General features: G+C 47.4%; 1 protein-coding gene across 1 annotated transcript; it reads right to left on the bottom strand.

The window, feature by feature from the left end:
• Positions 1-10,142: 10,142 nt before the first annotated feature.
• JCAD (junctional cadherin 5 associated) lies at positions 10,143-39,476 on the bottom strand. Its single transcript, XM_082479273.1, has 4 exons — positions 39,416-39,476; positions 26,141-26,499; positions 15,763-19,406; positions 10,143-11,679 (listed from the first exon to the last, which is right to left on the bottom strand). Exons 2-4 carry the CDS (start codon positions 26,437-26,439, stop codon positions 11,645-11,647), a joined length of 3,978 nt encoding a protein of 1,325 aa, XP_082335399.1. The 5' UTR covers positions 26,440-26,499; positions 39,416-39,476; the 3' UTR covers positions 10,143-11,644.
• Between the last annotated feature and the right edge of the window lie 32,353 nt (positions 39,477-71,829).

Raw genomic sequence — 71,829 nt, forward strand, 5'->3', positions numbered from 1 at the left:
GGACTTGGAACCCACCAGCACCCACCAATCCCCTCTGTCTCCCACCCAAACCCAACCTGTCCCTGAACACTCCTGCAAAATCCTGCTGTCCCACCACAGCCTGTTTCTGTTTCAGCTGCCTCACAAGCCGCTTTCTTTTTGGTAGAGATGCCTGGCCAGCACACAACCCCCTCCCTGCCACACTCTTCCCCATCCCCTACATCTCTCAGTAATGCCAGGCCCGGGACCAAGATGAGCAGGGTCAGGGTGGCAAATGGCCTCCCTGCCAGCTCGGCCTGTAGGGGCTGAGCCGCTTGGGCAGGCTGCTCACGATGGCCCTGGCAGCAGCTTTTCAAGGCTCCGCCACAGGGCCAAGGTCTCTCCTCCGCCCGGTACCAGGTCAGCTCCCCCAGGGACCCCCAGGACTACCAGCCCACCCTCAGCCTCAGCTCGCCGCTGTGCCCGGGGGGAGGCTGATCCCCAGCACCCCGACCACGGTGTCCCCTCGAGCCCGAGGACCCTCGCTCGGCACCTGCCCGGGGGCCGGGGCCCTCCCCTTGGCGCTGCCCGTGCGCCCCGCCCCGCGGCGACCCCACAGCCGCTGAGCCGTCCCAGGCCTTGCCCAGCGCCCCCGCTCCAGGCCCGGCCGGCCCGGCCGCAGCGCGCCCCGCAGGTGGCGCTGTTGCAAAGGCTGCCGCCGCCGGCAGGCCCGGCCCGGCCCGGCCGGGAGCGGAGCGGAGGGACAGTCGGTTCCCGCGGCGGGGAAAGGCTCCAGAGAGCCGCCGGGAGGGGGGCAGCCAGCTCCGCCGGCCCGCCGCCTGTTTGGGGGAAGCGCGGCCGGCGGCAGCGGGGACAATGGGGTTCAGCGGCTCTGCCCGCTGGGGCTGCGGCGCGTTTTTTTTGCAAGGCTGCGAGGAAGGCGTGAATTTCCCTGTATTTCATCCTCTCTGGTAAAGCTCCGGGATCCTGAGGGACACGGGGGTACCCCTAAGAAGGCTGTGCAGGATGGGGTGCCCCAGGGTGGGCAGTAGCCTCAAACACTGTACAAACTCTCACCACTTCTCATCATGGTTTCCCTTACATAAAGAACACCAATAAAACAGCAACAGCAAAACAGAGATAATTTTTCACTGACGGACTTTCTTCTGTGGAAAACACCAACCAACCATGGCAGCAAGCCTGAGGGCAGCCTTCCTTCCCCGAAATGAGAGACCTGCAGCCCCATGGCCACAGTGTCAGCACAAAATGGTGCCCTGCCCCAGCAGCGTCTCCAGGCCTGGGAAACCATGATGATTCCTCACAGATTTTGGCTTAGGGTCAGGGCACGTTTCAGGAGGTTGCGGTGGTGTGGCGGCCATGGCTCAGCAGCCATGACTCTGAGGGGATTTGTGAGAAAGGGGCCGCAGAGCCTCTTCATCTCAACTTGGCTCCTCTGTGTGAGGGAGAAACGGAGAATCGAGATCTGAGTCCTGCTGAAGGGGTGCTGTGAGCTGGCTGGACAGGAGGGCAAAGGGCCAACTCCCTGATGGGCCACTGAAGCCCATAAACGGTTATCATGCCTTGCTGTGTAAAAACTAGGTGGACACCGAAAAGGGCAACACCTGCTTGACAGAGATGACCTGAAGTTAAGTGAGACACATCACAGCTATGATTCTTGTCTCTGTCTTTACTCTTTTCACTCTCAAGCGTGAAGAGTTCTTCAGGAGGAGGTTGGGGAAGGAGGTCCATCACCATCTTCCCAGGAATTTCCACTGAAGAGCACAGTCAAACCCTTGTCAGAGCAAGAGTAGTGGTTACTAACTGCCTGTAAAGGGGACGTGCAAGCCAACAACCACACTCCAGTGAGGTTCGTGGGCTGATGGGAGATCAGAGGTCAGCTGCAGCAGTTTCAAACAAGCGACTCTCCTGAAAGAAGCTTAGATTTTTTTACTGCCCTGCCTGCATGTAATTGAGTTTTTGTTTCCCTTCTCAGCTTGATCTCTTCGCTTCACTGCTCCATGGCTATTATGAACTCCTTCAACTATTTATATGGTTCAAATGTACCTATACTGCCTAAAAAAATCCTTAAGGCAGAGTTTTAGGAAATAGGTCAGAAGTCTTAGAAACTGAGTCATTGGGGATGGGTTGAACTTTGCTTTTTTCTTCCAGCTGCCTGCTGTGTGTTTGTCAGATAGGGATTGAACTGAGAAAGGGTCTTGGAGTTCAAACGCCTTCCCTGCGGCAGCGAGGTGGAGCATGGCACAGGATGCAGCTTATCACAGATAACAGCTGTGTGTACCAGGGGTCTCCGCTTCCCCCTCCCATGCTGCTTGCTGGGCGCTCTGCCTCTCCCACACCCGCTGCATGGAGGGAGGCTGGGGTAGGATATGGTTTTCAGACCCATTAACGGCTCTTCAGCCAGCTAAAATCTGCGTCACAAGGCATATCCTGCTGATTCAGCAGTAGAGGGCAGTTCCTACCTCGGGGGGGGGGGGGGGGGAGGAGAATAAAAGAGATAAATAAATTTCCTTTGCCTTATGAGGCATGAGTTACACCTTTCAACCCTGTCTGATGAAGTATGAACCTATGTTACAAAACTCTACTGCATCACTCACATAGTTAAAGCAGTGTAATTTCTCAGCAGTCAACAAAACTGTACAGATATAAATGTAGACACCAACATCTACTAACCACTGAATTATAACTTCAGCTGCAATAGATATTCTGCTCCATAGAGCTGCGTGCACACCGGGCTTTGGTGGTCGTGGTATGAAAGGTTGGGGGTGGGGGGAACCTGGAGGTGTAAGCAGGTTAAAAAAAAAAAAAAAAAAGACTTTTGTGGGGGAAAAAAACGGGGCTTTCAAAGAGCATTTTAGAAGGTTTGAAATGTATCCACAATTGTTTCATTATTCCCACTTCCCCCAAATCCTTTCTCTAAATCTGTTATCAAAAACATTATCCAGGAGTTACTAAACACCAATGTCATAGCCAATAATCATTATATAATGAAAATGCAAAGCACACAGCAATAAAAGTCACAGTGTTCTCCATGAACATCCCCTTATTACAAGAATTGACGACATTCATGAATTTTGTTTTTCACTACTCCAGGGAATAAAGGATGATTTTTGCATAAGGAATGTTTCTGTTTAAGATCTGGCCCAGGAGCTTGGTGGACTCTGTTTGACTGTCCTGACCCACCTCCCCGCAGTGACTGTGATTCATGGGGGCAGGGGAAGGGGCCCTGTGATTTTGGCGCGGTGCTGATATCCTTCAGGGGACCTTTGGCTGTACTGACTGATTTGTATGAGAGCTGCTTAGGGTAAGGAGGGTGTTGCAGGAACATGGAGGTGTGTCTTCACTGGGAGAGAGAAGGAGCTGAAAAGTAATGCAAAAGGAAAAAAAAAAGTTTTGTGGATACATTTCAGCTTCAGGCAGTCAAGAGGAGGCTGAGAAGGGAAGGAAATAAGAAAAGCAGCATATCATGAAGTGAAGAGAGCGGTGACATTTTACAGCAGCCGGTGATCTTCTCCACAGTGTTTGTACTCCTTTCATGTGGTGTTATCAGAGTTCTTTGCGAGGGTTTATTATCGTGTTCTCCCAGACAGAAAGCAGACAGCCATCCTGTGACCCATATCCTGAGTTTTACAGCCCTCCTTGTCCTGTGCCATCTGGGGTATTAATAGTGTGACCCACCACCGGGAGAGCAGAGGACTTCCTTTATACTCTAAACATGAATAATAATGAGAAACTGGGACAAACGACAAGCCTTCCTGCCCACAAAATGTCATAACCCTGCTGCTTCAAATGAGGTGAGCTGGCTAGGTCACCATGCTGTTTGCTCGGCGGGTTTCGGATTGTTGGCGGTTGTTGCAACTATAGTGAAACCGCAGCTAAAGGCTGTTCCTGGGGCAGTACACAGAAAGTAAGTCTAAATACTCTGCAGGCTACATGGAGCAGGGAAGGGGTAAGAGGAGAAGCTGAAGCTCCCCGGTTAGGGCGGCATCTTTCCACCCAGCACTTCTCAAGGACTGGCTGTTAAATCAATGGCAAAGCGAGATGCAGCCAGCCCTTGAAGTACTGCAGAGCAGTACTATATCCCCTCAAAGAGATTTAAAGTCTTTTTTCCTATTTTTTTGGCAAACATTTGCCTTGATCTCAGTTATCATTACAAGAAATTTTCGTATTTCAAGGTGTAAAAGGGGGGACTTGGCTTCCTTCCTTTCTGCATTACCCCCTGAGGTATGACACGTCTGCAGGCTGGTGTTAGCACCTCACTGCATAAATGGTGCAGAGAAACTCCCAGGGGGCTGTTTTTCTTTCCCTCAAGAAAGGGAAGATTCAAAGCAGAACAGAGAGAGATAATAGAGCTTTAATTGAACCTGGACACGCATACCATTGTTACCCAGGAAAGGTCAAACACGCTCTAGGGCTGTAAGAGCTCAGTGGGAGAGATAAAGAAGATGAGGTGTGTGTCAAGTAAGATAAGAGCTAAAGGTTTTCTACAAGGTCTTCTACAAGGGTCAGGCATATGTGGGCTAGTGTGGCAAAGGGCGGATGAGCTGGTGGCTCTCCAACTAGTACTGGAGAGGGAATGAAGGGAAGCCCTGCAGCTGGGAGGGTCTCTGGTTGACTTAGCAAGAAACCTTCTGACTGAGGGCTGAGCTGCATCCACTCATCCTTAGCCGCCCCTGTTTCCCGCCAACTTGCTTTGCAGGCCAGGGTGGGCCTGAGCACCTACAGGTTTGTCTGTAGGGAGCATAGACTCTGTTGGCCAGCCCCGTCCCTGTCTGATGGCAGACAGCCGAACATCTGACCACCTGAAGCATGTCATGGGAGTGCTGGCCACGTAACATCCAAGAGAAAAGTGAGAAATGGCTCCCTGCTGGTGTCAGCCAGCACCAGCATTGATACAGCTGCCCACCTCTTTGCAGAGAGGGTGGGTGCAGCTGGGTGAGAGCAAGTGCAGAAAGGTCTCTGCCCTCATGCCTTCACTTTTCCTACTGGGTTGTGCATGTGGGCTCCCAAGACATGTCCAGCCCTTCACATTGAAGCATTAGGTCTCAGGGAACAATTTGATCCCTAGGCACTCTGGGAATTTCCTCCTGGTGTAGCTGATAACAAACATGCCGATTCCATAGCCATATATATCGCTGCCTCTGAAGAAGAGTAATCAACAATATGCATGCATTGACTTAGGGACCAAAACTAAGGTGAAGAGGAACAAAAAACCCCACCCATGAGCAATTGGAAAGAACCGGATGCCTGCCTTCTCTTTCCGAATGGGAAAATTGGTTTCTACATTCAAATTGGGTGGAAAATGGGATTAGGCTGGACTGAGGTTTCTGTACTTCAACAAGGTGGGGAAGGAGAGGGTATAGTGAGATCAGATTGGCTGGATGATGGAAAGAAAAAGACAGCAAAACTGCCATGGTGATTTCCATGTGCAGCCTTCCCAGATCTGTCTGGTCTTTTGTTCCACAGGTTTGTTGGTGACAGCTAAGGAGCACCAGGATGAATCCATTGCTTCTCCCCAGCAATGCAGGTAAGCATGACAATAAGGTCTAACCTGCTTGTGAGCCAGTGACAAAAGACAGAGCAACACATTCTAGCTGTGAGCAGCCTACACTTTTGCCTAAAAAAAAAGCTTTTTTTTTTTTATATTAACTTGATAACTTAGCTCTCTTGAAGTCCTATCAGCACAGATACAGAGCATGCCATTCTTTACTGCAACGTAGCCAAAGTAAACTATCCCAGTGCCATATCAACGTGTGCAAAGGGAGTGGAAAATACTCACATGGAGTGGAAAATGCTCTGACACCGTAGGTTTACCCGGTGCGGGTGGCTGGTTGCCAGGCAGTAAAGGAGGAATCGACTCTTGCGCAGGGGCAGAACGTACCCTAAAGGTAGCAAACAAACAGAACGCAACTTGGAAATGCGTGACCGACAGTCTGTGCTGATCTGAGAAAGTGCGGATATGGAAAGTAATTCTTTCAAGCAAACACAATTTCTGTACCTGATGGTGTAACAGGCCAGTCACAACGTCAGGTTTTGAAGTAGCAGGAGAATACTGCAGCCTTTTAACACTTCACCAATGCATTTATCTTTCTCGAAGGCAATGCAAACATCAAAGCACATGCTCCATTTTGCCCCACGATAACAACATCAACACCATCCCAGAGGAGCGTATCCATGCAAAATCTTTATTTGGAGAACGTCTTCTCTTGAATAACAGCACCCCTCCAGTTTACGTGTAAGCCCAGAAACACAGTGTTTGCATTGCACAGAAAAAAATACAAAGAAAAGACTTAAAACACATTCATCTTCTGATATCATATAAATAGTATTGTAATTGCTTACCTCTGTTTCTTCTCTGTATCCCTCTAAATCTGCCTTTGGGCTAGTTAGAGCAGAGAACCATGGCAATGACATAGTATTAGTTTTGGAAATAGGCCACAGTATCTTGAAAGGCAGTGTGGAGAATTGTCTGCATTGTATGAGGACAAAGACACAAGGATACTGATATACTGTCCAGCACATATATCTCCTTATTTTCCTTCCAGGTTAGGAATGGCTTTTGGACTGGTTCTGATTATTTTCTCTGCTGGTCCAGAGCTCAAAAGAAGGCTGAGATTGCTGCTGTTGAGGGTGGAAAGTTCCTCCTTCATTTTATAATCTGTATGTTATTGCGGTTTCTCTTGGCTGGGAAATTTCATTTTTATTTCTAATCTCAGCCATGTGTCGGTCAGTTCTGACTTAAGTTCCCTTCACCCTCTCCCTGCTGTGTGGCTCTGCAAGCCATATTGCAAACATATTTTTCAGCATGGGTGGGAGGTAGCATTACAGTTTGGGGCTTTATTATTGATATCAGGATTTCTCTTTTTCTTTGAAACATTCTTTTTCTTTAAAAATAGGAGTTGATGGTAAACAGCTTTCATTTAGTCCCCAGGGGGAGGTGCAGTGAACATTTTCATGCGAATTTGAATAAGAATTAAGTCACAATTTCCCAACTTTTCTAATTAATTCAATGATATAGTCATCATCTCATGAAATCTTCATCTTGATCCTCTATTGGGATTATGCAGAAGAATAAAAGTTTAAACTTTGTAGACTCCACTTGCAATTAAACCTCACTCCAGTAAATTAGGACCGCAGCATCATGGCTTATTGCCAGTGGAGGGAAAGGAAGGGATTGTTTTATGCTCAACCAAGAAAATACCAATGACTTCCAAAACGACAGCTTTACAGAAAACATGTCAATCCTTTCCATTCCTTTTAACACTGTTTTGTCTCTCTTCTTTGAGCTGATGTCTCCTGCCAAGTAATGATGCACTTCTCACATATACTTGCCTCTATCCGATCTTGAACCTGGACAAAAGTGCCCACTTTGCAATTGCAAGAACTTCTGCCATTTAAAATGCAAGAACATTTCACTTCTACTTTTCTCCCAATCGCTCCGCTATTTTTTCCTTTGAAAAAGGGCAGTGAAAGAAATATCAACATTTTAACCCAAAGAGAAGGTTGAGTGCTATAAAACTAACATTCAGGTGGCTGTCCACGTGGCAAAGGCAACAGAATGTTGGCCCTAGATATTAATAATGATTTATGATATTAAACAGAAATATTTTACTGAATTGCAATATTTATATGTAAATGAGCTTGATGGGACTGGTTATTTTCGAAGGGTGACAGATTAATTCTGTTACTTGACCAATTTAAGCATATGGTCTCCTGAATTTTTTTCAAGGGTTTTTTGGATGTTTCAGTATATGGACTATTTGCTCCCAACATCAGGAGCTGATTCAAGGAAACTGATAGCTTTGATAAAGGAGAGTTTGCAGTAAAGACTAACCTGCCATAAAACACGTGGTATGGAATACAACCCAGGGAAGGCTTTTTGAGTCAGCAGCTGACAAGTGATGCTCGGTGAGGCGTATCGCTGGGCATTTGTCACCGGCGATCCTGAGCCATTCAAAAGGGTTTCCCTCCTTTGCCTCCCCCATCCCACCCCGTTTAGCTGTGATGGCAGTGGGATTTGAAACACGTACTTACCAGCTCTTCTCAGACCACGCTTCTGCCTAGTTGGGAGGCTGGAGTGGGATCAGAAAATAGCGATTCTTCGTGGAAACGGACTTCCCGCTGGATCTGAGGGGAACCGCACGAGGGAGCGCTTTCCCCTCGCAACGCCGCGTCCTCCGCACCGCCCCCTCCCGCCGCTGCGGCGCCCCACGGACTCGCCCCTCTCTGCCCGCGTGGGCGAGTGAAGGCGGGCTCGGACGATTCAGTAGCCCCGAAGCCCACGGGTGACTCTTCTTTCTCAGACAGAAGAGAAGAGCCTGAAACTTTGGGTTCGTTGTGTATCTTCCTGGCACCTCGGCGCTGCCACCGAGTGCTGTTACTGTCACTAGCCCCTTACACAACGATCCCAAAGTTTCAGGCTCCTCTCACTAGACATTCTGGATTTCAACAGGGTAAATGGAAGGAGATGGCAGGTCCTATTTAGCTAGCCATCTCCTGGGGAGTGTCCCCATTACACATCTTTTAAATGTATAAACCAGGCACTTTTTTTTTTGCATGATTTTCTGGGAATGGTCATGAAACTGGTATCTTCCCAACCAAGCACTTTGACAACCTGTCATCCAGCCCCAGCTTCCCCCACTACAGCAGCACAGCGACAGCACAAGCTGGGAACACAAACCAGCTTGTAACAACGTGATTGCTACAGTTCTAACTCTGCTCTTCCTCCCAAGAACAGAGAGAAATGCGCAGTTCTTTGCTGCCGCTTTGCAGTCACACACCTGCGTTGCAGGAGGCACTGGCATCGGGCTGCCACATCCTCCTCCTCTGCCTCCGCTCAGCCCTGAGCTCCTGCCCTGGCCATTACCAGTGACAGCTGTTGCCATGACAGTTTTATGCATCCATTGAGACAGGCATTGAAAGTCACCATTTACTGTTTTTTAACTACAGCTGGTGTAAAATGAGCTTGCTGTTTACTGCTGTTCGCAACAGGCCAAAGGCTTCTGGAAAGGTGTTCAGCTATGGGACCATCCAGCCCATTCCGACAGCTGATATTTTAATTATGGCACAGGTACTGAAGAAACACTGAGCCACAATCATTCATAAATCTGTACTCCATGTATCTCATAGCTGTGTGTATGAAATGAAACAGCCAGGGTTGTTAGAAGAAGACACCATTTTTAAATCAGTACTAACTCTAGTCTTGCTTCCTCTGGTAAGTCACATACTATTGCAAAACAAAGTTTACTAACTTTCTAGGTTTTAATTTCTCATTCTTAGCCAATAAAACTCTCCCTGCAATATTGGTGCTTCCTATTTCTTCCTTTTTCTGTTTTTTTGTTTTGGTTTGTTTTGGTTTGTTTTTTTTTTTTTTTCATTTTTAAGATCTTGCCTGTTTATGTGCATTGGAAAAGTAATAACGTGACATGACTAATGAAACAGATGTTGCAGAATCAACCCCCTCCCCATCAGAAAATGCTCAGAAAACTCCCGTTCCACAGAGACATGAACTGAAGGTAGCAGGACTGGTTATATGAGACAATTTACAGTCCTCCAGAAATCAAGGATAAATTAAAACTTTCAAGTTATTGCTAGGCATCTCAGCTTTACTAGTAAGTAAGACGATGAGAGCTGAAGCAGTTCTTTTTAAGATCTGTTTTCTTCATGGGCAGAATTGGGGTGGGTGTGTGTGTGGGGGGGTAAAAGATGTTTTGCAGTTATTTACTAGCCCCCAGATGTCCTAGACAGTGATGAAGAAAGGTGGATATAGTAAGAGTGGTGGGAACAGTTTGTTAACAAGTATTGCTACACAGCATGCACAAGAGTTAATAAAATAAATTATACACTGCATTTTCTTTTCAAACAAGCTTTAAATAGTCCATATTTAACAGAATCATGTGTTACAGACAAGAAATTCTTGCTGCCAAAACACAGGATGAGTGTTTTTCCCCGTCATTTGTTCCAAATTAAAGGCTTAGGAAAAAGTATTTCAAGAAATTAGAAGATTTTCAAAAATTAAATTATGCTAAAAACCAGAAAAGGCCAGTAGAATAGACCAGTGAAATCCATGAACAAGTCATCAGAAGAATGTTAGTACACAGGTGCTTACAAAAAACACACAGGAGTGGAGATAAAGGCTTTAAAGACACAAACACTTTGCAGGCTAATTCAGTATCAAAGAGCAGAATGCATAGGCTTTATTATAAACTCTGTAATTCATGCATTTGTGTGTGCAGATAAAATATATTTAAAGCCATGTATTTAAATGCCATCAAGAAGACACCTGAACTTCTCCCCAGCAACATCAGTTGACTTCAGGGAAGAATTAAACCCAGTTTTGTTTATTTTTATACACTGGCCTAATCCAAACCTATAATCTGTGAAAGGGAACAAAGTAAAAGAAAGAAACCAGGTATTCTATCTGAGCCACTCGGAGACACCGGGATAAAGATCCAAACCCACTTTTTGGTAATCACCATCACTGGAATGTAATGGCAGCAACACCAGCTCGGGCAGTTCTCAGCTGTGTTTCAGAAAGTGGCTCCAAGAAGAACGATCCAAGGGCTGAGTGGGGAAAAATAGAAATTAACCCTGTAGTACATACATACATATATAGATGGCTCTTTTCAGAACAAAATAAGGTAGCGCTACTGAGTATGTGGCAATATGGAGTGCGCATTAAGATACACAAGTGAAATCTGCTTGGGGCACCTTCACTCAGAGGGATAAGTCTTCTTAAAATATAATAATTATAATAATAATAATACTTCTTTATACTTGCCACTTGTTAGCAATTGTTTACATCGTAGAAAAATAGATAGTATTCTGTAACAAGAAATATAGTTACTTTGTTAAAATGGGCTATTTTAAACCAGCTACTATTCTTTCATATAAAGAATTTCTAAACAGCCAAACAAAAATAGGTAATACTGAGTGCAAAACAGCCAGTGGTATACTTTGCATTGGTTTGAAACACTAGTTGCCAGCTACTATAATTACATGTTCTGTACACTGTACTACAAAAGTCTTCCATCTTTTAGAAGCTTTGGGGTTTTTGCTTTTCTTCTCTCTAGGTGGCAAGTAAGTATTTAATCCGAGTAAATTCAAACTCTGGAAGTCAGAAATAATTTCACAATCAGTCTTTGCTACCATTCTCTCGCATTCCTTCCCCCATGTAGTGCAGCAGCACTTTCTACTTATGGCCAAAAATCCGTTAAGTTAAAGAAAGTTTAGACTGTAGATACTTAGAAGTTTAGCTTATAAATTCACATTCTTTTAAAAATCATTTCACTAATCTCCCACGTTTACATTTACACCAAAGAGAAAGCTCAAAAGCCTCACTTCATGCATTTCATCATCCCCGCTGAAGACTGAAATAGAGTCCAGATAAAAACTCTTTGCCAACAGTAGGTATTAAGTCTTAACACTACAAAGCCAGATGGTTCCAATGTGAAGTCAGCTTTTTCTGTAGTCTCTGCAACAGTTTCAGATACGAATAGCTAATTCCTAGTGGCAGTGGTAAAGGCATTATCAGTACACCATGAACACCACAAATGGAGGCAATTTCCAAGCATCAAAGAACAAAAAAACCAAACAAAAAGCACCCAGAAAAAAAATCAGTGAAACATTCTTAATAGAGCAGAAATCTCTATTCTCCTCTCCGTTTATTTCACACCTTTTCAACTTTGGTGGGGTCATACGTATCTGAAAAAAAGACAAAAAAACACTATTAATAATGTATTGTGAAATCTATTCAATGTTGCTAGCTGCGGAAATGAGACATATTTTCCCTGGTTTTTATTAAAAAATGAAGCTAATACTGGACTCACAGTCTTAAAAATACATACTACATTCCTGACCCAAATTCTGTATTTACACCAGTGTAATTCGGGAACAACTTGGATCAAATGCATGGAGATATAATTTGGGAAATCTTGAGTGGGTAGCAACAAGCGCACTGACTGCTAAATGTTTACTTCTAGTTTTCAGATGCTTTGACAAGGAGAGAAAGACGTAAGATTTGCTCCCCCTTGTACTGAACACTAAGGACAAGTAAACGCTTTAAGAATCCTAACAGGGTGTTTAAGGCTGGCTGAAGAAGAGATGATTCCATCCAGTCATCAGGGTCTTTTCATTCGATTGCAAATCCTTGCTTTCAGATTAATTGAACAGAATACAGGAAAGCACAGCTGCGTTGCATCACTATGGTTAGACTGTCTCGCTTCAGTCTGCAAAACTGCAGCTCACGTTTGAACATTATTCACTACAGCACTGGACAGGCTTACTAACATTGGTCTTCATTTGCAGCCTACCTCTTGTCAGTTCACGGGACAGACCACACTTTGTTTTCCTTTTCCTGAAGCGCCAAGGACACTCTTCTGTCAGATTTTTTTATTGGATATATCCCAACATTGGCCATGAAGTAAGCAGATATGAGCTTTTTCCTTCACCCTTGTGACTCTGGGATAGGATTGCAAAAAAAGGGCTTTGCCTTGTGAGATCTGCCTGCCCTGTGCCATTATGCATGGTCATGGCATGGGGAAACCAGGGCTACCTATGGAGGTCATGCACATGTCTCACTTACCCTACGCTCCTTGGGATGCATGGTCATGATGTGGAGGGACCAGGGCTACCTGCGGAGGCGTCTGTTGGCACAGAGGGGCCTGGAGAAACTGGCACTGCAGCCCGTGCTACCATGTGCTACTTGCTGCTCTTATGCAACCTGGGTGTCTGTGCTAACCTTAAACATCCCTCCCGTAGGCTGTACTCCCACAGCAATCGCATTTTAACAGTTGAGCGTGAAAATAGCTGCACACATAAATATCACACTTCGGAGTAAAACGTTCACCCTCAGGACTTTTAAGTTGATGTGAGTGAATGTCTTCATTCAAACAAGCATAAAAATCCTCAGAGGGAAATTTTTCCTCCTGCATGCAAGTGTCCATCTGCAGCATCCAGACTCACATCAAGGGGTGACTGGCTAGGAAAGAACTTCTGGATTTGGCCCCAGTGGCTGGATTCCTGGTGCAGGACCGTTTATCACTTCTCTTGCCCACTCTCCTCAAATTGCTGGGCCAGCCGAGAAAGGAGTCTGTGCCAGCAATACCTATGTTTTCAGAACTGCTTATCGCTATTCAGACTCTTCTGCTATTTCCAAACTTCAAGAACAGACACCACATGAAAGCAAAAAAATTAAAGAGGAAAAAAGTTTTTGAGGACTAGTGCACTCCAGGATAATGCTGTATCTTTCTAAGCTTAATGCACTGATGATGTGCGAAGATGCCTCCAAACCAGCAGCATTTTTTTCAATTGTAAATAATTTGCCATCTAAACTGCTAGAACATACAAAAATTCTGAACTGTTCTGTGTGCAGTTTTCCTAAGAATAAAAATAGATTCACATTTCAGAAGCCTGGTTTTCCTGAGGCCGGGCACATTCACACCAACAGAACTCCCCACAAAACTGCAGGTGCTCACTGTTCTGGAATGGGGGGGGGGGGCGGGCAGGGGGAGAAAATCAGGCCACGAGACACAGAGCCTCTGCATGGCTCAGTTTATTCCTTGAAAGCTTACCCACGCCCTCGGCACCTAAGCCAAGGACATAAAAGTGCCAGACTGCCAGGCTACATCCCGCTTCTGGGGGGACAAACATTGGCGTTCTAGCACTGATACAGAAATGTTTATTCAACATTTGGTTAAGCTCATTTGAAACGCTCTCTCCAGAAACAGAGCCAGAGCAGCGGCCTCATGGAAGCAGTCTTCAAACAGCAAAGGCGAAAAGACATCCAGTGCACTTGGGAACATTTGGAGACTTTCTTCTAATGGCAGTATTTGCATAGTAAGATCAGCTTCTTCCACCGAGTTTCGGCAGAGCTCTTGCTCCGAGACGTGACTGTTCATCTGCCAAGCTGCATTATACGTGTGAAAACCTGTTTCTGCTGAGGCCTCTAGCCTCTGCGACGGGCCCAGACTGCAATTATAAGACTAACATCCCCCAACCTCACTCCAAATAGAATGGCCTTTAGCAATATTTACTCTTTAAAAGCAACAAATGCAATGGTTTTCCAGGATTCTCATTTTGGCTTTCAGTGGTACCAGTGAGCTAGTCTGGAAGGTGGAGTGAGATTTTACAGAGGAAGACACAGCACCAGGCCTTTCTACCAACGTGAATCTTCAGTCCTGCCCCGTTAAGGTTAGGTGAAGATCTTGTGGCCATCAACAAATCAGAGTCTCTCTGGATAGGAAGAAGCCAGCGGAGGAGATGCCTTCCCACCCCGAGTGGGTGCGTGTGACCCCGCAGTACTGAATGTGCGGCGAAGGAAGGGACACCCATGCTATCCAGGCGTGGGGAGGGCTGTTACGTCTGCGAGGGAACTGCTGCAAAGGGAACACACTGCAGAGCACAAGCCTGGCACTGTCAGCAAGAGGGATAAATTTAGACCTAATTTACTGCAAAATAACTCACCAGTAAAACACACACAATCTGTTTTGATACATCCCTGAAGTCATGTCACCACAACAGTTATTTTCTTCACTCCAGCAGAAACCCCAAGGGAGGAAAGTGTATGAAATGCATGTGGGGCATACTAGACCTGATGGGTACCAGGGAGCTGAATTAGCCTGTTTGGAAAATCTGGTCTAGAGTAACACAGCTCAGAGCAGAAAGAGACACAAAGCTGTGGGATACAGAAAAAAGACATGAAGGAAAGGCTGCAAGACTGCAGGAGTCAACACTTAGAACCCATACAAATATTTCTCTTCAGATGGAAATACATAAATCCACTTTAAAGTATGCTCCATTTAATTTCAGTCCCTCTGTACTGGAAAACTGTGAACAGATTTATATCGATGAGGTTTAATGAATAACCTGTGCAGATTTCAAGGTAGAATGTCAGCTGTTACAGAGAGGATGGCAAAAGGAAGGAGGAGATTAATATTCATTTAACAACTTTCACACCATGCATTTGCTCACTTCAATTAATTTAATGGACTAGACAGGTGGCCTGGGAGAATTATCCCTTTACACAGATCTATGGCAACAAGTGATTTTCAGTTGTTCAACACGATGCTGTATGAAAACTGTTTTGGAGAGAGAACAGCTCAGGTTACTCTTTGGGGATGCATATGGACTACACAAGTTTATACACTTTTAAGAGATGAGAAACACCAAAAAAAAAAAAAGGTGTTCACTGAAAAAGTCAACTTTCCATCTGACCTGGGGATAACAGTTATTCTCAACATCTGATCTGGAAAATATTCATGAGAGCGAGAGAGAGAATTTTCCAGGCTCCTTAATGCAGCCGTTTCCCAGAGGCTTCACAGAAGAACATCAGATTTTTATTTTTAGTTTCTTCTGAACTCTGATATAGTATGTGTCTACTTAAGTATTAGAGAGGGAAAAAATGGGTATTCAAGGAGAGGCTATGATTAAATCATCACGCATTCCCAAACACTGGTACTAGAGTGACTGTCTCTGAACTCTGCTGTTTGAATCTGGCTGTTCCCTGAAGCAACGGGACAGAGATAAGACCTCAGGGAGCACTCCTGTCTCTGTGAATGAGTTTCGGTATCTCAAGTGAGTTTTACAGTAACTTTTCCTAAGATGGGATCAGAGAACACTCATGTTATGTCTTCCACAAGGAGAACAAAGGGGATGGCAACCAGACAGTGGTAGTACCACCTACAGCCTGTTACTATTTGAGCAGCATTATGTGGGCATAAGCAAACCGCTCATGCCCATTACATAAGGAAATGGTACCCATTTGGATCTCCCATAATAGAGTCTTACCTAAAGCAAGATCTCTGTCGATCTTCTTCTTGTCCATTCCACCTAAATGTCCATTTTCACTGAGAGAGATAACACGCTTGGAAACAGCCCCTGAGCTTGCCAGTTTGCTTCCTCTCTCCTCTTGTACCCTTGACAGCTTCTCCTCATCTACCTCCTCTCCGGAGTCTGCACTCTTAATGCTCAGACGTCTCATCCGGGACACAGAGTCAACTTCTTTCATTCGCACTAAGCGATCCATGGCAGTCCGGCTAGGTGGAGAAGTGAGCTTGCCTTGGAGTGTCTCTATCACTTTCGAGGTGCTTCTCACTCTCTTTTCTGAATGCTGATACACAGTTGACTTGCAAACCAAGTTTTGGTCCTCACCTTGGCTGGGACTCGCAGGTTGTTCAAGAACTTGCTCAGTTACCAGTGGTTTAGCGCTGCTTTCCTGGTGAGAGGTCTGGCATTCATCAGGGTATAAAGATCGGCCTCCCGCTCCCACAAAGAGAGCACTCTCTGTCCAGCCACACTTTCGTCTGCCTTCATAAGAACCTTCTTTTTTTCCTTCTTTGTCACTTACTGTGCTCCCCGCTGATGACTTAAAGTCCTGGGCACCGTTTGCAGGGCTAGTGCTTGGGTGGGGCCCAACATGGTCATCCGGAAGGAGAGACTCCACTGCTATATCTATACCTAAAATTCTTGCAGCTCTTGCCTGCAATGACTCATTCACAGGGATTTCCACTGTATTTGCATTTGAAGAGTGATCAGAATTGTTAGCACCAGGTCCTGGGGCTACATCAAGTCCCACTGACCTCAAATCCGGCTCAGAGCGCCCTTGGTTCCTCTTCGTTAGTGACAAGTGTACTACCGAGCCTCTCTCTAATACCGTATCATTTGTGGGAGTTGCACCTTTGCTCAGTTTGACAAAGTCTAGGTAATTTTGGTCTTCACTCATCTCCTGCAAGACAGGGTTATTGAAAGGATTACTGTGACATGAACTGCTTGGGCTACTGGACAAAACTCTCTTGAGAGGGCCCCCACGAACTGGCTGCTTGCTTGTTCCGCTCTTGGCTTCCCCTGTCCTCATTTCTGTTATCAGACTTCCATCTGCTGGCCCGACTCCTTCACTGCTCCCTCCTGGCTGCGAGGAGCCTTGAGAGCCAACGCAGCCTGGCTCGCCACCATGCTCCGTCCCCACACTCCAACTTTCAGACTTACTTTTAACTCTTCCTGGCTTAAATACGGGCACCTCTGGCACAATCATTTCTGATTTCCTACTGTGTTTTGGCTCCTGGTTCAACTTCTCATTTCTGGATGCCCTCCTCTGTGTAAGGGCACCTGCCTGCGAAGAAGCCGCAGCACTTTCCAAGTCTTCATCGCTGCTTGTGCTCTCCTCCTGCTCTTGCAGCTCCTTGTTAAAACTTTCTAGCTCACTTATTGCATCCCAGGGACGGCGACTTACAGGCTTCAGCAGGAACTGCCCAAACAGCTCTTTACTGTTGCAGGGAGCGCCTGCTTCTCCCTTAACTACATCTCCCTTGGAAAGAAAGCCTGTTTCTCTCTCCTGGGCAGGCACAGGCTGGCTCTGGTGGGCTTTTGGGGAGGGGACCTGAAGGACAGAGGTGGCAGTCCTGGAAAACGCACTGTTGCTCGACTGGCTGAGGTACATCTGACCCTTCATGCTGTAAGTGCTCTGTCTGCAGCTTCTCTCATCAGAAGGCAACCCTGCTTGTTTTGACCCTGTCGTGGAGGCTGTATGTCCTAGGAGCTTTGGAGACAGTGGTTTGTTACTACCAGGCTTTGTACCATGGAAAAATTGTGGGCTTTTAGGTTCTTCAGAGAAACTGGTCTGTGTCTGCTGGTCTTTGTACTGATCACCTGGCCAGGAGCCAGAGTATTTGAGCTCTCTGTGTTTTGTAGGCTGAATAAATCTGAGGTCATTCATTTGTTTGAACTCTTCTGGCCTCCACAACTCTTGTTTTTGTAACTCATTTTTATTGGTCATGCTTCCTGTAAGTGCTTGTAACTCCAAGTCCGTTGAAGACATACTTAAGAGACTTTGTTCTTGCAAAGCCCCATTGTTATCAAACCCATTCTTATCAGGGCTCTGGGTTATGTTGTTGTTCCTATCTGTATCTGGCAGATTGGATTCTGATTTAACTGGGATAGAGACCAAACAAAATATAGTTTCATTCATTTTTTTCTTTGAACTCTTTTTGCTCTGCATCCCAGTTCCAGGTTCAAACTTTTTCACTTTTGTAACAGTCTCACAGGTGCTGTCCATATGTGAATTTCTTACAGAAAGTTTGCCTTTTGCGTACTCCGTGCTGGCTTCATTACGGGGGCTGTGATTAGTTGTGCTACAACTATCTCTTTGGTCTGGCAAGGCACAATTTTCCTGATCTCGGATGGATGGTGCCAACCATCTGTTGCTATGGGTGGAGCTGTCGGAAGTTCTTTCTCCCTTTGCAGAATTGGACAAGTTTGATGCATCCAAGAAGGCACTGTTGTACTGTACTTCAAGATCTCTCTCTTGCAAAGCACCAGAACTGGGACTACATGCATTTTCAGTGTACTTAGCGCTGTCCTGCAGACCTTCCGGTGGTGCAATTTTAATATGTCGTATTCGAGGATCATCAAAGGGAATATACTGAACAGAACGCAGATAGTCAATGGGGCGCCTCTCATGGCTTTGCTTCACATGAGGAAGATGGTTGTCTTTACAAGGGTCACCTCCCGCTTCAAAAGTATTCGCGGCTGGTCGTTGGCAGGGGACAACCCCCTCCACGGGACCCTGCTGATCACTGCTGGCATACGTGTCGCTGTTAGGCACTTCATTGAGGGGATGTGGGGTCACATTTTGGTGAGACGGGGATTTGTAAGATGGAGGAGGTACATAGACCGGGGGCTCCAAACCAGAATCTTGAATGCAAGCATCTTGCCTTGGCTCATTAACTTTGGCTAAGTAGGGGATGGGTTCATCTTTCTGGTAGTGGTCCTGGAAACCCCCAGTTTCCACAGGTGCCCTCGTCTGCCGCTGCAGTTCGTAGGATGGAGGCTTGAGAGGCCTCCCATACTTGGGTTTCACTAGGGGAAGGAAATGGCCTCCCGTTTCATGGTGCTTGGGTGGTTCCACACTCAGTCTGTTTGGGGGATAGGAGAGGGGTTTAGTTACGCTGAGCGAGTTGTTACTGTTGTTCAGGGAGGGCATTTCCACGCATCTCATACTCTCTGGCGAAAGGACTCTGGGCAAGGACTGCGATTTCCCCTTGTTGTGGGAGCTGAGTACATTATCTCCCAGGGTCAGTGAATACAGCTCTTGAAGCAGCTTCTCCCTGTCACCCTCGGACATTTGCCTCCCTACCTTTTTTGGCTGGTTCCAGCCTTCCATTCCCAGACTTTGCCATTGGCAGTCGCTGGGCAGTTCGCAGCTCTCCTGCAAGCCGCTTCTTCTGACGTACCCTGCGCCCGTCCCCACCTTCAGCTGACTCTCCTTGGGGTGCCGGGGTGCCCCCGGGGCCGCAGCCAGGCCTTTCATTTCCACACCACCTTTCTGGGAATACCCCAGTAGCACACTGAAGTCCTGTCCTCGTCTTCTCCAGTAGGCAAGATCTTTATCAGTCTTGGGCTGGGAAGACCATGCTAATTGAGGCCTGTCATAAACCCTGAAAAAGAAACGCAGCGTCACCAGGCAGTTTGCACAGATGCCCCTTTCTGTCCCTTACAGGTAAGTCCATTAGGAGGTCAAATGCTGAGTTATGCCAATGGGGTTTGTGTAATCTATTCGCAACCAGATGACATCATGATTTTAATGAGGGGATTTACAAGTCAGTCATTAATATGAGTAACGGGAGGGCCCGATGCTCTGCTGGCACGTTGTTAGCTATGCAAAGCTGTTAGAAAGAGAGACAAATGCACACAGTTACGTGCTGTGCAAACATGCACAGCCCTCCTTGATGGACACCAGAAACCCAGAAATGATTGTGTTGAACTTATTTCTGCACTCTGCTACATCAAAATCTATAGACGTCAAGGGGACTACTGTGGTACGCAAGTTTAATAGGAATTGAAAGCTAAAAAGTAGGGGTAGGGAGAACGGGTAGGGGGCTATTTCATAAGATATATCTGTAAGAAGCATGATTTACATCCTGGTACACGAGCTCAAATTAAACATGTCATTTCCACTGTTGATTTTTGTTCATCTTTCAAAGGGAACAAATTTCTTCAAAGTGCTTTGGATTAAATGATACATGCCACAACAATGATGATGTATCATCACAGTTATGAATAAGATGGAACCAATATTTTAAATCTAAAATACCTCAAAAGAAGGGTAACACTGTTAAATAAAAGAGGGATTAACTCCAGCAATCTGTTACTGAAATATGAAAGACATTAGACATTTTACTGTGAATTAGAAATTCAGAACACAGATTTACATGAACAGAATAGGTTCTTTATGTGTTCTGAACAGACTAAACTATTTAATACATTACTGCTGAACAAAATCGGTACCTTTCTATATAAATAATTAATCTTCTACTTGAACTGTGTTCTGCTATTCTTGTACCTAAGGTGTCCAACAGTATAACTGCCTTTACACTATGTAGCTGCCACCAGCATAAGACTGGAAAGAAAAATCAAAATTGACAGAAATAGGACAAGTATGTAGATAGAACCCAAGAATTTCTTTCTCTTCCCTCCACCCCAAGTTATATAAACAGTGTCATCTAGCTCTTTTTTTACTAAAAACAATGATCTATTCAAGTAGCAGTTTGTAAAAACATAATACAATTCAAAATTCGGAATGAAAACTAAGCAATCCAGATCCACAGCAATTTTATCTTATGTATGTTAACTACATCCTATGACTATAAAAGTTTAAAAACCAAACTGGGATAAGGAGCATCTTGTTCATATTAATTCAAGTAGATTAAGGCTTAAGATCTGAACAAAATGTTCTGCCTCTGAAGCACAGAGTACAGTTCGATCACTGAACCCCAGGAAGTAACAGACGTCTTTATTAATCAGTGAGATACAACAGGATGCCTCCTATATTGGAAAGTTGATTGCTGTAATAACGAACATTTCCATGCTTCTCTGCATGTGGAAATATGCAGCTGAACAAATGCTGCCTTCTTCTGAGATTATCAAAACTACCTTTTCATCCCATCCCCATGCTGCTATGGCACCATTTTTATCCGCATTTACAAAACGAAGTGAGAAACAGGGTCTAGCAATAGTGAGGAGGGAATGGACAGTTTGCTCTTTCTGTTTGGTTTTAACCGTCATCGTAAAAAGGTCTACTGAAATTGCAGGAAGTACAGAGTCATAGATTCCAAGATCAGCAGAGGCCGTTATGATTATTTAGTTTGACATCTTGCTCAACGCAGGCCATCAGACTTCCCCGAAATGACTCCAGCTTCAGTGGTAGTATGTCTTTTAGAAAAGCATCTGAAAATCTTGATCTTTAAATTTCCAGAGATGATGTTGCACAGCTTAATTCACCATTAAAAAAAACCCAAAGTAAACCCAAATTCTTATCAACCCAAATATAAAAACATTGGGGAAGGAGGTATGGTAGACAATACTACTGAGATTTGCAACAATTGCAACTAACAGCGCAGGAACAGAATGAGCTGGATGTTTAAAGGATTTAAGAGGAAATCGGGAATAGGGAAGGAAGCATTACTCGACTCTTTCCTAGGAAACCACTAAAACAGAAGAGTTTTGGTTAGTTTGCTTTTTTAAAAACAAACAAAACCCAAGCTCAGACATTCATTAAAGTAAATTAGCCCTAAGTTAGGACAGCTTCAGTTACAGAAAGGATGTTCCTCCATTTATTAAAAGCCATTTAAAAGATTAACTTTATTTTTAAATACTAAAAGATTAATAACTAGGCTCCATTAATAAATTTCTGAACATGATAAAAACCACTGTGACCTGTACTATGTGATCATTGCAATGTGAATGTAGAAAAGACATTTAAAATTAGGTATTTACAGCATTTTAAAACTGATCTTTTTCTATAACCTATTCACAAGGTGGCCAATACCAGTCTTTCCAGCTTCTGGCTCAGGCGCTAGAGGTGGTTACACAGACAGCCTGTTTCCTGGGCCCCGCAAGCCTCTGGAGAGAGTGGCACTGCACTGTGCAGTGGGAAGAGGATGCTCCACAGCCTCCCCATGGACCCTCCAGCTTAGCTCCAGCCTGCAGACTCCTCTGCTCCAAAAGATGGAGAGTGGCTCCTGCACACCTGCAGGCAGCAGGCATGGCAGGCAGGCAGCGGGCAGGCAGCAGGGCAGCACCGCACAACCCCACTGCTTGTGGCTGCGACTGCAGCAGAGTGGCTTCTTCCAGGCTATATGACACTTTTGGGTCTTGCAGTCAAATGAACCGGTGGGAAGGGGAAGCACCCAAGAGCCACCCCAAGTTCACTACAGCCTCAGCAATGCTACATCTCTGGATAGCGAATGTCATGCTGGATCCACAACATGATCAACTAAGAGATGGCATGGTCCCTTTTAGCAGCAGCTAGTCTCTGACCATGCCACTACGCAATTATATCTCACTCCATGATGCAACGGTACTGATGCACAAAGAAACGCACACCTGGATACAGCAAGTGCTTCACAGCTGGGAGGGGCGCCAAGGATGGAGCAGTCCATGGGACCAACTGGGAAGATCTAAGTGCCAGTGGTCCCGTGGGACCAAGGAGGTCGATTTTAACATTATGAACTCTTTTTTAACAGGCGTGATTCTAACAAATATCACATTTGCTGTCATAAAGTGCTTTGAATGGATTCCATATAAAATTAATCCAATGAAAACCATTTAAAGAAATAAATTGCTATTTCTAGCTTTCTATGAATTTTAGGCCTTTGCAAGAAACGAGGCCATCAGTCCACCCTGCACCAGCTGCATGACTGCATTTCACTGAGCTGCCCCCCTCAGAGCAGTGGGTTGAAGCTGCTGGGTTCCCTCAGGGCAGCACTGGACCAACAGGGCCTTTCATGACCCACAGAACGGGGCTGGAAATGAAGGAGCATGACACAGGCTGTGAAGTCAAAACCCCACAGAATGAGGCCACTGCAGGGCTATCTAGCAATACCGTGAGAGCTCCTGACCCTGTTTCTGGCTGCCATCATGCAAGCGGTAGGCATTAGGCACCCAGTAGCTCAGGGTGGATGAGCCGCAGGCACCAGGACAGACTTTGTGCCCAATGAGGAGGCACTGTTAAGAAATTTCCAGGATTTGGCAGCAATGGGGAATTTTTTTCAGGGGCTGTTCTGGACACTGGCAGCTTCTGTTCTATTTTGGGATCCTATCCTCACATACACTCTTCCAAGCCTCAACACTAGGAAACACCAGTACACTTTTCTAATTTTTCCAGCAGATAATCTCATTAACGATGCTATCTATTTATCTCTAAATTTGCTAGCTACCAACATAGTTCCTCCCACACAAACAGCTAAGCCAAGTGCCTCTTCTCTCCACTCAGAAGAGAAGCAGGAGTGAGTTCTCCTTCAGTGAACCCTCTCATCTCTACCCATAGGGTCAGCTTTCCCATTGTCTTCGCCTTGTCTCCTCTTCTAAACCTTTACTGTGCGGCCTCCTAATGCTCAGTTAAGCAAGGACAGCCAGGACAGCCCTCCCACCATCTGCTCCCACGCTTTGTCTGAAGAACAACGGGATGGAGCACAACATCAATTCCCCACTTTGCCGGGGTGTCACTCTCCCCTCACAAGCAGCAGCGGTGGGTGGTGTGATGTGCCCACCTGCAGCTGCTATGAAGCCTCTCTCCTCCTCCTCAGCAAGGTTTGATCAGCAGAACAATCCCAATGAGTGGAGACGACAGCATCATCCCCTGCCATCATGAAATACCTCAGCCCTGCAAACCTGTTTGTGAAGGCAGAGATGAAGTGGGCAACATCACTCACTTCTGTGGTGTTTGGAGGGTGATTAGCTCTTCTACATCAGCGGTCTGAGCATGAGTGTGGTGCAGATAATTCCCTGCCTGAGGAGCCTGAGTCATGTTCCAAATTGCCGTGGAGCTGGTTAAGGTCTGCAAAGGTGGTTGGGACACACAAAGCCTCTTCTGGCCCTCTCCTCCCACTGTGCTGCACTGAGAAGGCAGTGTCAGGAGATGGCTGCAGGAAGCCTGTGATGCCCAAATAGCAGTGTCTTCGTGCTGGATCTAGTTGGGTGGTTGTCACCTCTTCTGGCACAAATAGTCCCCAGGTCTCCGCAGTGTGCAGTTCTGTCCCAGCCCGAGAACAGGGAACCTATTTCCTGCGATGGTCCAGAAGCCAGACAGCGAGATCGAAGGTCACTATGGCCTGCCCTCAACAGGCCCAAACACCTCAAAGTGCGCCCTCACAAAACTCCTCTGTTTTAAAGCAGCTCCTGTCTGCATGGCAGCCCCGTGCCTCCGACCCTTCCCCAGGGCAGGGGAGTGGGTCAGGATGGGGACTGTCACCCTGGAGCTCAGCGACTGGAACACAGGTGCTCCAGCACTGAAGCTGCCGATGGCCATCCGGGATCTGGCCCATAGAGCTTGCTCCTCCCTCCCTCTGCCAGCGGGACAGCGGCAGTGCCGCGCTCTGCTCCAGAGGTGCTCTGCACACCCAGGGACGGCACGAAAGCGACGGCTGATACAAAGGTTTTCCCTTGTTCATAGCTGCTTGTGCCTTGTCAGAGTTCCCGATAGGCTCACTGGGAATCAGAGTTTCCTCTAACAACAATAGTAAGAAAAGACTTCTATTTTTGTGAAAGTGTGACAAAGCCATTTCCAGGGCTGTGTTCCCTATTTTATGGGGAAAAGCCGCTTTTTAAAACCAGGATGTAATATTTAACTATGCTACAGGCTGACAGGTTTCACCCCTTGCATTTTGAGATGTTAGAAAGAGACATTTAAAATGTCAGAGAGCATTATTTCGTATTTAGCTGACCCCAGCAGTTACAGATACCTCCACCACGTCCAAGACATGGGGCAGACGCACGAGCCCCTGCAGATGCCCCCGGAGAGGCGGGAGGCAGGGATGCAGCAGCCCCCCCATGCCCCCGTGCACCCACGCAGGCTCTGCCTTACAGGCGCTGCAGTCACTTCCAGCCTTGCACAGCCATATCTTCTTCATATCAGTTTTTCCTCCACGCTGCAAACTCAGCTCCGAGGCTGAGCATGACCTTCCTTGACACCCCTGAACACTCTCTTCCTCTGCTTTGGAGCATTTTTCAGTATCTTTCTTCACTTTATTGCTGCCTAGTTTACTTCACCCAAAACACACCATGAAGAATCCTCCTTATTACCTTCAAATCCGTGTCCTTCATTCTCCAGTAGGGATGGTTCCACCCAAGGACCTTCACCAGGGCTGGGACTTGCTGCCCTAGGACTGCTTTACGGGGCTTACATCTCTTCCTGCCTGTTATCCTAGCTGGCAGCCAGGAGCCATTCCTGCTCCAGGCAAACAGGCTTGCAAGGGGAAGAGATACGAAGGGAGAGAGCAGACGAGCCCAGCAGTCAGGGCACACGTGCCTCTGCCACATGTTACTGAAGGTCTTCGCAAGAGGACAAACTCCCACGGCGACAATGTTTTGCCTTGCTTTCAGTTTCAAGCCCGTTCGGCAGGAGGAAGGGGCTTTTCCTCGTAAACCATGGTCACACTTGGGCTGGCTTCCAGTCCTGCTGTAGCCCCTTTCCTTTGTTCATCTGCAGCACTCAAATAGCTGCAGAACAATGGCCGAGCGGCGCTGTGTACACACAGCTCTTCCTGCCCAGCCTGCCCCAGCCCCAGCACGCACGTACTCCGCGTTAAGCAACCCACGGTTGTACAAGCACGTTTTATGGAGTGACGACAAGAGCTTCCACTGGCTTTGAGCTGTTTTAAAAAGAAACACAGAGGCACCTTCTCACGCTTACTCCACGAGACCGGCCTTAAAAAAACAAGAAAGTCTGCGGTGCATGTAGGAACACCCACCGAGAGCTGCACGTGGCTGAATCTACAGCAAAACCCAGAGACCGCATGGGGCAGAAACTGGATTCAGTTTTTTTAAAAGTGAAGAATACGAAGAGCTTTTGCCCCCTTTTTTTTACTGTACTTGGGCTGAGCTTCTCTAAGCCCATCAGAAAGGCCTTTCTGATACAGACCATATTAGTAAATGACATTTTCCCCCACTCGGCCACTTCCCATCACCCCGATATCCTCAGAGGCCTCACTCTAGCAGAAGGTGAATGGACGTGCCACTGCTTTGTGTGGACTTGCAGTGCATGGCAATGGTCAATAGTATGGGAGCAGAAAGGATCACAGGAAGATGGTGTCAAGGGTTAGGGTCATGCTGAGTTATCTGTCAGGACCAAAAGGAAGAGAAAGCAAAGCCATGGCATGATGCTGAAACTTACCCCCCTTCTGAAGTATGAAAAGTGGACAAACCCTGAAGGTCATGGTGGTAACCAGGACCTGCTTGCCTCCCTTGGCTCCCATGGCTGCTTTCAGTGCTGCTCGAGTTCGTTTTCACCAGAGGTTTCTTGCTGTATGCCCCGGCTCTTGATTCTGCCTCAAACCCATTCAGCGTTCTCTGAGCAGATCTGTTCCCCGCGATTTCATGCCGGTATCCATCATACCTGTTCTCATATGAAACAGGGGGATTTTTTGACAATTTGTATCCATGAGAAATCAGGAGGTCCTCGACACTGAACATATTGTGCTGGTTTCACTCACAGCTGTGCCATCAGAAAGCTCTTTCCAGCAGGACCCATCACTGGAAAACAAAACCAAAAACAAACAGAAGGCCACTTGAAACACGGAAAGGTATTTTTGATCAGCTGGTAGGCTGCTGAAGCTAAGAGTCTCATCCCCTGGCCTCAGACTTCCACCCTTATAATAAAAGAGATGAAGCAAAGTGCATGCAGATGCTGATGAATCATGTGCTGACCTTCCCCAGCCAATACACCTCCATGCACTCCGCCAGGCAGCAGATGCTGCGCTGCTGCTGACTCAGTCCGTTTCACTGAAGAATTCACTGGTGATTGCAGCTTTCAGATTTCACTAAGTGATCTCAAAAAAAAATATCTTTGCACCGGAGGTAAGCCCACAGTCTGAGTCAGGCATTTCCTTAAAAAACAGTTTTTCTCCAGTCATGGAGAGGTGTGCTCTGCATTACGTTTTAAGTCACTGCAGGAGGAGGGGGCGGATTGCAGGGCAATGTGCCTCTCCCTACAGCTCTGCATATTCCAATTAAGAAAAAATGTTCACATGAACAAGGACAAAATATGCATGAGAACAAAAATGAGTTATGCAACCACATGAGAAACACAGGTAATATCATGCAATACCCGAGCTAAACAGTCCTTTTTACAGTTTACTTTCCTTTTGGCCTGTGTTGGCCTGCTGGAAATCAGTAATCCTCAGTTAGAATAATACAAAGCCTAAGATTTCAAGTACGCTCTATTTTTACAGCACACTTCCACTGTGTAAAATGACTGGAAACAACCTGAGATGCCCGTGTCTATTGTGTCTCAATGATTTCCAAGACATGGGACAAACAAGATTTTTCTTCCCAGTGACAGCCCTCAATTCTGCACTGACTAGAGCAAAGATCCAGCAAACTGAATTAGTTGGCTGGAAACAATCTCTATACCGCTCTTGCAGCTTATTATGGCAATTACAGAATACACATTCTTCCAGAGTTTTAAAACGAGTGGAAAGTAATGATCTACTTGGTAGGTTGTGCACAACGGACCCATTCTGATACATTCCTCTCTGCTTGAACTGTGTTACCGGAAGAAAGAAATAAAAAAAAAAGGTAGATAAAGAAGAAGTGAAACACACAGAAATAGATTTCATGATGTAAAACATAAAACACTCGAGATGATTTTCCCTGCACGAAGAGTTCATTTCATATGCCTGGTGAGTAGTGTGACCTTAGTGATAGCATGTCTACCTGAGGGACAGGAGCTCAGCATTGGCAGCTGCTCAAAGGAGATCGTCTCTGCAAAGACCATGAAAAGCAAGTGCATTTTCTACACCAGGCTCTAATGCTCTTCTTGGGCAAGAAGAAAAGAAGAACTTTGATCACTGCTGTTTACAATAATTTAGATGGAGCAACTACTGAGATGGCTGCTGCACATTTATTATTACTAAATCTCTCAGGCTACGTATATGCAGGAGTTGATGGGTTGGCTTAGAATATATACCAGTTTCTGTGGTGCGGCACTCCATATATTATGGCCACTTTGTGCCTATCCAGCGTTCCATCCATTTTCTGCTCCCGCCCTGTCTCCTGGATGCTGTGCAGACTGCGGAGCTGGTCCGGCCGGCTGCTCTGGACCAGCCTGGTGTGCAGCTCCCGGGCACGCAGGGACCCTCTGGCCGCCTCTGCCCTGCACTGCCCACCGCGGCCACGGTGCTCGCCTGAGGACAGCCCGCAGTGTGGAAAAACACGCACCATTTTTATGCAGAGCCACAATTTAACTGGTAACCTGGAAAGCTGCAGAAGTGGCTTTTCAGCCTGAGAGCCTGCTGAGCACTTAAACCGGTTTGTCTCTAGAGCTTAATGAATCTCTTCCCTTTTCACGCATGTAACACTGCACACCCTTTAAAATGGAGAAATAAAGCTCTGTGCCGACGATATTTTAGGAGTATCCCTTGCTAGATCAGGAGTCCAAATTCCCAGTAAGTGAGCCAGCAGTAAGTACAAGCAGGCAGAAAGCAGGGAGGAGCGGGACCCTTCCCTCTTGGAAGGAAGGGAAGGCTTCCTGGGTTATTTTTGAATGCTGACCTAAAAGGCTAATTTTCCATCCACCCGCCACCCCGGACTGTGCAAGGAGCCAGGTACGAGCAGAGCAAGGGGAACAGCTGGCTGCTAGAGCCGTTCAGCTTCTAACAAGAGAAAGATCCGATGTGACTACCATAAACAGCAGAAAGCCCATCGGAGTGCTTGCAGGTGCAAGGAAGAAATGTCTTTTTCCTGCTATTATTGTCAGGCTGGCTTGGAGCGCAGCTTAACCCTCTCTCTGCCGCCCGCTGCAGCCGTGGGGATATCAGAGAGGCACAGGCGAGTGGGCAAGAAGCCTCCAGCCCGTGGGGTTTACTCCGATCCTCCTTTTGGCACAGGTGGTGAGGAGCAACAGGGTGGAAGTGCACCGTGAGGAACTGTTGTAACTGTCTCCTCCTGCTCTGCAAACCTATCACGTGCGGAAGGGAAAACCCCGCAGTCCTACGGGCGGTGGGAAGGCCTGGCTGGGAGCGGGATGCTATCGCTGTGCCCATCGCAGCTCCGCAATAGGAACAAATAAGGTGGAGAAACCTGCACCCCTCTGTCTGCCGTGGTGTCCTCATCACCAAACTCCATGATAAGCTCTCCCCAGACGCACCACATGGAGAAAGGCTCCATGCCCATGGCACAAGCTCCCAGCAGCAGTGGTGGTGGGTGGCTGCTAGCTGGAATGCTGTCAGGACACATGCCTCAAAGATCTGTGGAGAAGTCACAGGGAGGTACCATCCCCCCGCATCGGACCTGGCCAGGGACAGGGGTGCTGGAGGCTCTCTCCCTGAGCAAAGCCTGCAGGACATCAACCATGTCAGCACCCAATGTCCGCAAGGATGCTAGCCAACTTTCCAAACCTGGCTGCGGCACTGGGACGCTCTTCCCACCCTCCCTTAGATAAATAAATCTAAATAATAAAATCAAAGGAATTGGATTGGCAGGAGTAACAAAACCATTGCTGCAGCACCGTCTTGCAAATCATGTGTCAGACTGGGCCAAAGAGTAAAGGCTGTGTAGAGCTTCTAATTTGAGGGAAGATCAACAACGCTGGAAAACAGTTTGTTTTTCCAGCACTCATTTGTTTTGTTTGCCAATGACATCAGTGCTTTCTGATAGGGTTTGCTTCCTGAGGATGCCTGCTATCTTGCCAGCGTTTCCGACTTGTCCCCGTCAGCCGGTACAGCTCCACATTACACTGGAAACAGGGGCCAAGCTTTTCTCTGGAAACTTCTCAGCAGCACTCTCATATGCAAAGAAACAAGCGCACACTGAACAGCGGAAATCGGCATCAGCCCCCATGTGCGCAGACACAATGGGGACCTGCAGCCTCGGTGAGCGGGACACAATAGGACCACCAGACGGAAACGTCATCAGAGCACCTCAGCTCGGGGTGCTCTGTCCCAGGGCGCAGATCTCATTGCTGGCCCTGAGAAAAGCCCAAAGTACTCCTAAAAGACACCCTGAAGAAATCTGGTGCTAGAGTTCCCTCTGAGGTGCTTCAGGGGCCCGTTCTCAGTGGGGAAAAAGCAACAGGTTTCTGTTGATGGTTTACCTTTATCTGTGGGTATCAGTGGCAGGAGTTCTCAAGCCCTACTAATTTGGAGGGGTACCACCACCACCTGTACGATGACCAGTACCCACAATGATGAATGCCAGCACTTGCAGCAGTGGCAGAAGCAGCTCTTACCTCCATGCTCTGAAATGGCTTGCATGCCGTTGAATCTCTCCTGCATGGTGTTTTGAGCGGCCCAACGGCATTCTCCTTCCTTTAGCCCTGGTTTTGGAGAATGTCACAGAATCATAGAATCATAGAATTGCTGAGGTTGGAAGGGACGTTTAAGATCATCAAGTCCAACCATTAACCTATCCTGACAAAACCACTTCTAAACCATGTCCCTAAGTACCACACCTACCCTTTTTTTAAACACCTCCAGGGATGGCGAATCCACCACCTCCCTGGGCAGCCTATTCCAATGTTTAATAACCCTTTCAGTGTCCTGGCACAGCACCCACTTATTGGGTGGGAGACCAGAAGTGATAGAGAATTTAGTCCTGACTGCTCTCTGTAACATCTCTCCTGCCCTCTGCTACTTGAAATAAAGTGGAAGGTGACAACCCTTAAGCTGTTTGAATACAACCCCTGAAGTCCTTGTGCATGATTTGCCCTGCACACCTCTGCAGGACTATTTATAACACTTTTGTGAGTGATTCTGTACAACTTCACAGAAAAGAAAACATCGAAGGAACATGATTCATATTGCAAAATGAAGCATACAAACATCATGAATTGCCAAAATCAAGGCACCCGGCATGGACGCACAAGTTGCTGCAGTCTGTAATTACATGACTTCAGGCTACTGAATTCAGCAGGACTCCCACCTGGGTTGATGTGCAGGCTAGGTGATGATGCTAGTCTTCCCGGGCTTTATCTACAGCAGCTATCCAAACACTGTTCTGAAGACAGAGTTACTAACAGGCATCTGAATTACAAAGCGTATTATCTAGATGGGTCACACATTAAGCTAGCTTATCTTCACTCGTGTCTGGGTGACATTATTCCCATTTCATATCAGACATGTGCCAGACAGAAGTATTTATGCAGACAGACTAAAGTGAAAACAACCCTCTCCATTCTAGGCAACCAGTCTGAAGTGCCTACAACCTGATTTTTTAAAGCACTTAGCCTTAAAAGTGAAGCAGGTATGTTCAAAGCAACTGCTGCAAGAACCTACTGCCTCTGCACATCAGCCCAAGGGTGGCAAGTCAGCTGTCCACACCGTGAAGATATGGGATGAGCCAAAAAACTGGTGCTCTCCTCCATCCCTCTGCCCATCTAAGCCAGCACCAACACTTTTGTCCAGGTGGCCCCTTATCCCTCCCACCTCTGTTAACTCCTCACCACCATGCACCCTGCTGCCTTCATTTCCCACTTCCCACACCCACCTGTCCTTCTTGCCACCCCCCAGCATCCCTTCCCTGCCTTCCCATCTCCTGGTCCCACCAGTCTGGCCACTCTTCCTGCACTGCCCACCGCCGTGCTAGCCAGCCCACCACCGTGCTAGCCAGCCCGCTCTGCCCTCCTGCACCTTCTTACAGCTTCTCCAGACCAGTCCTCAGTTCGCGTCCATCACCCCAATTTCCTCCTTCCCCTCTGGATGACCAGCTTCTGTTCCATCTACACTTCCAGCAGAAGCACCTCTGTGCCTGCTCTCTGCTTCCAGGTCTGAGACCCCATTTCATCTGTACCTGGGGACAATCCAACCCCGCTGCTGCAGCCCTGGGCAGGGGCACCATGCTGGGGCTACGCCGGCACACTCTGCTCGCACATCGGTTGGAGCGGTTAGGGCACGAGCGCCATCCCTTCGCAGGGCTGGGTCACGAGTGGGCTGCTCAGCACCGGAGGCTGGGGTGTGCTGATGGATGGGAGGGAAAAATCTTGGGAGAACGGAGCAGCTAGAAACAGAGATGAGTCTGCTGAGAACATGCGTGGACATCTCCGAGCCTTGTCACCATAGATCCTGTTCCTGAACATGATGGCACTGCAGCTCTCAATCAAACAGCTGGAGGATTTCTTTACTTTCCCCTTTTTAATGTAGGCAAAACAACATTCCTTCTCTCCTCCCTCCTCCCCCCCCCAGTTTTTCTTGGAAATGGTTGAATTGGTTTAGCTGACGATATTAAAATAAATTTAGCCTGAGAGAGACACAACCTGAAAGGCTCAGATCAAGTGATAAAAGCCTGACAGACTACAGCAATGGAAAACAGGTTCTTGTAGTAGAAGTTTTAATACTAGATAGTACTGTGCGCTCAGTCTAAATATAACCCTGAGCTACATCCCAGGAGAATATGGACGTCTTTGGCCATTGCAATCGCTCCCGTTTTCTCACTCTGGTTTTGCATGGGTGCATATGCGACAGCTTATCAAAAAGAAGCACATTAAATGAGGCTTTTGCCTTGCTCATTTCATCTTTTTGGGACAATAAAGTCAGATGGGACTGTAAACGGTAGGCTGCTGGGCTGCTGTGCGTGCAGCTGCCCCGGCCCGCCATGCCCCTGCCCTCTGCTGTGGAAACAGCCACCACCACGTCCACTGGCTTTGCAGACACACGCTCCATCGGGAAAGATAAGAGTCATGTGCTTGAAGAGCCTTCAACAACAATGTTCACTGTGATCAAATATGAGATATTTATTAGAAAGATAGTCTAGAACACAGGAAAAAGAGATTAGAGAATGTTAATGTAAGTTGGATGTATTCAACTTGGCAGGGCTTAATTAAGCGTCGGTTAGGAGTACGGAAGGAGTAGGGAATGAGCCAGGGCAGCCTCCGAGCAATGAGTAAATACCTCCTAGAAATTCTCAAAGGATAGGCGAAGGGCAAACATATTATCTAACTTCAAACAAAAGGGGGAAGAAGACAGATCTGAGGTTCCATAGACCAAACAGCCTGGCTTTGATACCGACTCAGACAAATTATTATTCAACCCACTTGTAAATACATATAACAGGTGTCGATTTATCGCGGAGCGGGAGGGAGCGAGTATGCAATCCAGGAGGAGCAGTGGCGTTTCCAGCTCCCTGCTTCCCGCCCCGCAGTGCAGCTGCATCCACTCCCACATGATAAAGTCATGAGAAAACAGAAAACACAGACTTGTCAAGAACAAATTAAGTCTAATCAATTTAATTTTCTTCTTTGACTGAGTTGGGAGCATAGCGACTAGGGAGGAGAAAACAGTAGAAGTTGTACATTGGAACGAGGAAAGCTTTTGATGGATGCATGTGATATACGCAAATCAGGTGAATACAATTTAGGTATGATTTATTCTAGGTGGGTATACAAATGTTTCGAATCTGTACTCAAGGAATAGTTAGTAAATTCAACGTCAGCCTGAAAAGGTCTGAGCCTGGGGTCTTGCTTTATTCGATATTTCCATTAATGACTTGTAAATTAGAATAAAGATTACAATTACAAATCTGTAGGGAGTGCTGCGAGCATTTTCAGGGATTACAATTAGAATAAAATCTTAATAAATTAGAGACGCAGTCTGAAATGAACGACTGAGATTCAATACAGGCAGGTGTAAAGCACCATGTTGAAGAAGAAGGATGCAATGCAAAAGTGCAAAATGGGGTGGTATGGCAAAAGAGTCTCGGGGGCTACAGCCACAAAGAGGGAAGCCATCAAGAGCAGTGCAGGGCTTGGTGCACACAGGTGGATATGCTTGGAGATACAGTAAGAGGAGCATCACACGTCAGGCTCTTTACTCCTCTCAGCCCTATATCCAGTTTTGGGCCCTACCTCGAGCGAGCCGCTGCTCCCTGCCACTTGCTCACAAGAATCAAAAGTTTAGGAGGTGTGACACCTTGAGAAGAGGGTACAAGAAGTGGGGTTGTTTAGCTGAAAGAAAAGGGAGGAGGAATGAGGGTGAGAGAATGAGAGACGATAAATCTCAAATACGTCAGGCTGCTAAAAGGCAGTGATAATCTTGTCCTGCTCCCTGTGGACGTGGAAAACTGAAGGGACTGGCTTAGCGTGCAGCAAGGGAGATTTAGGTTAGATATTAGGGGGAACTGTCTAGCCATGATGATACTTAACCACTGGTTATGCTGGGAGGCTGTGAATCTCCATCAACAGAGGTTTTCAAGAACAGGCTAAATGAAGAGCTATCAGGAATGGTGCAGATGAAGCAGATCCTGCCTCAGAGCCAAGGGATTTTGGTTTGAAACGAAACATTTTGACATTCCTCCTCTCCCTCCCCCTAAAACCAGCATTGTTTTGTTGGCGTGCCCCACACATTTCCAAGAAAATCAAAACTCTTCTGTAACCAAGATTCCCAGCCTTATAAAGAGCCACCTCACCTGAATAACAATGTGGCTTCCCCCCTCCTCCCCCCCCCCCAACTGTCTGAAGTAGAACAACCACTTTATCACAAAATGCCACCAATGACCTACCTGGCAACCCCCTTTTCTGCCATCCTCTGCATCGCGGGGATGAGTGAGGGGATACCGAGGGCGAGCAGGCCTGGCAAGGTGGCAAACACCACTTAGTAGGAACAGAAACTTTGCCTTTCCTCCAGGATCATATCATGGATCATATCAGATCACATGGGATCATGGGATCATATCAGATCACAGACACGCACCAGGCAAAGCTTCAAGGAAGTTCCTGTGACAGCCAACACCATACTGAGGACTTCAAAGCCGCTAGTGCTAAATGGAGAACCATCTCTGCTAACTACATGGGAAGAAGACGTGCCAAAGCCATTGCTGGAAGATAAACCAACTCTATGTTGGCTCTGCACATCTTCCCAAGCCAGTCTCTCTCATTCATCTCTCAGACATTAAAAAGAAATCTGTGAATTTTCGTGTTTAACCCTTAGTGCCTGTAAGCAGGAGGGTTCACATTTTTTCTCTGACACAGGGATTCACAGACAGTGAACATTACAGCTCACATCCTCTTTGTATTCTCTGAGCAAAAAGTCCTCACTGAAAACAGCAAGGAACTGTGCCAGAGAATAAATTAATGATACGACGTGTCTCCAATAAAATTAGGAAGTGGGAAGGAGAAGAGGAGTGAGTCTTGAAGAGTTTATTTAACTCTCAGAAGGTAGTTATTCCTGTCTTGTATCTCACCGGTGCAGATGCATCAGCAAACCCACTGTGGCATGAGAGAGAGCGCAGAGCATCTCCTGGGGGAGACCTTAACGAGTGACGGCTGCTCTCCAGGGGTTGCCAGCCCTGTTTGTCAGGAGGTTTCAGGTCATATTTCAAAGTTTGCCTTCTCAGATTTGCCAAGAAAAAATGGTAGAGAGCTAGATTCCTTTTTTTTTTTTTTTTTAAGTAATGTGGGTGTTTGAGTACTGCGTTCACACAATGATGAAATACGTGTCTGACAGTGCATGGATGGGAGTTTCTTTCTGAAATAAGGTTGATTTTGAAATTTCCATGGGCCAATCCAGCCCTGACTGAACACTGATTCGCTGAGACTCATAAGCATCCAAACAGAAGTAAACGTCTAAAGGGAGAGAGGGAACGTCCACGCATGCACAGATACTGCTGCTCGTATTAGCTGGTTTTCAAAATGTCAACAGCTCGCTTCCACCGATGACAGAGCAGCACATTACTCCACTGAAATCGGTCCAGATTTTTTTCAGAGAAGGAGCAATTGTTAAAGAGCACTCACTGCTACTCTGCGCTCCAGATACAACCAGTCCTTCGACCAATTGGCAGCATATGGTGTATTTTCCTCAAATGACAGCTTTTGTTTGTCACAACAGGAGAACAAAATAGTACATTTATTAAACAAAGTGTAATTAGCCAACTCTTTCCCTCCCAAAAAGGAACTGCAGAATAGGGTATTTTTTAGGATGCAGACAAATGTTTCCATGCTGTTTACGACACTTTTGTACAGAGCAATCCACTCTGGTGGAACAAAGCACTTGGAATCACATTTGTTATTCACAGCTTAAAATCAAGATGTTAAGGGCTAATCATCCCACCTAAAATACCTATGGCAAAGTGCTAATAAGCTACTCCCACACTAGAACTCCATGGATCATTATTATTGTTTGCATGCTTTTTAACAGAAAAGCTCTCCATCTGTACAAACCACAAAAAAAAAAAATCTCAATAACTGTATTAAATGTTTCGAAGTACAAATTTTTAATAAGGGTTCCATCACATAGTTGAACTTCTCTGAGGTGACAGTGACATGACTTATAGAGCCTGGGCTCCGTGATCAAAAGGATTACACACATTAGCATCCTACTAATCACAGCAGGACGGGCCAGCCCATCAGGCCAGGACTCACGGAGGAGAGATCCGTAAACAAACACTTTCTCCCGCTCACAAACGTGTCCGGGAGCAGAGGCGCTCCAAGGCCGGTGTGGTCTTCTCCTCTTTCAAAGAGATAAGGATTGTGTCTGCTGGAGTAAATAAATCCTCAGCGTAGTCTTATGCATCTGTTTGTTTACTCATTTTCAGACATTACCATCCTCTCCTGTGTTGTTATCCCTTTTATATTACCCTTGTATGTATAATCAAATGCCCTCTCTTCTGGATTGACCCTCTGCTTCTTCCTGTATTATAGACGCCTTTGATCTTTCTTTCTTGCATCTGTGTGTCCTGCCTTGTGGTCTCAGCAGGATTTCCCCCCCGACCCCTTGCACTACCAGAAAATAAATGCCAAAGTAGCATTTGTATGCATTAGCGTAGAAAAAAATAAGGCAGACACTCGAGGAGCCTACATGCAAGCGCCGCTGCGCTGCTGAGGCACTGGGTGTGCTGGGCAGGGTTGCCTACTGGTGGGGCAAACCCAGGCTGGTGAAAGGTGGCCCAGCTCCTGGGCACGGAGGAGCCCCCTGGACCAACAAGGCAAGCAGCTATCATTGTCATGGGGGAAGAGGGACCATCCTAAAATTTCAGAAATGGCTGTAAATTTTTGCCCTTCGTTATGCACTTGGTGACTTGCAGGGTGCCCTTGGCACTTTCCAAAAGCAAGACTCAGCCTTTAGCTATTTTTTTCTTTTTTTTTTACTAGCTCAGATTTCAAACCCCCTTCTCTTGCCCCACCATTTGAGATGGTCTGAGTTAGGGCTGACAAATTCTATTAATATCCTAACTATAATACACTTGGGCGATGAAGAGGCTGCTGCTGATTTTTGTTCTCTGCAGGCACTGCCAATGCCAGCAGAACTGAGGGTTATCTCTAGGTAGATGTGAAAAGATGCCATCAGTTCACACAGAGACCGTAACGATCGCATCAAGACTGCTGAAAGGCTGACCAACCCCTTCCTCCATAGCTGGAACTGGTGAGTAAGCTTCCCCAGCAAGCCCGAGTCCACTGGCTCTTCAAACAAAGCACAATAACAAGGTTGCAGAAAGTGAGATAACCCTTTCCACTCAAGAAGTGGAAAACAACATCTGTTAAAAACCAAATAAACCGGTGTAATGGCTTCAGCAAGAGACCCAGAGGATTTTAGAGATGCAGCTCGCGGCTTGGTCAACACATTGTGAACAGCAAATTACAAGAGAACAATTGTTTCATACCAAGCTCTCCCACCCCTGAACTCCCTGAAGGTTAATTAGGATGGCCTCTGGCCAAATTAATTAGAAAAGAAGATTTGGGCAGGACTTTGCTATGCACTCGTAAGTAGTTCCAAGGTGACCGAGAAGTTCAGAAATGCCTCACCTTCCAAATAAAGCCTGCTTGGCAAAAACCAAGCTCACATGTGCCATGTTATTTCTCTGACAATCAGGAGAAACACTTAAAAGTAATCTTTCCCTAACTAACGGCTATGGCAGAAGAATTTTCTGCATCCTTCCCACCGAACAATATGCCCTTGTTTATTTTTCTGTGTGCTTTTTAGGTCATAAGAGGCCAGTGAAATTATGCATCTAAAGAACAATATACTACTGTAATATGCCACTTGATACATGCAGCCTGGCAGACTCTGAAAGATCCGTCTTTTCCAAGAGCTGACCAATACATGTTGCCGCATGGAGAACTCCTGAACATCACCATAGGAAGGGAGGGTGCAGAAGTGGGCACAGCCTTTGAAACAATAGACTAAAATGGTATTTTAGTCGGTATTAGAACATGCCCCGGTGGCACAGCTTAGGAGAGCATCCTGCCTGCAGGGCGACAGCCCTGCCCAGCTCCTCTACCCCGCGGCAGCAACCTGCCTTGACCCCCTCCGGACTCCTGCTGCCCTCAGCATCCTCGGCAAAGGGAATAGCTGGCAGGACCACACTTTTTTCCTCCAAGTGATACCCCGGTGAGTGGTAGAGCTGCAAGAGCGTAGCAGGGTAGGGCAGATCTAGCCTCTGTGATTACAAACTAAGCACCGACACAAATTGAGGCTCTCGCAGTGGCTGCACCTCTGAACTGCAGAGCCCTTCCCTGTCATTAAACTGATATTCTTTAGTTGGAAGCTGGAAGGTTGCTTTTTTTCTGTGTGTCTGTTACCCACAAACAGCAACAGCCTTTCTGGGCAGAATCAGAACTTTTAAAGTAACAAAGAGAAAATGCTTCAGCTTATGCAAAGAAGCGTAGCTGAATACTTTTCGGCAGGACACAATTCTCATTGTCACTAGCCAAGATTTAATGTCTTGACTGTGTGGATCAGACTGACTACTCAGAACAGTTACATCGTATTTTCACTTAAAGACATGGGCTGGAGTAACTTAACATGTAGGGTCCATGCCACAAAAAAGCCATTATTCTCAACTCTTGACAAAAAAGAAAGAAAGGAAAAAAAACCCAACCAAACCCTTAATAGATGCAAGAGTCCTTTGGCACAGCTCCAGCGGCAGACTAAGGCCATAATTTGTAATTCTGAGGCAATTATGAAATGACATAACAGCACAGACCTCCTTCTGACATAACAGCTTTTTTTCATCTCCTTTGCAATAGTACAGGGTTTAAAACAACCACCGAAAAGGAAATAACCCCAAAGATCTATTTGACTGCTGCGGAAATATCAGAATAAGAACGAACACCAAGAGGGGCGGCAGTTGATGCTTCAAGACCCTGATGCCACATCCCGGTCGGTGTCAATGGCACCCAGCACCGAGTCGCAGCCGGTGCCCGTGTCCCGGGCGACAGCCGTTCGATAAAGGTGAGCGGCACCGAGTAACTTCCCCGGGACTCCCGCCCTATGCAGCGCTCGGCACAGCGGCAGAGAAACCGGGTGGCGATGGAAGGGAAAAGAGAGGAACGAGCAGGTGCAAAGCGGGATGGGGAACCCGAGGGGATGTCTTCTCCTCATCTCTCCCCCCACACAACCCCACCCCGGGTACCGGCGCATCGCCGCCCGCCCTGGGACACCTCCGAGCCTCCCTTCCCCCTCCACACCCCAACTCCTCCAGCCGCCTGCTACCCCCCTTTCCACGAACCTACCCGGGGACTCACCTCTCCGGGCGGCTGCCCGAGACCCTCGGGTGGCGGCTCGGGGCCGCCGCGGCAGCCGGGAGGCGCCGAGCCCGCGGGGGGGCGGGGCGGAGAGGGGGGCGGGGCGGGGCGGGGCGGGGGGCGGGCGGGGCCCCGCCCGCCCCCCGCCCCGCCCCGCCCCGCCCCCCCCTCCGCCCCGCCGCAGCATCCCGGTGGCGAAAAGCACTGGTTCCTCTCCGCTCTCCTGGTTTGAGGTGGGACAGAACCAATCTTCTGCTCCGTAATTTCACTTTTCGGCTCAGCCTCTTCCAACCGGCGGAAGGTCTCCGGAATTAACGGCGTGAGGTGAGACCCGCTCGTCTCGAATTCACGCTAAGGAATACTGCTATAACCCCTACAGCCAGCTAATTTGGTTATTTGCCCCATTGGAGGGTTGGAAGTGGAAATGCATAGAGGGGTCGCACCTGCGGGGAGGATCGGACAGGACAGGTGACCCAAAACTGACCCACAGCGTGTTCCATCGCATCTGCATCACGCTCAGTACAAAGCTGAGGGATCAAAGGGTCAGGCCTTTTCCTTCCATGGATGGTGTCCAAGGAAGACTCTGTTTCTCTGCCTTTGATCCTGATCCGTGCGTTCCTGAATCCAGATCTGGAATCCAGTTCCTGTCTGTCGCTGAGTCCAGTCTGGGACTTTCCCAGTGCCTGCCTGTGACGTGATCGTCTTTCTGGGAGCTAGATATGGTTTTGTATATATTGTATATCTTTCAATATTTTCTTTTTATTTTATTATTAATATATTTCATTAAAGTAGTTTAGTTTCTTTTCTAAACTCATAAGTCTCTTTCTCTCCCTCCCTCCTCTCCTGGGAGAGAGAGGTGGGGGAGAGCATCTGTTGTGCATCTCAGCGGCCAGTCCGGCCCAAACCGCGACACTCCACTGAAGAGATATTGTGGGACTTTTTTTTCTTGCTTTGTTTTTCAGGCACAGCTCTGCTGAGAAGAAAGACATCAACTTTCTAAGCACAAGGAAAATCTGCACATGGGGTCCATCAAGGATGGAGAGGGACCAGAGGAGACCCTTTCAAAGTTCGCTGTGCCTGCTGGCATCCAGCCGCACACCTAGAGGGCTTGTCCTCGCCATGGTTTTCACTGTGACATTGTCGTGGTTTAACACCAACCAACAACCAGGACCATGCAGCCGCTCACTCATTCCCCCCAGTTGAGATGGGGGAGAGAATCAGAAGAATAAAAGTGAGAAAAAACTCGGGGTTTGAGATAAAGACAGTTTAACACCTAAAGGAAAAGCCACATACGCAAGCAAAGCAAAATTAGGATTTCATTCCCTGCTTCCCATGGAAAGGCAGGTATCCAGCCATCTCCAGGAAAGCAGGGCTCCATCACGCGTAAGGGTTACTTGGGAAGACAAATGCCATAGATCTTAATGTCCACCCCTTCTTTCTTCTTCCCCCAGCTTTATATTCTGAGCATGACGTCACATGGTACGGAATATTTCTTTGGTCAGTTGGGGTCAGCTGTCCTGGCTGTGTCTCCTCCCAACTTTTTGTGCACTCCCAGTCTACTCACTGGTGGGGTGGTATGAGGAGCAGAAAAGGCCTTGACTGCTTAACAACAACCAAAAACATCAGTGTGTTATCAACACTATTTCTCATCCCAAATCCAAAACATAGCACTACACCACCTGCTAGTAGGAAAGTTAACTCCATCCCAGCTGAAACCATGACAGACATCTGCAAGGATGTTTGAAGGGCTGCTGGTTGCCTGCTTCCCCACCTCTCCTCTCCCCATCATTTATTCAGCCTCAAGAAACAGGTGAATAATTTGGAAATCTGCTTTGGTTTAATGACATTTTCGAAAAGTGTATTTGTGAATCATTTACTTTAGCAAATGCTTGGGCCCATAAGCTGTTCTCCATGTCTTAATTGACTTTTACCCTAGGCTATCAAGGCACTTCACACATGTTCATAAATTAAGTCCTGTTCAATATGTGCTCCAGTTAATAGTGGGAAAACAAGGGCAGTGAAGTTACATGATGAGTCCAAGGTCATGGGAGACGTCTGCAGGAAAGCCCACAACAGAGGACAGGTTTCTCAGTGCCCTGGTTTCGTAGGCCACTGGGAGTTATTGTCATTGCCCTGCTTTTCAACAGACATCTCCTTTTTTCTTCCAGCAGTGAGGGTCTGAGCCTGAAGCTGCTGACACATGAAGTATCCACCAAGGGCGATGCCACCGGCAGCAGGAGGACCTCCCGCAGGACCCCACGCAGGTACCTTACACCCTGCCCCTGCAGGGTACCTGTGGAGTTCTCTGTGGCTTTGCTGGTTGGCAAACACAGTATTTTCCCATGGTAAAGCCTTGTAACTGACACAGTCAGTTAGAAGTTTAGGTGTTGTCACAGAGCAGCTTCTTGTGGGTGTGACGATAGCACAGGTTTCCATCAAGGAAGCCGTGTTGGCACGAGTTACGGTTTATTATTTAAATATCTTGACTGCGGCAGGCAAATTGGGAGATGTGGGTTTTTTAAATACCTGCCTCTACTGTCTTGTGTGAAAAAAAAAAAAAATTGCAGGATGATTTTCTCATCTGCATGGCTGCAGCTCTGAGCTGTTTGCTCTCCTGGGTTGCAGGAGACAGTCCTGTTCATATCCCTCCTTTCCAAGCCAGAAAGCTTTTGCTCCCTCTTGGGTAGTTATGGTGCACCACACAGAGCAGTTCCTCGCTGCCGGAGCTCTCGGCTTTCCATTGGGAAAGCTGCTGCGGCACTGGCTTTAGGGGATGGGAAAGGGGGGGGGCACAGCCTGGAGCTGCCACTCCAGCGAGGGAAGTCTGGATCATTTGCTGAACAATGTCAAGGTGAAGGGAAGGGACATCTTTATGTCTTCAGGAGGTCACAGCCTGTGGAGAGTACGATAAAAGCACAGAGGACAGCACACCCCAGAGCTGCCTCTCTGCACCTGAAGGTATTTTTTGTTACACTTCTGAGAGCACTTTGTGGGCTGCAAAGGGAGGCACAGCCCTTGGAAGGAGGCACTTCTGCAGATTTATTTGGAGTCCTGCAGTCACTGAAGATTTCCCCCGAGTGAAGTCAAAGGGCCTCGAGTTGAGAAACAGAGCTTTCCTCCTAAAAAAAGAAAACAGCCGCACATGCTTCTAGCTCTCCTGTTACAGAGAAAAGCCTGAAAACCCGAGCTGAGCGTAGCTCCACGGTCAGACACCAGAAAGCAAACTGCATGATTTTTGAGACAATCTGAGGGATCTCTCGGGCTGGATTCACAATTAATGACCGATCACGGCTGGCAGCCCCAAATTGCGTCCAAGCAGGATTGCCGAGGGGGCTGGTGTAACGCATGAAGCCATTAGTCTGTGGTTTGGGAAGTCTGAGTGCTGCGCTCCTCAGCGGCAGCGTGGCTTTCAGGGACTCCCTTTGCTGCTGCTGCATCTTGCCCTCTGCCTGTTACAGGGCAAACTCTTTGGGCAGATGTTGGATCTGTTTTTGCCTTAGCTCAGTACCCAGATCAATGGGGTTGTGGTCTCGGGTGGCTACTGCAATGCAGACTGTGACTGCCAGGAGAAGGGCAAAGATGAAGAAAAGCAGAGGAGGCAGGAAAACAATTCTGCTTTTTGATGGCCAGAGTAAATGTGCACAACTGATGGAACATTGCTCCCCTGCAAAGCCTGCGGTCCTGTGGCCACCGGGGGAGATGTCCCTCTCCGGGGGAGATGTCCCTCTCCTGGCTCTTTCCAGAGAAGGGGACCGTAGTTGGACATGCTTCAGTTTAGAGTTCCAGCCTCAAAAAGGCTGGAAAAACTAAATATGGCTGCGAGAGAAGCGTAGAAATGGAGTTTGTGAATGATAAAAGAGTGCTAAAGCCTCTGCCCTGCCACAGAGGACTCCTGAGATAGGTGAAAATCGGTGTAATGGGGCAGGGTGACACAATGAGGCATCAGAGGAGAGAGCTGTTATTGCCCCTCTGCTTTCCATGGCTTGCAGGGGGCAAGAAGGGCAAAGGAACCATGAATCCGATGCCAGAGGTGGCTGTGTGCGGCAAAGGCGGGTATCTGGGCAGGGGCATGGAGGGGCTGTGCGAACCCAGCAAGTGGTAAAGCCGTCCCCTGTGTCGCAGCGGTCGGGTTCAGGTCAGTGTCCCGCGGCACACGGTAGAGCGGGTCCGCGTGCCTGGGCAAGCGGGGAACGCCCGGGCTCAGCTCCTCGGGAGACGAAGAGCAGCGCCTGCGAGTCTGAGTGAGTGGCCGTTATGGACAAAAATCATGGAAAACAGAAACACACAAACACGGGAGAGACAGGCCAGCTGGGGGAAATACAGATGAATTAATGCACAGGGAAAGGAAAAGGAAAAACACACAGGCGTGCTGCGCGCCAGCCAGCTCTTCAGCGGCAGCGCTGCTGCGTGCCATTGCTGTGATGAGTGAATGGGAAGTCCTGCGCCGCTTGGTGCAAGTTATTGCTGCTTTATGCTTTTATAATTCTCCCTGGCCTCAAAACCTCTCTGTTCGGGAGTCCTCTGTTTACGTTTTATGTCCTGTCATCAGCGTTGCTGCTCGGGGCCAGAGCTTTTCTGCCCTTCCTACCAAGCTTGTTGCAGGCTTGGTGCCTCATTTCTGGAGGTGATCCTGCATTAATGTTTTTTACATTGAAATCAAGCAGATTTCTTCATAATTTGGTGTGGTTTGAAGTGACTAGGTGCATTAATTATTCCCTGAAAGACTGTAACGGTTTTTGTCTTAGATCCAGTTGCTGGGAATGTATTTGGGAACATACACTGAAATCACCACATACCTGAAGTTTACCATAACTAACTAGCCACAGATGTGCTATTAAACCCGTGCTTATTTTTTCCTCTTGTCCGTCCTATACGGCATGTTACAGCCATGATATATTAAACTTTCTTAGAACAGATGCTAGTCATAAACAAAACAGCTATTACCCTTTTGCAAGAAAACATGTCACATTACCCATCCCGCCAGTAATCACCTGTTTATAGAGCTGGCACCTCTATTTAGTTCGGAACAGAAAAGCTTCAGATATTTTATTGCTACATCAAGGGAGAGACTAAGCACTGCCATGGAGAGGGGATGTTTTCATTTGACTGTATCTTAACATGAGGAGGAACTTCTTCACTTTGAGGGTAGTGGAGCACTGGAACAGGCTGCCCAGAGAGGTTGTGGAGTCTCCCACTCTGGAGACATTCAAAACCCGCCTGGACGCTGTCCTGTGCAACCTGTTGTAGGTGGCCCTGCTCTGGCAGGGGGATTGGACTAGATGATCTCCAGAGGTCCCTTCCAACCCTGACTATTCTGTGATTCTGTGATTCTTTGGTGCTTCTTTAGCTGTATTTTGACCTGGTATTCAGGGATTCAGTTCTTGAACTACTTTATCGCTTCCTAAGCATCCCAAAGAAGCAGATGGAATGGGTGTGTATTGAATAGAGGGAAATAGTTCCTGATGCCGAGTGATGACCATTCTGCAAGGACGACTGAATACACAGCAGTCAGTGTCTGTGCACAGTGTTGGGCCACAGGCTGCTGGGGAGGTGTAATAGTGCTCTGATGGAGAGTATTTTCCTTTATGTGTAAGGACTCAGCTATCATGTCTGTTAGATATACCTCAGAGTCCTAAAGTATGACACACAAATGTGTGCTGGAGGGATGAAAAAATGGGAAAAAAGTGCTAAAAAGTAAAAGCCTCGTTAACACAGGGGAAATGTACACCCATGTATGCCGTGTGTGTTCCTGAACATTGTGAAGACTGCCGAAAAGGCTACGAGGTGTGGCACACAAATTACCCTTCAGAATTTAGCTAGTTTACATTTGGGAAAATTAGGTGGTGCTTCCAAAACTTTTGAAGTGCTAAATATTGTTAAAATAATCCTCACAGCTCTTTCATTCAAGGACTTGGCTCAGGGTACTCAGCAAATATTAATGAGTTTCTCATCGTAACACCCAGGAGAGATGGGAAGTTACCACAGTAATTACCCCTGTCGCCCAGCTGAGGAACAGAACAGTTAGGCCTCATTTTTTCAGGAGACTTTCCTGACCAAAATATTTGTACAGTCGTTCAGCCGAAAAGCTCTTGAGAAGGGTTAGGAGCTCCAGCTGGCCTCCCAGCAAGGTTTCAAGATTGGTGCGGGAGAGGTTTGTCCCCAAAGGTAGGGGAAGATGAAAGGCGAATAGTTACACAGTAGCAAAGCATGTTGGATCTATCCTATTTTTCCTAGTTTAAAATTTGGATGCTTACTACTCTAGAGAAGGCTAATCCCTTCATTTGCTTAATAAAGTAATATAGATTTGACGCATTACATACAAGGGTACATGAACAGTACAATACAGATGTTGTGGCAGCTCCACTGATCTCCACGATGGTACATACGGAGGCTGAGTTGTGATGGCCACATCATCATTCCTGCTAGCGACGTGAGCGTCACTCGATAAGGAGTGACGTCTCACAGGCACTGGGAAGTGAGGTCATGGCTGAGAGGTGTGCAACTGGGAAGCAGTCTTTTTCCAAGCACAGGCAAGGTTTTAGCTTGATGTCTCTACTCAGAAAGAAGAGGTTAGCAAGGGCTGTGGATCCCATTAACGTCACTGTGTGGACTAGTGCTGGCGGAAAACACACTTCAAATAAGGTAAAAGAAGAGGGGGCCCTAGTCAGATCTCATGTATTACCACAAGATGTTGATGATCTCCAGGGAAATACCCACTTCACCGTTACTTGCAAGTGCTCAGTAGCTCCCAGCCAACACTCAGCAGCCCATTGGGTCGTGCCTGATATCCAGTGTAGCTCTAGTCCAGCAGTAGGATCCACCCTGTCATCACACCAAACTTCTAGCTACACCTCAGCACCGTCCAACTGTGACTCCAGATTTACTGTGGCAAAGTCAGGTACTGACCTGTTGGAGTTACAGTGAAGGACGAGAGCAAACTCAGGTTACCCATAGGCATTAGCTAAAAATTCTTCGTATTTTTCATTACGCTAATTGCAAATCTACTTTAAAAAAGAAAAAACAAACATAATTTTACCTTCAAAATAGCTGCAAAGATATTCTTAGCAATATAGATAACTTAATTTGCAAACACATAGTCTGTGCTGAGCAGCTCTTTATCTGGGAGAAGAGTCTGAAACAGCGGGGCACCTGGGGGAGGAGATGCACGAGAGGCAGGGTGATAAAGCTATGTGAAGTAATATAGATACAGTAGGGGTGGTTTGGGAATGTCTCCTCCCTTTCCAGACCATATATATAAACAGTTAGCTGGAAGATGGCACATACAGTACTGATAAAAGGATTCTTATTTATTTCCACTGATATAGCTAGGCTGTGAAAATCCCTGCTGTGAGATACAACTGAAGCCCTGAGGTTTATAAGGAAGGAAGAAAAATACATACTGATGGCAAAAGAACTTATAGTTACAGCAGTAAACGCCAAGAAATAGAGTCTGCAGGGGTTATAATCTTCAAAGCTTTGGGCAGACTATAATTATTGGGAAAATAAAGGAAACCTGCCCTGGAGCAGGTTACCCCCTTCCCCCAGTCCCGGTCGCTGCCATTTAGAGAGTCATGTGGGTGCTGAGGCACCTGTGCACAGCCAGGCTGGGGGGTGCAGCCGGGTGGGGAGTCGGGCCGGCAGCTCTAGGCTGTGGGCCAGCTATTGGCACGGTAGCCCTCCTGCTTGCCTTTAGAAGGCAGGAGGTAAACACAGCTTCGACACGGAGAGACCATCCGTCCCACAGCACTTGCTGTGCTTTGAGCAGCGTGGCTTTGGGTACCGCTCACGCTGAGCCTCTGCAGCAGCAAGTCCTTCCCCAGGGAGCTGGGAGAGGAGAGCATCGCTGAAATGGTGCGTTTTAACACAAAACCACAGCACACAATAAAAAGGCTCTTTTTATAAACGCTCTGCGGCGTAGTTCCTGGTAGTTCCATAAGGACTTAAGTAATAGCTATTTAACTCACCAACTTCAGCTTTTAGCTGTGGTAACATTAGTTTTTAAACCTTACGTTTCAAAAGGCAGCACTGTCCTTTCTGAAATACTGCCTCCCTCCCGTAGATCTACATGAGCTGGTTTTATGAGATCAAGCGGAGAAAACTATCTATAGTAGGTTGGTTTTGTTTTTTTCATTAGAGAAGTTGAGCACAGTAGCAAGGGCAGAGCATGAAGAAAGGCTTGTCTGTAGTGGGAGTACTCAAAAAGTTCAACAAGAGTTTGCAAGACCCCTTCATTCCAGTGTGTTCCCACAAAAAAGCCTCACCCAAAACGCTGAAATTACAGTCCTCCTCTGTTAAAGAGAGAAAATGTGAGAACGGCTTGTAATTTTTGAACCAGAAGAGCTATGTTTATCTTCCAAAGAACAGCCCCTTGAAGATGTGACTGTCATCCAGGGTTAAAGAGCAGGCAGAAAGCCCGCAGAGGGACGGGCCCTTGGCGGCTCAACACCCAGCACCAGGCATCTGTCTCCTCGGGCGGGGGGATGCTCCTGTTATCTAGCTGATATATACCAGAGTGTAGCGGCTTTCCATATCCAAACACATCTTGACACTGGAGATTACGCAGATCCCGGAGCTCTGGAGTGAGGCCAGGGATGCGCACCCCCCTCCCAGAGCAGCTCACCGCCACGGGAGCAGGCAGAGCCAGCGTGGAGAATCGTTACCAGAGAGCAATGACATGTCACGGCCGTCTCGAACGGGCCAGGGGGTCAAAGGATTATGGCTCAAATCCATTCTTCATAGGAAAAGTCTTTTCCAAATGCCTGACTGAAAGCTATGAAATCACACAGGGAGTGTGCTGTTATCTGTGGGGGTGGTACAGACCCACCTCTGCTTCAAGTGGGAATCCAAAAAAAGAAAAAGTGTAGCTGTGCAGAGCATCCCCGTTGCACGGAGTCATCCCTGCCAAGCTGCTTTCCTTCCCCCTCACACCCGCTGGTGGACAGGTTTAGAGGAACGAGTGGGGATGTGTCTTTTGACCCACAGTAATAAACTTGCCTTGTGCATATATATTTTAGTCTTGAATTTAACCCTTATTTGCTCTCATATTATTTTGCAGCAGGGTATGCACTTCTGCAGATACTGCTGCCATCCCCATTTCTTACCTGCTCTCCACTGGAATTGCTTTTGGAGGGACTGGAGAGGAGACACTTTTTTTTGAAAAGTGCTTTTGCCAAGAAATTATCTGAGCAGCATTACAGAAACACAGTTTTGCTCGATAACCTTTTAAGTCACAGCAACTGTGCAAGTTGCTGGTTTGGCCCAAACCAGAACAGGATTGCAGCATCAATACCAGAATGTTGGCCGGCACCATAAAGGTTTGCAGGTCTGTAGGGACTGTATTTGGGTTTGAAAGTCATTGAAATCTATTCATTATCTCGTAGAAGTTGATACTGATATTACAAAGAAATCTTGCTTGGAAGGTAGAGAAATCCAAGCTCTTATAACCCAATGCTTTTCTTGTCAACCTGAATTCTTCCATTTACCTCCTATCCAGGACCAGAGGGAAAATGGAACCAAGCACCGAAATAATAGAAGACTTTTATTAGGCAAAGCCTCATTCAGATTAATCAGAAGGCGTCCATGTGCGTTTTACTAGGTTATTTTGGTCTGAGGCCACCTTCTGTGCAATTTATGCAGCCCCCAAATCACTAGAGGGCTTTCAAACTCATCAGTGGAAATTACACCTCTGCCTCGCTGTATTTGCTGTGCTTCGCATCAGAAACAGCCACCATGGAAGCCTTAATTTATCACATCCTTTCTTTCACTGGCTCAGGCTTCGCCCTGATGTTTGGGCATATTGCAGCGCTGCGCTACAGAAGTGTCAGACGGGCTCTCCTTAGGAGGCAGGCTGTTTAAAGACTGAGGTGCCGCAGGACATTTATACCGCACACACTCTTTAATCACATTGTCACCCTGCCCAAACCCAGTCACCCCCACAAGCAAGTCCCCACTCTGGGGGGGTGTCCCGCATCCCCCTGCCAAGATCTGGGGGGGAAACCTCCCAAGACCTCCCTTCACAGCACAAAGACCTGAACCGAGAAGCTGATCCTTCGTTCGAGCTGTTTTGGAGCACCTTGTCTGTCCTCAGGAAGGCTCTGGGAGAAAAGCAGCCAGGCAGCCTCCAAATGAGCTGCTGTTTGAAAGGAGATTAAACCCTCCCCTGCACTTCTAGTCAGGCAGACAGCATCAGAGGAGCTGAGCTGCCTCCACTCCAAGGAGAAAGTTAAAATAGAAATGAGTCTTCTTACTCGAGCTCTGCCTTTTGTTGTGCCCTGCAGGCAGCGTGCACCTGCGACCGTGTATCCTCCAAAGTCAGAGTACACTTGCCCAGAGTGAAAAACAGCACACGCAGCCCTACATTTCATTCCTATCATTTCTAGAAGAGCCTCTGTTCTTCTTCTGTTGAATATGAACTTAGTGGCCATGAGCAGCACCACAAACCATGTAAGTACTTGACACATCTCAGAAGGGAAGCTGAAGAGTGAGTTGCAAAGCTCAGAGTGTAGCTCAGGTCCTTACAAGTGGCCGCTCCATATTTAAGGAAAGAAGCAAACAATCACTACAGAAATAACGATACTGCTGTAAGATGCTGTGCTCCTCTAACTGCCAGGAGACCTCTTCCTCTCTAGCAGGGCCAGAGGCACAGATGGTGAGAGCTGCAAATCCATTTCTACACTGTCAGTGGTACAAGCCTGGCTAGTTTTCTGGAGAGCACTAGGCTGATGGTTTTGCAGTGAAGCCAGCGAGGAAGGCTCTGCTGTGGGGTGTTTCCTTGTAGAAATGATGAAGGAAACAGCTTGGGGCAATGACACCATAACCCAGTACAGCTGTTTCCGTAGGGATCATTTGTTCACATCCTAGGATGCATTAAAAGAGCAGCTTGGAGCATTTCTGTTGCTGCTTATCCTCTGGCTGGGCTGTTGTTAATGCAACACTCATTCAATGAAGTGTTTGGGATGAGGTCCAAGAAAGCACTTAGGTGCCTAAATCCAAGACAGCGATTCACAGCTGCCTAAGGACTTAGGTTCCCCCTTTTGTACACCCCTAACCAAGACCCTCTTTAAAAACTTGGACTTCGGCAATGGGGGTGACTCTAGGTGCTGCCATCTTAGCTGGCCTTGGCCACCAGAGCCTGCCTTCTGCTGCTCTGCCATTGAGCCCTGCAGATGACGTGGACGTGTTTGGGGTCCCTCAGATGCTCTGCAGCTGTGCCCTGGGCTCTGAATTCAGCATCTGGAGCTGCTCTTGCTCAAACCATGGCTGGTGCTGCTCTTCCCCATCGCCACCATGGGAGGGTGGCGCCAGCTGGCTCTTTGCAACCAGAGAGTCATGACGAGCATGGAGCAAGGGTGACAAGGGAAGAGGCTGCCACTACCCTGGCTTGGGTATATTTTCTGTCATATAGCACACCCCTTCTCCCACTCCCTAAGAAGGGTCCAGGGTAGAAGTGATGAACATACCCACAAATATTTCCTCTTCCATTGCCCTTGCTACTGATGGCCTGATAGGGAATGGTGGAGCCAGGTGGACTCTGCAGTCTGGTGGCTGCTGCATGTGTGGAAGCTGGATGGGTCATGGGACATCAGGCTCAAAGCCACTCATACTGCCACCCATCAATAAAGCTGTACAAGAACTGGTTAAAGTCCTTCCTAACATGGTATGAAATTCTTCCATTAGCCAACTCTTCTACTACACCACAGAGTATACCTGTCCATGTGCCTCTTACCTCAAGATAAAGCTCAAAATAGTTACAGAAATCTGGTTATCAAACTCCTGTGGCTTAGAGGGAGCGAGAGAAAGCATAGTTGTTCTTCTACTACAGCTTATTCACCTTGCTCCTCAAAAAGCTGATTACCTCCCAGGAAGCTCTCTGGGTCGATGGCAAGCTGAGGCGCATGTGCTGGGGATGCCTTAGTTGGGATGGCAGCACCCGTCCCCACAGCCTGAGTATCTGTTCGGGTGATCTGACAGACATCTTTCAACCACGCTCACATGTCTTGCCATGAGAGCGTTAAGCTTTGCCAGGTTTCTCCTCTCATCTGATAAAGCAGTTAGGGCTCCGTGTAACTGACACTTGCACTTTTCAAATATATGTCTCAGGTAGGGCTCTACATGCGCAGGCTGTTTTTCTCATTAAGCCCTTCAGTTACTGCAATTCACCTAAATCCATGCTGGACTGTAAAAGGCTTAATCGATGTAACAGGTTCACTCCTCATGATGTCAGGGACCCACTCTACCAATCTAACAGATGAGCTGATCTGATAGCCCGTAAATTAGGGATGACAAGCAAGGTTTATCATGTTAAACCAGATGCCATCAGCACCCTTCAGGCCTGCAAAAGTGCTCTAATTCTTCATAAAGCTATTACTGAGACGTGTAAGGAAAACATGAGATCTGAGGTCCTTCCTGCTTCAGCCTCCTGCTGCTGGATCCTCTTCCTATGATCAGGAGGAGAGCCCCATGCGGAGGCATGTTTCTGAAATTACTTCAAAGATCAGCTTTGGTGTCTTCTCTGCCTACATGTGTCCTTGGCAGGAAAACTGCAGAGCAGCAGAAAAGGGAACACAAGGGCTACTGTGGGATGGAAAATGAATCGGCTGTAGATCTGTCCATGCATGTGTGTCTGGCTGGGCCCCGTACTCCAGCCATGCCGCAATCTGTATTTCAAAGGGACCATCATTCCTTCTCCAGTTACTGGTGCTGGCAGAGCAGCAGAGCTGGCAAGTGAGCTTTCAGGAATGTCTTGATCCTTCACAATCCATATGAAATAGGTCCAAGCAACAATATTCTTGGAGAGCCAGATACACAGATTTTGCAAAGGTTGGGAGCAGCAAAGCACGCTATTAATAAAACAGTCACAGTGCTCTTGGCTTTGTTCTGATTGTGATAATTATAAGCAGAAGTTTTCTTTTGTCTAGGCCAAAGTCTCTGTCACTTCAAGTTTAGAGGTGTCAGAGGCAGCTTCATTCAGTGGACAGCAGTATCCGGTCCAGCAAGTGCCATCAGTCTACGTTGGTAAGTTCAGTGGAAGAGCGAAGAGGAGAGCTTGTCTGAAGACCCACTCTCCCATCCGCTGTTAACACTATCGCAGCTCAGGGTAACTTACCAAAGGTGTCCTGGCGTCGAGAAAAAAAAAAAAAGATTTTTCTGGATGTGTACAAGCATATCCATGACCATATAGAATGGTAAGAGCTAGTATTACATCAATTTTCATATTTATTATTTTATTATTGCTGGCTTATTTTAACAGGGTACCTTGAGCAGGGAGAAATAAAGGACTCAAAATACTGTGAACCAGATACAGAAAAGAAGCTGCTCATAAGTGTCTTTTTTTATCCTCAACCAAATGTTATGAAACAAAATTGGTGCCTTCTGGCAGTATGAGCCTGCTTAGGAGGGGAGATTTTCTTCTGGTAGTCAATACATTTTCCCTACAGGTTTTCAAAAGGTAAGTCTCAACAGCTACCATTGAGACTCAAAGTCTTCATTCTCAAGAGGCCAAAGCACCCACCGTTTCACCTCATTTGCAATTTAACAGGTTTATCATTTACACCGCGGTGTCTCTTTTAAAGGAAATCCCAGCGGAATTAACCAATATTAGTTTTCAGGTGCAGCAGAAAAATGTGCAGAGAAGCATATTTATGCTAGAGAGAGACGTTTGTGCCTAGGTACGCTGCAGTGGATATCGCTGAAAAGGGCAGCTTTTCTGCAAAGTTTTGTTAGATCCTCTCAGCAGGAAACAATTACCCGCAATACCAATTTCCCTCAGAATTTCGCAAATCTTTCCCTACAGGGATTTCACCTTCCATTGTTTCCCCTGCACAGGACAGAAAATCTAACTGCAGTGGTACAAAATCAGAACTGAGTCTTTTTTTTTTTTTTTCAGCCTCTGGCAGCTGAAGGGAATAATCTCATCTTTGACTCGAAGGAGATGGGCAAACAGGGTAAGGGCTGGTGACCTGAGTCCCAAGATGACCTCTGGAGGTCCCTTCCCACTACACCCATTTCGTGGTGTGATGCCCATGAGGGTGCAGCAGTGGGGGTCCACACTTCAGGGGCTCTCATGCCTTGGCAGCAGAAGGGGTGCAAATCCCAACATGCCAAGACCCCGAGACACCTGTGGGAAGGAGCACTGCCATAACCGGTGCCTGCCGGGAGGAGCCCCTTGCAGCGCTCACCATACTCCCCATGGGTCCTCTGACGGCCATGCCATCCCCATGGCAGAGCCCCTGGCTGCCTTGAACCGCCTTGCCTTTGTCTTTGTCTTTCAGTGGTGGTGGTATGGGGTTACGAGGAGGATTACAGCCATGACAACCCGGAGTCATATTTTCAGCATGTCTTCTGCATTTTTCGCCTTTGTCCCTGTCCCCTATTCCAAAGTGAGATGTCTCACTGTGCACCTTCCTGGCGGCCTGGGCACAGTCCTGCCTGTGCAGGCAGTCTCAGAAACAACCCACGGCACGAATGGGGGTCTGCCTTCTTCCCCCACGTTGGAAAGAAACTCCGGGCTCAGTGCAGAGTTGCTCAGACCCCGTACTGGGCAGCACGTGCCCAGGGAAAGAGGATGTGTGGGATGCTCTGGGGAGGTGGGTGTACAGCCAGAGCGGGGACTTCTCTCTTGGAGCAGTTTGGCGTATCCAGAACTGCCCTATGTCAAGGTTTCCTTGAAGAATTCACCTTTTTCCCTCTCTACAGATATTTTGGGGAGGGGGCAGAGAACAAGGACTTTGGCTATGTGGTTGGGGATGCAGGTAGTATGACCCCAGGAACGCAAGACAGTCCGATTTGGTGTTCCCAGTACCCGTCAGCCCAGCAGCAGTGGGACCTGGCCTGCTGGGTGACAGGTACAAATGAATGGTTAGATGTTTTAGCTTCATTTCCCACCGAGAAGAGGCCTGTGAGTTTGCGCTGTCTGTCCATCTGCCCCTGGCAGCGTGTGGCTCCACCAGCCACTATCACTCAGCCATGATGGGGCAGGCATTTCAAAGCTATGAAGTCCCCACAGGTTTGGGACATGCAATGAGCTGGGGCCATCCTCAGCACTGGTGACCCTGGGCACTGGGGAGGACAGGGGCCGGACTGTGCAGGAAGCCAACCTCACAGGCTCCTATGAGCAACTCCATGGCTATTTGCCCCCGTCCATCCTGAGCTGTTTATTAACTCCACCCCAGATGACCTGACATTCCAGGTGAGCCGGACCTGATTTTCCGGCTGAGGGAACCCTCAGATCTTTACTGTTTCCAACCAGATCTGATCATGGAAAGCACATTGCCCTCTAAGGCCCGATCTCCAGTGCCAACAGCAGAAAGCACCAAGCGTGCCCAGCTGCCGGCAAAAGGGAACTCAGACCTTTGCTAAGCCCTGGCTGTGAAACAGGAGCAGCCCCTGGACACAGCTCTGGGGGTCCGACCTGGGGTCCCCACCAGTGCCTGTGGGTTACCCAGGGCGCAGCTTCTCCCCTGCACAGCTGGCACCCAGGGGATGCTCACCCCTCTCCAAAACACAGTTTGTGCCAGGGGGACATCGGTGGTGAGGTCCTGGTACTACTCAGGTGAACCAATATGGCAAGACACGCGGGAAAGGGGGGAGGCACCCGGGGAGCTGTGGAGGGTTTGGGGGTAAAAGAGAGAGGGACAAACAAAGGGACAAAAACAAATAGAAAGGATACCTCCTAGAAATTTTCCTGTTGTTAGGCCTGGTACCAGATATGGACAAATGAAATCCATATTTGTCAAGGTATTTTGTTTTCAAAAATTGGAAACTTAAACTATACAGGTGCCATTTTTTAAATCCACTGGAAAAAAAACTTTTTCAAAAGCAACATTTTCCTGCAGCAAGTGACTTACTTAAAAAAAAAATTACAACAAAATCCCTTATTTTGGGAGGAATGTTTTTAAGTCACAAAAGTCCAAGTGGCATCCCCACTGCAGATGCTTTAACACATGCCCACAGTGTGCATATGGAGATGTAATTTGCTCTTCTTTGGAGTGTCTTCATTGTTGGCCTTGAAACTGCAGGAGAGCTGCTGTGTTTCCCCCTCAGCGGAAGGGGATACAAAGTACGATGCTACTGTCCAAGAAGTGTGAGTACAACTGTGGTGGCACACAGAACCGCAACACTGAAATGTAAAGCTATGGAGCAATTCTGCACTGCTGTTAATATTGTTTGATGTCCATCCCTGAACATCCATTTGTATTCATGGTCTTTTTACTCGCTAGAATCCTCTAGCAATCTTTAATTTAAAAAAAACAAAAATCATTTCCCACTTGAGATGTCAGAGAAATGAGGTAAAAATGTAAGTTGCATGATAATCAAGGTCTCCTTCAGGGGAAGTGTAGGATCTGGATAAATTAGCCACAACCCGGCAAGAGTGGGAATATCCATCAAAAGTTTGCCCGCTTAATTCCTGAGTCCAGGTCATCACAAAATATTTGTTTTGTAGAAGCCAGGAGAGCAACAGCCAAAGGGAAAAGCTTTGTGCAGGTGGGCTCTGTACACCGGAAAGCGCTGCTGAAATGGTCACGGGGGAAAAAGGAGAAAAACCACAGGCTGCTCTCCCTGCCCGTGGCAGGCAGGAGGCGAAGCAAGGCAATGAGGCAGTTGAGGGGGGTGTCAGGGCAGGTTGTGGGGGATTGTGAACAGGTTTGACAAAAACTGGGAAGGCCACGTGGAGCTGAGCATGGCTGGGAGAGGGGGAGAAGCTGGTGAGCCTCCCCAGGCTGCAGGTCTCCAAGTGGAGATGCTGCACCTTGCCCTTGCCTTCACCCTGCCGAAGTCTGGGAAGGGGGTTTGTGGCACAGGCTCTCAGCACCTTTGTAGAGGATTTCTGGTTTTCAGTCTTGGTGCCTAATTCTTATTTTAAGTTGGACATTGTTGATTCATTTGCAGTGTAGCTGTGACGTCCCATGACGTGCCACAACTTTTACAAAAATCAACAACTGTCCAAGGGCGAACAGTGACTTCGTTGACTAGGAGAACTCCTGGTTATTTCCGAGTGCAAACAGGAGAAGCAGAGATCCTGGCCTTCCTCCACAATGTGTCCTTGAGGAGGATGTAATTACTGAATTGGGTTTTGTAGTTTTTCTGCTGGGCGCGCTCTGACTGACAGCCCAGGCCAACCCACACTCCTCTCCTTCATAATAGTGGAAGCTTATCTGCCTGCAGCGCCAATAAAAATAAATCATCTGGTTGCCTTATGCTCTGTGTGGATGAAAACAGAGTCATCAGTGGTCTGTGTACTTCTATGCTAACTTTACGCCCACAGCATTCTTTTTTTTTTAAATCAAATTGCAGGATTTTGAAGAGGCTACTATGTACTGGAGAAGAACAGCGGGCTGAGGCCCAGTGTGTGAGAATGAGGAGGTTACAATACATTCATTGTTCAGTTTAAATAATGGTTTTTCAGATTAGGTTTGCGTGTATGAGTGTAATGGTCTCATTGACTAGAGCGATGCACAATGGACCACCCACAATTTGGGAGAGCGTTATGAGTTTGTCCCTCTGTGGGCAGGCATCGCTCAGTTTTCCATCCCTATTCTGTCAATATATCTTCAGCCTGGCCTTAATCATGCCTTCTAGATGAGTTGGAAGCATATCTGGATCACATAATTTTCCATGGTGGCCTCAAGTGCAGTTAAAAGATGATTTCACGTTGAGAGCCTTCAAAGCCTGGAGAGTTGAGACTCGTACCACTGATCCAAAATTCAGCTTCAGCCTCTTCCATTCATTCAGTGTGGAAGTAAATCAGGATTTATTCTTCTGAAGTTGGGGATTTACATCACTTAAAAGCAGGAATAAGTGAACATTCCTCATCTGTCAAGGGGGAACCACGTAGCAGGTTAATTTTTTTTACCATATATTGTGAGTCCCTATTACCAGTCCCCCTACCTTCATAAAAAAGTAAGTGTGCCAAATACGATGCAGTTTGTGGAGGAATCACTCCCACTCAGGTCACATTGAGATAAAATTATATAACTTGAAGCCACCGAGGGCACAAGCCCCGGTTGTATTTCCATCTGGAACATATGTCCTTCCCTCAGCACTTGTAGGGGAGATGCTTGGACAAGTTGTTATTTATGTCGGCGCAAAGTGGTGGTACCAGGCATGTCTCCGCGGCAGTGAAGGAAAGTATTAGCGCCGGCATCATTGTGCAGCATATGTATGTGATGAGATAATAGACATCTGGCACTGAGCGGCTACTGGGGCTCTGTAAATCCCTTGTTTTGTAGTTCTGTGCAGAAAACCTACCTCCAGCACAGTATATGATTGTATAGTCTGGAGTAATAAATTAAAGATCGTTGGGGTCCTTACAAAGCTCTGAGCTGTGTAACGCTGCTCTTTGGTCCCCAGCTTAGCACTTGTGACTGGATGTCCCCAAGGACATCGGTGCCTGAAGAAGGACTCGGAGTTCTCAGGTGTCTGTGGACTTACTTGAAGTCCTTAAGGTTTGCTTGCTTCCTCATATCCTAGCATTTTGGCCGGGCCAAGCAGCTCAGTATCTGCCCTTGAGCTGGATGTTTCCCACCTGAGACCCTGCACTCCACACGTGTTGCCTGGCCGAGTCTTCCTGCACGAGTGTGCGCAATCACAGCCCAGGCACCCCACGCCACCTCCCCATCCCACATCGCTGCTGGCAACTCACTGTCCAGGATGTGGGAAATGTTTACCGTTTTCTGGGCCCGAGCAGATGCAAATGCCACGTGTCCCACTTCTGGGACAGGATAACTGAGTGTTGAGGTCCCTGCTCCAGGCGCAGGTTGTGCATTGCATCCAGCTGCTGTTTAGGGTATACACCCTAAAAATCTGTGTTATTAACTCAAGGTTAACATATAGTTAACATTATTCCAAATTGAGGAGATTAGAAATGACATTAACGTTCCCCACTGTTGAGAAGCGCCAGAGTGAACAACTCATTGGAGAGCGCTGTGACTATGGCGAACCCCCTGCAGGACATACAGCACGTTCAATTCCGTGATGGGGCATTGCCAGCTCAAAATCCCTCGGGATGGGTATGGGACCAAATTCAACTCTCTCTTGCACTGCCCTACAGCTAAACTGACTTCAGTTTGCATCCCTGTGGCTTTATGTGGTAAACTGGTGGGATATTTGATCTCCAGTACCAAGAATAGGAACGAAGTGTCTGATTCCAGTGCATGATATTTTGCAAATATCTATTTGAGTAGCCAGGTCTGAGTAAAAAAAGAAATCAAATAGAGGGATGTGGAAAAATCTCTTTATGCCTATAAAAGGATCACTTCAAAACCACAGGATTTTGTATAGGAACCTTTTTCCTTAAATAGTAGAAACAGTCGCCGGGTGCATTCCATCAGTGTAAAAAATGGGGGTTAGAGGAGAGCTGCTGTGTCCGGTGGCAGTTTCCTCTCCTTCCGTCTCTCCCTCTCCTCTCCCCGCAACACGTGTACCTCATCTTAGCCCCAGAAACCGTGCTTGTAGGAAGCACGAAAACCGTATAATTACAATATATGTATTTATACACATAGATATAATCAAACCCATATATATGCTGTGCAGTTAAAGAGGAACGTACGGTGGGATTTTTGTGCATTGCTTAGGAAATACCTTTCTCTCCCATTTTCCCACCAAGATAAACAAAACCTGGCAGCGGATTTTGCTGGGCGGCTAAAACCCCAGCGCAGGCTCCTACCGCAGGCTCACACCTTGCAGCCTCCTCCTGCCCACCAGAAGGCAGGGGAATAAAACCCAAAGCTCATCGGCAGTACCCGTACGAGGGCAGTGGGCCAAATCCTGCCACACAAAACCCCGCTGACATCATGGGGATTAGACAGGCTGCTAATCAGGGCAGCGGGATTTGTGTCAATCTTTTACTTCGTGTGCGATGGCGAGCGCCCCAGCGGTCAGCGTGGGGTGGCTGAGGTTGCGAAGGGACCGGGTCTCCCCGGGTGCAAGCAGCCGTAGGGGGTGGCGCTGGGCTTTGGGGTGCCCTGCTTGTGCTGCCGTGGGGAGGAGCAGGGATGTGGGACCGGCTCTCCCAGGGCATGGGACCCCAGTGCCTCTTAGGGCAAGGGTGCTGCTGCTGCCCTTTCCGGCTCGGGGCTCCCAGGCCAGCAGAGACGGGGGAGAAGATTTGTGTGATTTTGGGGCTCCCTGGCCCTTTTGCAGCAGGTTTGTCTGAGGGTAGGATGGGGAAAGGAGCCAAAATGTTTCCATCTTCAAACTGGAGATGGGCTCAGTTGAGACTGAAACCTTTTCTGGGGGCTGTTTAGAAACCAGGGTGATGTTTTTAGTACTTTATAAGAGGAGTCTCTTGTGTTTGTATTAATATGATGAAAATGTCATGCAGAAGGGTCCCTGGGGTCTCAAGCTGGCTCCAGTCCCTTCCTCCACCCCATGCCTAGGTCAGTCCTTACAGATGTCTGGATAACCTGTTCTTAAAAACCTTTAATAACAGAACCTCCACAGTCTCCTGAGACAAAGTATTTCAGCGTTTTACTACTCTTACTGTTAGAAACATTTCTTAAATCTGTCTTAAATCTTTCTTAACTCCCTCCCAACCAGACACAGTGCACACCCTCATTGAAATTTTCGCACGTGGCTATCTACAGCAGGAACAGAGAGCAGTGCATTTACTTTCCTTTTGCTCAGCCCCTTATATGCCTGAAAGCCATTATTTCTCCCTTCAGACATCTGTTCTTTAATCAAACCCAGTTTCTTTAGCCTACCTTCCTGCACATACGTCTTTCTTGAGGAATAACATCTCCATCCATAAAGAGATCTCTAGGTGAAGTCTCACACTAACAGGGGGAGATGAGCAGAGGGAAGGGGGATGTCTTGCATGCTGTGTTTCTCTTTGTGTACTCCACAATGGAGTTTGTTTTTTTTTTTTTTGCAACAGTATGACATTACAGGTGTTTGGTCAGCCTGTGACCCATCACAACCTGCAGGTCCTCGGAGCCGACCAGCAGCCCAGGCAGTCAGCCCCCGCCTGGCTCAGGGACACCGGGGAGTGGTGTGCATTCGTCCCTCCCAAACTGCATCTTAGGGCTTTTCAATCCCTGTCTCCAGTTTGTAATTCCTGCAAGCTACAGCCAATGCAACACCTGCTGTAGCTACAACAAGCACATGGCTTTACTTTTCCATTTCCCAAGCTGTCAATGAAAATGGGACAAAGGGACACCCCAAGGGTCCCTTTCAAGGCACTCCCCTACTCAACAGGGAAGTATTGACGCCTTCCACATACAACTTTGTAACAGCTTCACCCTTCCCATAATGGTCTCACTCCAACCCCATATCTGCTGCTTGCTCATGAAAGCGTTGGCACTCAGGGTTGGTAGAAACCAGGAGGGAAAGGTGCTGGGGTGAGAGCTTACCCCGCGGGTGAGGCCTGGGGTGGCACAGCAGTAGCACCCACCAGCTGGGGGCCGTGGGAGCCGCCGGCTGCACTGCGCCCCTCAGCAGAGAGAGGGGGGAAAAGCCACTTGGAGCACGGGCTCTGCTGTGGGAAAGCTTCGTAGACCCCAATTTTGGGGTCTCACAAGGCTGGGTAGGGGCTGGCACAGACAGGGCTTCAAACTGGGCAGGGGCTCTGCTGCGGCAGGGCGAAAGATGTGAGGGGCTGGAGAGCACAGGTTAGGAGCAGGGCGCCTCTCTTACGGTGCATACAACTCAGTTCTTCTACTGTAATAATTATTAGCAATCTCACAGTGGTAAGAGCTGTGCGTACAGCTGGCCACCTCCAGAATGGCTGTTTCTGCTTCACAGCCCCGTGCACCTTTTGTCCAGTCCTACCCTCTGTGGAGGGCAGAGGCCTTGTAGCGCACATGCACGAGTTTCTGGCAAAGTTGCTAGTGCAATTAAAAAAGGATAAAAAGTACCTCTGATGCAATTGTTCAATCGCCTTTTCGAAGAGCAACACATCCTACAGCTGGAGACACACTGCTGGAGAAAGCACACTCCACGTACTGGTCTAGCAAACACCTCCTGAACATTTTTTAATGTGACCTGGCAGCAGACCAGGGTAAATGGCATGTTCTTTTTCCAGTACTTTGGCCCAAAGTGTGTATTTCAGAGGCTTAAAAGAACAGTCAGTCAATTAAATGTGATAAACGAGGCCATTTGTCACCAGCATTTTAGCTTTTCTTTTAAAGTATAAAACGAGATAATGAGCAGGGCTTGAAGAAATCCTTTGTGGTGTTGGGAGCCAAGGGCACATGATATACAGAACGGATTTTCTGCCTCTCCCATCATGAGAATGCGATCTGACAATACTCCCCCTCATGACAGAGAAATCAGAGACAATGTTAAGAAGGAAAAAAATCACTAACGGATGAAAAACCAGTGACATGTTGCAATGAAGATAAGAAAAGAAATGCACTTAGTTAAGGTGCATTTCGACCCCCATTGCAAACTTCCCATTATAGATGCTGGTACAGAGACAGCTGCATAGTACCTTTAGCTTACGAAACATCCTCAAGCAGCATAGTTACCAACACATCACCTGCTCAGAAAGAAGCCAGCCGGGTATGCATCCAGGTCAGGCAGTGGTTGACGGAAAAGATGGCTCACCCTTCCCCTTCCCCCAGCATGGGAGAGGGGACATGGCTGTGACGGCCTACGTGAGCTGGGGGGTCCTGTACAGTGTGGAAGTCCCAGGGCTTTGGGGCTCCAGGTGGTGGAAGGATTGTCCTCCTGTAATGCCCACAGTTACATACAGTACACTGGGACACCCCGTTCCCTAGCAGCCACGTAGGCAATGCAGTATGGGTATGTAGTCCATAAGAGTGGTGGCCCTTAGGTGGTGTTCAAATTAGGGTGGGTTAGTATCCACGGCTGGAGGCTAGAGCTGGATCTGGATGAGGAGCTGGAGTGTTTCCAGCTCTCTTGTAAAAAACACCACCTTTCTTTCTGGCACATTCCCTGAATGTTTCCCTCTGTGTGCTGTTCTTCTCTGTCATGTGTGTCTAGGAATTAGAAAACATTTACTCCAATGTGTGAAACCTCTCTGCACCTGTGAGATGCGAACATATTGACTGTATTGACTGCATTTCACATCAGTGTGTGTGCCACTGGGTCAGTGTTGCTTCTGCACCCTTTTCCCCATCTCCCCTCTGCATCTACCCACTTGTGCTACCAGAGTAAGAAATTACTCTTTTTTTCTAACTTGTTTTCTCAATCAGTCATCAGTTTATACTGAACACATCGAGGCAGGAGTGCCAGTAAGTATGGTTGTGCACAAACACGAGCAGATAATTTGAGATGAGAATGGCTGACAGTTTGTCTCTACAACCTATGTTTTATTTATGTCTGTACTGTACTGTCTTGGCAGCATTTGATTTAGTCCTGGGATGAAAATCCTGCCTTCTTGCAAACATGGACAGCCTCACACATGCCTCTGACATTAAATAAGTAACATACACAGTGCACAGACACATATATTTTAAGAAAACTACCCAGACGCACCAGCAGCAGGAGGTATCAAAGTAACTCAAAAGACAAAGCATTAAAATCTCGTTAAAGGAATTGCATGAAAGGAAGTCCCAATCAGGTACCAAACAAGTGAACACCAAACATGCAGTCGAGCCAATGACTCAACATCAGGTGAGCCTCAAGTCAATGAGTTTTCAGCTGATAACGAACTTTGTGCACGGCCTTCAATGGGGCTCTGCGTGGAGAACAGCCCTCCTCGGCACCCAGCGGCCCGGCGGCAGCAGCGTGCCGCCAGCTGCACCCACACGAAGGATTCCATTCCTGGTGGCTACCACATTAGTGACGTCTGTGCCCGAGGGGATTTTTCAGATGAGGTTTCAAACAACAGAGCCAGAGCCTGTGCTGTATAAAACTGCTGGTAAGAGTGGTCTGTCTGTCCCTTGCCTCCCCTGGACGCAGGCTCAGCCCCAGCCCATGGGTCGCTCTGGCTAAGGCTTGCTGAAAGGGTGGGATAATCCTGCCGAAGCCCTTGGTGGGCTGCCCAGTTCCTCTCCTTCCGACTCGCTTGCTTCCAAAACAAATTCTTGTTGCAAAGGCTCAGGCCTTTTTAACTCCGCATTCCTGCTTGTAACAGGATCCCTTTTGAAACAGGAGGTGAACTGGTACAACTCAGTGAACTCAAAAGGAAAAAGATCCCAAATAATTGTTGGAAATGATTGGAAAGAAATATCTCCTAAAACAACATCCTAAACCAAACAGAGGGCTGAATGTTTCAGAAGCATTTAGCTGTGAAATGGTGTGTTTTCAAAAACACAGTGATTTACCACGGGCAGGCAATGGAAGTGTGGGAGTTGATGCCAACGCCTTTCCCTTCCTCACGCGCAGAGCCAGTGGGACTGCTGCCTGCACCGCCAGGCGGCTGCGTAAAGGCATGACCATCATCCGCCTTCACCAACAGTGGGAGAGAGCCACCACTGCTGTCCTCAGCTATGGCCCAAGGAACGAACAGCCCTTCCTTTCTGCAGCAGAGGTTTGCTGGCATCCACCTCATTTGTCTGGGTTAAGCGAGGAGGACGTGGAGGAGGAGGCTCTGACTCCCAAAAGTACAGGTTTACAGCTTCAGGAAGAAAGTTTCTTTGTGAACAATTTCCATGGTGTTCTTTCTCCCGTTAGCGCTACAGAAAATTGAGCATCCTTAAAACTGCATTAGCCTCCCTAAGGGAGGCTTGTTTTCAGATCCCTTCTCAAACCAATTTGGAGCAGGGACATCAAAAGCATGGCAAAGCTGGTCCCCTGTTAGCCTGGATCCATTTGGAGCTGGTCTGGGCAGTTGGAGCTTGCTGTGGTGTTCACGGTCTTTCGAAATATTTACTTATCTGACTGACAGAAGAGTTATTTAATAAGTTATGATGTATGCAGTTTTGTGTAAACAATTTACAGTGCCATGATTGATGCTGGTCGGTGTTTGGAGAGAGGCAAGACTGATTGTATATACTGGGCTTTGGTTTGGAGAGTTCAGCCCCAGGACTGGGCAGTATTGTACCTAATAAATAACAACAGTTAATCATTTGGACTCACGCTGCTTCAGTGCTCATAAGACCACACAAACATGGCTGAATTAAACCAATGCTTCTTTGAGCAGACCTTGGTCGCGCAAACATTAGGGACCTCTGCAGGTGTGCCAGGTAGAGCGGTCACAGTGCCCGGCTCTGCTCTTGCCCTGGGCCTATGCTGTCCACAGCCCTGCAGCACCTACTGGGCAAAAGGAAACGGGTGGGTTTCTGGATGAATACCTTCCGTTACGGGTGTGCAGGATCACGAGGAAAGTCTATTCCTTGGCAGAAGAGGTGTTCCCACCTCCAGTGGAGCAATACGGGACTGTGACTGCTGCGGCTCACGGGTGCATACAGCCCAGCTGGTGAGCCAGAGATACTATAGGTGACCTCAAGCCCCCATGAGACACCAGAGCAGAAAAGAGAGGGCATGGACTAACGTTAAACTGAGAGGGAGTCAGAGGTTTTGGTTCAGTTCAAACTGGAAACAAGTTGTTTCAGTTCTGAACTATCAAAATGTTTCGTTTCTGGAATTAAGTGACCTGGACATGTCTGAAACAACATTTTCAGGCCCATGCAGCTCCCTCAAATTTTCTGCAATTTGACTTACTGACCTGATTGTGTACGATGACAAGGGTATGACTCTCAGAAGTTCCCATGAAATGGAAACATGGGGGCCAGTGCAGCCATGTGCAATGCAGGAGCTATGCAAAAGCTACTACTGAAAGGCAAAAGCTTGGAAGGAGAGGAAAAGATGCTACCAAGCAACTGTTCAGATGGACTAGTACAGGCAAAAATTAAAAAAAAAAAAGATTTAAGAACTTTATTTTGGAAATATTCTTTCAGATGCATTCACCGTCAAAGGTCTGTGCCACACACTGAATAAAGAACGGGAGGAAATTAAAAGGGGGGAATTGCCCCTGACACTGACACAAGACGGCTGGGCGAATGTCAGCTGGATAAAGGCTGCACATACCCACACAGAGAAAAATGTGCTTCCTCTGAACAGAGCAAAGTAATGAAGTATTGATTTGAAATTATTGAACTGTGATACTACATCCATGTTGCTGATGATGGCCTTGTTTGATGGAGAGAAAAGTACAAGGAGGTCTTTCCAGCTCAGACTGGGAAAAGGAAAAGGATGTCTGAGGCAGACTTTCCACATATTGCATTCACCATGGGAGGAAAGTAATACTCAATGCCCTCCTGATGTTCAAAACTGTTTCTGCAATCATCCTCAGCCACCAGAAAAGGCTAATTGATCCCCCAGCTCCACCAACAGCATTTGCTCTCGAAAGGATATATCTTTTCATTTAGTCTGTTTAAATTTACACTTAGAACAAGAAGGATCTTGAGCAAAACGCAGCCTGCCTCTTCCTCCCAAGGGACCTGCCAGAGACGCACTGCACTTAGAAAAGCAAGTGAAGGTTTCAAGGGGACCAGAGGGACAGCAGGCTGATGGCACCACTCTCGGTCTCCATGGAAATGTGCCTTGATGTAATTAATGATAAATAATCGGGACAAGAATAAAAATGATTCAGAGGAGCTCTGGTACTTCTCCCCTGTTTAGCTCCCGTGATTAAACCCACATAGAGCCTAGAATGGGGAGATGAGTTTCAATTATAGCTAAGGAACAGCATAACAAATTATCTCCTTTGCACTTCTTTTGCTGATGAGTAATCTAATTCCTACCCAAAGCCATGTTGACTATGGAGATTTTGCCAATATCTGATTCATCAAGATGCTGGAAGAGTGTGGGATTAGAAATGCAGAAGAAGGACTGTAGCTCTCCACCACTTATTCTTAAACACTGATAATTTCAGGCAAACTTTTTAACAGATAACATGAATACAACCAAATACTTCGGTGAAAGTCCACCTTTTTCTAAAATGAAATAAAAAACAAATGAGCTGCTAAGTGAAGGCTTTGAATCTTCTCTTATATGTACAATGAAAAAAATCTTTTTATTTTGGATGGTGAGTCCTTCTTAGATTTGAGGACTTCAACTGAATCATTCAGAGCGTGTTTTATGCGTCTTGAAGGCCTTTTGCTCAGAAAACACCCAGAACTGCAGGTTCTGAAGTTATGATTTAAATACTATTGAAAGGTATCAGCAGCCTCAACCTCACCCCACCCCCTCCCCCGGCCGTTGACAGCCACAGAGGGTTGGCATCCCTGTGTTTCCAGCCTCAGCCGTTTTGTGTGGGTACCAGTAGGAAGAGACGGCTCTCAGCAGCTTTCCTGTGTCTGAAAGGAACCTATTCCTGGAAGTTATGGGGTTGTTGAGTTCCTGGGACAGAAACAATATGAATGCTGAAACTCTGCCTTGCGACTCTGGGAGCTGCTGGCACGATTTGAGGGCTGGGTCTGTAAGCCGGGCACCGGCTCTCTGAGCTACGGGAGCGGCAACCCTGGCAGAAGGAGATGCTGGCCCGCAGCGCAGCGGTGAGGTGGGAAAGCAGTTCAAATAAATTAAGAAAAAAAAAAAAAAAAAAAGAAAGATCGGGGTCTTTTATGAAAGGCAATCTTGTACAGCAATTTATAAAGAGCTCAAGGGATGTTATTGTTTAAATAAATATTTAAGGGAGATTCCTCTCAATTTAAACAGAGCGAGCTGTAGCATGTGGAAAGCAGCAGTGTTTCATTACATATATGCAAGAGGCCAAAGCAAACCGTTATGAACAAAGGCGGTGGAGGAGGAGAAAGCAATTTCATTTGATTCTGTTTCTCCGAGAGTCTATTGACAGCACCACCATTTCTGCTTAGTGCCGGAGCGCAGCAGGCGTACAAACCCTGGCAGTCCCAGCAGTGGGTGTGCTGGGCAAGAAAACCTTTCAGCGAGCCCCGTTGGTGTTTTGTCCGATGAGATGGCTGGGGACAGAATTAAGTGCAGGGTTTAGCTCCCGAGATGACACCCTGCCTGGTGGCTGGTGGCTGTATGCCCGAGGAGAAGGGGACAAGGGTGGGTATGGCTGATCATGCACGGCCCATCACGGGTGTTGGCCGGTCTTTGACAGACACACAATTGCAGCCTCGATACTAAAACCCTGCTTGATTTGGTTGGCTACAGAGCTGGTGTCACCTTGTGCGGTGAGCTCGGCACAGCCAAAGCTCAACACCGTGCGCTGTCAGAGGTTTGATACAAGGAGGTGATTTCTGCCCTGCAGGTAGAAAATGCCAAAGGCATAAACATCCAACTTGCAGTAGCAGAAAAGAAGAGAAAACAAGAGAAATTCACTGCTGAGGGACAGGACATCTAAATAAAAGTGAAAACATGCTAAAAGGCCATAAGCAGTTAAAAAACCCTCGGTGAGTTTGAGGTTATTAGGAACCTGTGTATGTCATACAACATACACAGATTTGGACTATGGGATTCATAAAGGTGTTATAAATTAATTGATAGAAAAGGACTTAGGGGAACCCATGACACTTGCCTCAGGGTAGGAAACCTGAATTTATGTCTGGGTAGGGGTTTCCCAAAAGGTCTTCACCAGTGCAAAAGGTTGAAACGCTCGTCTTCCTCACCCTGTGCTAGTCTCCTTCTTTTGAAAAAGGCAAGGCCTGAGCTTCTCTTTTCTGATGTAACTGTGTATTCACTCCCCTTCTGAGTTTAAGTCACAAGCCAGTATAGCACCAAATAAATCACTTTTCCAAAGTGTCCTTGAAACTGGAGGATTCTGTAAAGGTCACGCAGCCCAGGTGACACATATTTCATGGATGCATCTGAAGACATGGCAGATGCCCTGTACGAAGTAGGACATGATTTATCTAGGAGAACACTGTTTGGATTATCAAGAAGGTTGCTACAAGAGTACTCGGCCAGGGCTGTGTCTTGGTAGGAGACAAAACCTATGCACCCATTCATGAACAAAATTCTTTGATGTTTCACCCTATCCCATGTCACTGGACAGCAAAATAACATGAAGACAAATTTATATCTGTGATGTAACTGCAGGAAGGTAGCAAGCTTCTCTTAGGGCTGGGATCAATCTGGTTGTCTCCAGCACAGGATCTGAAGACCTCAATGTCACTGTACAACCACCTTCAGAAACCCAAAACCCTGGCATGGCTCAGGACAGAAGACCTGGCCCACACCACCTGTGGAGACACAGGGGTCTACACAGTAGGTCAAAGCAGATCATTTGGGAAAAAGAAACACATTCATTTCTGAGACAAAAATGGTCCATGGTTCGTGATTATTTGGAAACAAATGAGAAATAAGAATTACACAAAAGCCCTGTTTTGTTCTTTGAGGAACCACAGAATTAATTGCATGTACTTTAGTTTCCAGCAAAGGCTACGTCCCAAGGCACAGTGTTGTGATTGTTAAACTAGTCATGTCACACATACTGGTTTAATTCAGACCAAAACTGTAGGAAGACCATGACGGGATGCAGCCAGTAGCTCACTAGGGGTAGCAGCAGAGTCTTAGTCTCAAGTACATCAAGCAATTCATTAAGCAATGAAGCTTTTGGGTTAGCACCCACGAGGTGACCTCACTCTTTCCCTGGGCTGTGTGCAGTGAAAGGAGCTGGCTGGACCAGCCAAGGTTGCAGATTAGGAGAGAGGAGCTCTTCCAGAGCTGTGCAAGAAACCTTAAGCGCAGACCTGACTGCCTCATTCACGATGTTGTTCCCCACTTGTAATCATCACATCAAAGTTGTAACAGCAACAGCTTCCCGGATTTACTTCTTTCATGACAACTTTTTTAAATAAAAAGAACTGAGAACAGAAAACAAACCATCCAATTCTCACACAATAATCATCCCAGTCTGTGGACTGTCAGTCTCCGCTCCACCCATCCACTCTCATCCAGCATCAAAGTTTAGGGCACTGTTTGCCACAACGTCCAGACAAGCACTTTCTTGTTTTCTTCCGTGACACTTGGGGCAGCTGCCCGTAAGCATCCAGCACTCCTTTTCCTTTTCTGCTTCAGTTCTCCTGTGAATCCCTGCCTAAAAATCCTCCCTGTGACATCCTTGACAAAGGCGAGACTGTTGGTTTGCAGTAAGCATTGCCTGCCATGCTGGCCAACACCATCTCACAGCTTCTTAGCACTCCTTCATCCCTCAGCAGCTGTCTGTAGGCAGCTCTGGTCTTCTCACATTGTCGACTCCTGTGGAGTAATGGCTATTCTCCTGGTCTTTATTTCTACACCATCTGGCACAGCTGAGTCCTGATGTGTGCATGGGACTCCCAGGAGATGATGCAAATGATTAAACTTCGCCGCCCGGCTTTGTGGAAGGAGAGCCATATAGGATGCTCCATAGCCTGTAGCTGTAAAAGAAGTGAGGGAAACCACCTCTCCCTGTGACTCCATCGGGAGCGGAAACAAGCAGACTGCAGCTCCGTACCTTTCAATGTGGAAATCACGTCAAGTGGCAAAATGGAAACCCTGACATTTCACCATCTGTCTGCAAGTGCTGCATATGTATTGCATACAAAAATAGGCTATAAGAATACTGTTAAGACTGAAAAACCCATGAGGCAAGAGATGCCAGAATTAGCCCTCCCTTGTGCTATGTGTTATGATACACTTGTTAATTAGATGATCACACAGTATTTTGCCAGTGGTCTCAGCTTTATCCCATGGTACAGAATGGACTGTCTTCACTGGAGAAGATGTTATATAGAATTTCGTATTTTTCTTAGTGTTCAGTATGGTCCTAGGTTTTATTTGCTACTCAAGTCCTCTGAATAAAAATGACTGATTTTCCCAACATTGGGAAAATTTCAGTGGCAAACCTCCCTATAGTATGTGGGTACTTCACAAGTGTCTCTGAGCTCTGGTACCTCTGTCAGTGGTATGGTGGTGCTTTAGCCACTTGAACAAAATGGAAATGGAAAGAAGAGACTGACATGCAAGCAACCAGCTTGATCGCATCAGGGACCAATTTATCAGGGGTCTGGTTTGGTCACCCATCCCAGATGTCACCCACCACTGTGACCTTCCCTACAGCAAGATCCTTGCCCATATCCACCCTTGCAGGCTTCATGGGTCCCACAGCCCAGTGCTTCAAGGTCCTCAGCTGAGACCAAAGGGTGGCCAACAGCCATTGCTGGGGCTGAGGCTGTGCAAGGGTGTTCAGAATCAGGCAGCACTGGACATGCTGGTGGTTGACCTCCCAGTGGCTTCCCAGGAGTGGGCATTCAGTGCCGAGGTCTCACGGCATGTGCAGACAGGAGGGTACACCCCACAGCTACTGACTGGGTACTGGGGAAAGCCTCAGTGCGACCCAGCACAAAAGACCCTGCAGGGAGAACAGAACTGAAGCCAGTTCTGCAAGACGGTGCTCTTCTTCCCAAGAAGGGGATGTGGATGGGGCAGCTCAGGTTTTACATCAGGCTCTGGCATGTCCAGATTCTCCCTATGGCTCTCACCTTGACATACATCTCCCTGCCACACACATGAGCCCTCCGAGCCCCTGGCTCCTCACTTGCACCATGTACTCCCCATCCCAGTCCTGTGCCATCCTTCATTTTTATCATCCCTTTTGTACCAGACCTTCCATTAGCCCCGCATCTCCAGGGTCCCTGGTTGCCTCCTGGCTGTGCAGGAAAGGTGTCAAAAGAATGCCATTCCCTGCCTGCCTTCCCATTGCCAAACCCCTCTGCCCTGAGCAGCATTATGGGGAGAGCCCAGCCTCATCCTGCTCCTAGGACTGGGGATGGCTCTTGGGCTGCAGAGGGGGGACACAGGTAGCCCGGTCCCTGCAGAGCTGTGGGGAGGCATCAGGAGCAGCAGGAACTTGGTAGCAACAACTGGGTGCACAGGAGCACAGGGGTCGGCACTGGGAGCTGCCAGGACTCTGGGCTGAGCTTGCTTATGTGGGAAAAAAATCTCAGCAGATTTTCACTACTCAGTCCCAGCACATCCCTAATAAGTTGCTATTTTTTCCCTTCAAAGGCTATCACTAAGCCAAATTGGAGGATATTTACAAAGGGAAAAAAAAAAATTCACAGTCCTGACACAAAGCTGCCAAATTTCAGATCTATACTCCAAAGCACAGAGGGATAAAAACTATCCAAGGAAAGGATCACCAGGTTCCCCCCTCCTGCTTCTTCCTTTCTTTTTTTTCCAATTGGACAACAATGCCTTTTTCCCTGTGCTCATTCTTGGAAATGGCTGGACAGTTTTGGCTGAAATTTTCCAGAGAAGAACTTAGCCCGGGGCAGATAATCAAGTTAGAAGAACTCAGTCTAAGTGGTTCAAGTCTGGCAAAGTTATAAGCAACTGCAAATGCGGTCTTATAGAAGGGCACATATGAGTAACCTTAATCATAGGAGCTGCATGCAATCCCACCTTTGACGCATTCAAAGTTATAATAGCTAATGATGCTGTTCTATTCAGGCGTGTCTTATCACGATTCAGATATGTCACCAGGAAAAAAGCTTTAACTCAGTCATCCCACTGAAACTTCCCACACCCCTTCCTACTCGAACAGCTCTTCCTATCTA

Source organism: Vanellus vanellus (assembly GCF_965231255.1).
Source record: "Vanellus vanellus genome assembly, chromosome: 2".
Lineage (NCBI taxonomy): Eukaryota > Metazoa > Chordata > Aves > Charadriiformes > Charadriidae > Vanellus > Vanellus vanellus.

Coding starts and splice junctions, on each gene's coding strand:
- JCAD (XM_082479273.1), bottom strand. CDS start 26,439: ATGTTCAGTGTCGAGGACCTCCTGATTTCTCATGGATACAAATTGTCA. Junction 19,407..26,140: donor TTTCATACTTCAGAAGGGGG/GTAAGTTTCAGC, acceptor TTTCTTTTTCAG/GGTTTATGACAGGCCTCAAT. Junction 11,680..15,762: donor CGACAGAGATCTTGCTTTAG/GTAAGACTCTAT, acceptor TCTTTTTTTCAG/ATACGTATGACCCCACCAAA.